General features: G+C 50.1%; 1 protein-coding gene and 1 non-coding gene across 2 annotated transcripts; both read right to left on the bottom strand.

Annotated features, from left to right (window-relative positions):
- Nucleotides 1–32,470: 32,470 nt before the first annotated feature.
- TRNAG-CCC (transfer RNA glycine (anticodon CCC)) lies at nucleotides 32,471–32,541 on the bottom strand. Its single transcript has one exon. It is a non-coding gene; the product is annotated as a tRNA-Gly (tRNA).
- A 1,289-nt stretch (nucleotides 32,542–33,830) lies between these two features.
- On the bottom strand, nucleotides 33,831–60,606 carry LOC109737382 (receptor-like protein kinase FERONIA). The gene is made up of 2 exons (XM_073499417.1): nucleotides 60,378–60,606; nucleotides 33,831–34,846 (listed from the first exon to the last, which is right to left on the bottom strand). Exons 1-2 carry the CDS (start codon nucleotides 60,604–60,606, stop codon nucleotides 33,831–33,833), a joined length of 1,245 nt encoding a protein of 414 aa, XP_073355518.1.
- Nucleotides 60,607–72,089: the final 11,483 nt, after the last annotated feature.

Raw genomic sequence — 72,089 nt, 5'->3', positions numbered from 1 at the left:
GTCCAGGAGTTGCAACTAGTTTCTGGTGTTTGTAGGTGGTGCTATTTTTCTATCGAGTGGCACCCGGCAGGGTGGGCTTGGGACAGACTAGGCACACGTGGCCCGGTGTACCGAGTGGCACCCGGATGGTGGGCTCGGGAACCCTGCACACATCGTTTGGGGCCGTGAGCGACACCCCGGCCGGATCTCCTTGCGGATGGAACCCGAATAGGCGATAAACCTGGACTAGAGTCTTGCGTGGTTAGTCAGGTCGTGGCCGACACCCTCGCCAGGCTTCCGCTTGAAGGTTGCCGAAGTACATGACGTGTACATGGCGGTAAGTGGCGAGAGCGCGTGTGACGCAGTACACCCCTGCAGGGTTATCATGATCTATTCGAATAGCCGTGTCCTCGGTTATGGACTTCTTGGATGCTTACGTGGTACATAGACAACTTGAAGTGGATACTCTAAAATGCTCAAGATAAGTGTGAGTGCTATGGATGGCTTCTCGTGGTGAGACGGGAATGAATCCATAGTGGTGTATTGAGGTGGTGATTAGTGGACTCGTGTGCGCCTTCTTACCTCAAAGAAGTTTCTCGTAGTCGTAGAACAGGATAGCCACTGAGTCAAAGCTGGCTTGCTGCAACTAAACCCCACACTACCTTCTTGATACAAATGCATGTATGATAGGATCTGATGTAAGTCTTGCTGAGTACCTTTGTACTCATGTTGCTTTAATTATGTTTTTGCAGCGGAGACTTCAGTCTTACTAGTAGTTCCGCTTGGACTTCGACGAGTAGCTTGTACCTCAGCTACGATCTTGAACCCTTGGGAGGGTCTTGTAGATAGTCAGGCTTCTCAGCCTTTTTCTTTGTAGTTGTCTGTACTCAGACATGTAATGCTTCCGTTGCTTGTATGCTCTGAATGATGGGTCATGTGACCCCTGTTTGTACTTAATGCTATGTGGCTCTTCTGGGCCTTTTATCTATATGAGTTTGCGTTATGTTGTGATGCAATGTTGTACAACACATACTTGCATGTTATGCGTACGTGTAACGTGTATTGCTATGTGTGGGATCCGACAATCTAGTTGTTTATCCTTGGCAGCCTCTCTTATGGAGAAATGTAGTCTAGTGCCTCCTTGAGCCATAGTAGTCCGCTACAGCCCGGTTCACCGGAGTCCTGCTAGCCCAGCACTACTGCTCTGGACACTTGACTGGCCGGCATGTGTTTCACATCGTTCCTGTGTCTGTCCCTTCGGGGAAATGTCACGCGGTGGCATCCGGAGTCCTGCCTAGCCTGCTACAGCCCGGGTTCCCGGAGTCCTGTTAGCCCAGTGCTACAGCCCGGATTCACACGCTGCTGACCGACGCGTTCGATGTTGATTCATGTATGCCTGTCCCCATACGTTAGTGCCGCTTTGGGTTCACGACTAGCCATGTCGGCCCGGGTTCTCTGTCATATGGATGCTAGCGACATTGTCATATACGTGAGCCAAAAGGCGCAAACGGTCCCGGGCCATGGTAAGGCGACACCCGTGGGAATACCGTGCGTGAGGCCGCAAAGTGATATGAGGTGTTACATGCTAGATTGGTGTGACTTAGAATCGGGGTCCCGATAGCTTTGGTATCAGAGCCTGACTGCCTGTAGGATTTCCAAGCCAACCTGGTCGAAGTTGAGTCTAGAAATTCTTTAGCTATGTAAGGGAATTGATTGTGGAAGGGAACGTAAGGCTCTTTTTACTTCTTTTACCTCATGCCCTTCTGATCTGAGTCATCCTATCTTTCCTACGGGGTTAAGGAACTAGGCTTCCTCTTCTGTCTATCAGGATCACGTGTTACTACTCTGTAGTCTCTTAGGATTGGTTGATCAGAGTCATATCCCAGCTTGAGTACCCCCAGTGTAGCCTGTTTAGTAATATCTCAGAACCTTGAGTGATGATGTTGAGTAAGGTGCTACCCCGTCCTTTGCAGAATGTCTCATTTTGAGCATTTTACTGCCGTTATGCTGCCAGATTTGTCCTAGGAGTTTGAGAGGTACTAAATTTTCTTATGCTACATGTTGCATCCTATAGTTGTTGTTGACCTCGTCCTTGGTTCCGCTTCTCAGGATGTCGTCAGTTAACCGAAGTTCTGTTGCTCGTTGCCTGAACCACGGAGGTGGTAGGGATGAGGAGGATCCTCCCGACCAGCCTTCGTTGGCAGAGTTTATGTTAGAGATGGAGAGGAACAAGCACGAGTCTAACCGCTTGTTAGCACGTATCGAGGAGAACACCGCACCCCAGTGCAAAGAGTCAGCGACCATCTATGATTTCATTGGTTTGAAACCACCTACCTTCCATCATTCCATTGAACCACTCGATGCAGATGACTGGCTCCGTAGTATCACACACAAGCTGCGTTCTGCGAACGTAGCTGAAGGTGACAAGGTCACTTATGCGGCATATCACCTGGAGGGTCCTGCTAGTCTTTGGTGGCAGAACTTTGAGGCTATGCTTCCAGCTGGCCAGATACCGACCTGGAGAGATTTCACTGAGGCTTTTCGCGAGCATCACATTCCTCAGGCTCTCATTGACCGCAAGAGAGAAGAGTTCTGTAGTTTCACCCAGGGTAAGATGGCTGTTGATGCTTACAGTAGAGAGTTTGAGAACCTCACCCGCTATGCTACAGAAGAAGTGTCCACGGACGCTAAGAAGCAGGCTAGGTTCCGGAAGGGTCTCAACCCCAAGTTGCGTCGTGATCTCCACTTGCACCATTGCAATACTTTCCAGGCTCTTGTGAACAAGGCCATTAATGCGGAGACAGCTCAGCTCACATACGAGGAGTCTCGTAAGCACACCCGTGATTTGGTCTCTTCCTCTGGCTCTAGTTCTCATAAGCGCCGGATTTGGGTTCCGAACTCCGCTCTTCCACCTGGATATGCACCGAGGCCATCTTATGTGCCGCCTCACCCAGTTCAGCAGTATGCTCCACCCAGGCCTATTGGTAGACCGCTTGTCAATGCGGGTCCACGTCCAACTTCAGGGACTTGTTTCACATGCGGGAAGCCAGGACACTATGCACGTGACTGCTCTCAAACCAACTATGCCCCACCCCTGCCTGAGAAGTCTGTTGGCAGTGGTAAGCCATCACGCAAATGATCAGTGTCAAGCCAGCTCCCACTGAACATGGACGTGTGCATCACGTCTCAGCTAAAGACGCTCATGATGATCCGGATGTCGTTCTTGGTACACTCCTTGTCAATTGCCATCCAGCTTCGGTTCTATTCGATACTGGAGCATCTCACTCCTTCATCTCTGAAGGCTATGCTCGTTTGCACGACATGTCATTTTGTGATATGCCAACTCCACTTGAAATCCAAACTCCAGGGTCTAGATGGCAAACTACCAGAATAAGCCATGGTAACGAAATCCTTGTTGACAGACTTGTATTCCTTGCCTCACTTATAGCCCTCAAGTCCACAGATATTAACATCATCTTGGGTATGGACTGGATGACAGCTCATCATGCCAAGATTGATTGTTACACCAGGTCTGCTCAGCTCACACACCCATCTGGTAAGTTAGTCACTGTCTCCACCAGAGTTGCAAAGCGTCAACTCTATTCTCTTAATGCCAGTCCTCTTCCAGACCTTGAAGATATCCCGGTAGTCCGTGACTTTCCGGATGTCTTTCCAGAAGAACTGCCAGGTATTCCACCTGACAGGGATGTAGAGTTTGTCATAGATCTTATCCCAGGAACCGCCCCAATCTCCAGGAGACCTTACAAGATGGCACCTTTAGAACTAGGTGAGCTTAAGAAACAACTTGATGAGTCCTTGCAAAAGGGTTTCATCCGTCCTAGTTCTTCTCCTTGGGCTTGCCCCGTCCTCTTCGTCAAGAAGAAGGATGGTACGGACCGGATGGTTGTAGATTATCGTCCCGTTAATTTGGTCACGATAAAGAACAAGTATCCGCTCCCCAGGATCAACGACCTGTATGATCAACTCGCTGGATCCTCAGTCTTTTCCAAGATGGATTTGAGGTTAGGCTACCACCAAATCAAGATTAGAAACGGGGACATTCCTAAGACGGCTTTTGTCACTCGTTATGGCCAGTACGAGTACACCGTCATGTCCTTTGGTCTAACCAATGCTCCAGCTACCTTCTCCCGCTTGATGAACTCGATCTTCATGGAGTACTTAGACAAGTTCGTCGTGGTTTACCTCGATGATATCCTTATCTACTCGAAGAACGAGGAAGAGCATGCCGAACATCTTAGACTTGTGTTAGAAAAACTCAGAGAGCACCGCCTTTATGCCAAGTTCTCCAAGTGCGAATTTTGGTTGCCAGAAGTGACCTACCTAGGCCACGTGATCTCTGGTAAGGGCATTGCTGTCAATCCTGAGAGAGTTCAGGCCGTTCTTGATTGGACTCCACCTGAAACAGTTAAACAAGTTAGGAGTTTCCTTGGTCTAGCCAGTTATTGTCGCCGCTTCGTTGAAAACTTCTCCAAAGTAGCCAAACCACTCACGGAACTTCTCAAGAAGGATAAAAAGTTTGAGTGGTCCCCACAGTGTGAATACAGTTTTCAGGAACTGAAAAGACGCCTGACTTCTGCCCCCATACTTGTGCAACCGGATTTCACTAAAGACTTTGTTATCTACTGCGACGCCTCACGACAGGGACTAGGCTGCATTCTTATGCAGGATCATCATGTGATTGCCTATGCATCTCGACAGTTGCATCCACATGAGGAGAATTACCCTACACATGATCTAGAGCTTGCAGCCGTAGTCTATGCACTTAAGACATGGCGACATTACCTTCTCGGTAAACGTTGCGAGATTTACACCGATCACCAGAGTCTCAAGTATATTTTCACCCAACCAGATTTGATCCTTAGACAAAGACGTTGGTTGGAGTTGATCTCAGATTACGACTTAGGGATTACCTACACCCCAGGCAAGGGCAATGTCATGGCTGATGCGCTAAGTCGTAAGTCCTATTGCAACAACCTTATGTTGCAGCAGGACCAACCACTTCTCCATGAGGAATTCTGTAAGCTTAACCTTCACATTGCTCCTCAAGGATTCCTTTCTACCTTGGTGGCGAAACCTACCCTTGAGGATCAGATCATTTCTGACCAGAAGTTTGATAGGGGTGTTACCCGCATCAGGAGAAACATTAAGAAGGGAGTTGGTGGATGTTTCTCTATGGATGATCGAGGTGCTGTTCTCTTTGAGAATCGTCTGGTGGTTCCCAAGAAGCAACATCTTCGGCAATTGATCCTTAAGGAGGCGCATGAATCCCCTCTCACGATTCATCCCGGTAGTACTAAGATGTATCAGGACCTACGCCAGAGGTTCTGGTGGGCTAGGATGAAGAGAGAAATTGCTGAGTTCATAGCTAACTGTGACGTTTGTCGTCGTGTTAAGGCAGAACATCAAAGACCTGCTGGCACCCTTCAACCTTTAGCCATTCCTGAGTGGAAATGGGATAAAGTTGGTATGGACTTCATCACCGGCTTTCCCAGGACCAAGAAAGGGAATAACGCTATCTTCGTAGTCATTGATCGTCTTTCCAAAGTGGCTCACTTCCTACCTGTTCGAGAGAGTATCACTGCTAGTCAGCTCGCTGACTTATATATTTCTCGAATAGTGTCACTTCATGGTGTTCCACTAGAGATCAATTCAGACCGTGGTAGCCTCTTCACTTCTCATTTCTGGGAGAGTTTCCAAACTGCCATGGGCACCCATCTTTCCTTCAGTACCGCTTTCCACCCTCAATCAAGTGGTCAGGTGGAAAGGGTCAACCAAATTCTCGAAGACATGCTTAGAGCTTGCGTTATCTCATTCGGTATGGATTGGGAGAAATGCCTACCTTTCGCCGAGTTTGCTTATAACAATAGCTATCAATCCAGTCTTAAGAAAGCTCCTTTCGAGATTCTGTATGGACGAAGATGTCGAACACCTTTGAACTGGTCAGAAACCGGTGAAAGACAATTCTTTGGACCGGACATGATCCAGGAAGCAGAAGAGCAAGTTCGCATCATTCGTGAGAATTTGAAAACAGCCCAGTCTCGTCAAAAGAGCCAGTATGACCGTCGTCATAAGGAAGTGGCTTATGAAGTTGGCGACAAGGCTTACCTTCGGGTTACTCCCCTAAAGGGTACCCATCGTTTCGGTATCAAGGGCAAGTTGGCTCCTCGTTACATTGGTCCTTTTCGCATTCTCGCTAAACGAGGAGAGGATGCCTACCAGTTGGAACTACCCCCACATCTTTCTCGAGTCCATGATGTCTTCCACGTCTCTCAACTCAGGCGTTGCTTCTCGGATCCCATCCGCGGAGTGGTCTACGAAACGCTTGATCTCCAAGATAACCTCACATATCGAGAGTACCCTATTCGCATTCTTGATCAAGCAGAGCATGTCACCCGACGTCAGAACATCAAGTTTCTCAAGGTTCAGTGGTCTCATCATTCTGAGAGAGAAGCTACTTGGGAGCGAGAAGATCGTCTTCGACTGGAGTACCCCACCTTCTTTCCATCGACCCCTGAATCTCGGGACGAGATTCTTTCAAGTGGGGGCGAGTTGTCACGTCCCTAGTTCTGGTATGACCTAGACTAGCTAGTCATGTGTGCATCATGTCTAAATTTCATTTAAATTTGAAATGGGGATCTATGAAACCCTCAGAATCATTTCTGGAAATGACCTAGATAAAAATTGCTCCAAAAGGGTCCAAGAAAATGTTCATGTTGCTCTCTGAAAATATTGGACAGAGATAAAAACCAAACCAATATTTTTAGGAGACCATAAATATTTATGTTGGGCATTTGGAATTAATGCAGTAATTATTTGCTTTGGATATATATTGTTATATATATATAAAATATTGTCCAAAAATTATGCCATTTGTTGAGGAGTTCTGAAATAATACCACTAGCCCCTATAAAAATTGGCATAAGTAAATAAAATGGTTTAGTATTTTTATTAAACCAAACAAATGTCAGAAAATTAGGAAAGAAAAAGAAATAGGAAAAGGGAGCTTACCTGCGGCCTGGCACTGTGCGGCCTGGCCTGGCCCAGCAGGCCGGCCTAGCTGACTGGCCAGTGCCAGTCGTCCCCTTCCTCGCGCCAGGAGGACAGGGGCACGCGCTCGCCGCCCGCGCGCATGCGCGCCACCTCCTGCTTCTCCCCTCGTCGCCTGGATCGCCCGAACGACGCCACGCGCCGCCCCGCACCTCTCTCGCTCTCTCCCGTGCCCATTCTCTCTTCCCCCTCGCTCTCTCTCACGGCCGAGCGCTGCCGTCGCCACCGGCCACCGTTGCCGTAGCCACCGCCACCCCCTCGCCTCCCCGGCACGCCCAGAAGCTCCGCCACGTCGCGGGCTACCTCTCCGTCGAGCCACACGCCTCGGGAGGCCCTGGAGCGCCGCCATCGCCATCGTCTTCCTCCTCGGGCTCCGCCGTCTGCCGCCGTCGATTCGCCGTCACCAGGTCTCCCCTGAGCCCGCTGTGCTGCTCCGCGTGATCGCCGTGAGCACCTCCCCGTTTCCCCCTCTTCTCCCCGTCGTTCCCGCATCGTAGCCGCCGTTTCCTCCACGGCCGTAGCTCCTCGCCGCCGTCCATGTCGCCGCCGTCGCTCAAGCCACTGCAGCCCGCAACCACACGTGTCACCGTGTTCAAGGTGACGCCAGGAGGCTGTAGTGCCTCCCCGCTCGCTTCCTCGTGCTCCGTAGCCCCGCAGCCGCTCGAGCCCGAGCTCCGGCCGCCGCCGTGAGCTCCGCTCCGGCGAGATCCGCCGCCCCCGCAGCCTCTCACGGGCTCCCCTGGATGCGCGGGAGCGCGGGCAACCTCCTGGTGCCCCCAGGCGCCGCTCCCGTGGCTTCTAGTGGGGACTCCGCCGTGGCCAGTGGTCGCCGGCGACGAGCCCTGTCGCCTGAGCCTGCCACGTGGGTCCGGCCTGTCAGGTGATTAGCTTAGTGCTAATCACCACCTAACCTAACCCCTGACACTGACCAGTGGGCCCCAGCGCCACTAACACTGTAATTAGGATAAACCAACCCTCTGTTTAACCCTGTGTCACTAACGTGTGGACCCCACACGTCAGGTTTGACTTGGTCAGCACCGTTGACCCGCTGACGTCATGATGACGCAGTGCTGACGCAATATACCCCTTTTCTGGATTTAAAATTAAACCAGGAAATTCCAGAAAATGTACAAAACTTCTAAAATTCATAGAAATTCAACCGTAGCTCAGATTTAAATAATTTATATATGAAAAATTATCAGAAAAATGCAATCTATCCATCTGTACTAGTTTCATGCATGACAAACCAACTTATACCTACTGTATAAGTGAAAACATATAAATGGCATATATAAGGACTTAAATTAGAGTTGCATTTGAACCTTTGGTTCAAATGGATCTCTTCCAAGTTGAATGCTAAATGCATTGGCTCAAAATACATCACATATTCATGCCATATTCATGCATCATATTGTTGCATATGATTGTGTTTTGACTGTCGACACCGTTCCCTCTCGATAGGTCCTGCTCCGGAGAGTGTTCCAGAGTACCTGTCTGAGGAGCAGTGCCACCCTGTTGATCTACCAGGCAAGCAAACCCCCTTTGTTCATTCCGATACAAACCTACTCTCTCGCTCCTGCTCTCTTTTACTGCATTAGGACAACAACGATTCAACTGCTACTTTATGCTGCGGTAGTTGAACCCATTCCTCTGCATGACCTGTCATTGCCACAGTAAATAGTTGAAACCCACTAGCATGTGTAGGAGTTGATTGAGCCATGTTGTGATCCTACCATGCCTTGCCTGCTATTGCTTAGAGTTGTGTCAGGTCTGGTTCATTGGGAATGAATTGGAGTGTTACGATATGTTCTGGTCCTGAGAGTCAAGTGCGTGAACACGATTTGGTAAAGGTAGCGGTGGGAGGCCATGTAGGAGTACATGGTGGGTTGTCTCACTGGAACCGTCCTTAAGCACTGAGTTCTGTGTATGCTGTCCAAGGACTAGCTACTACCACACATTGGAATGCTTAAGTGCCCCTCTCGACTTATTAACCAACTTGGTCTCTGTCCAGGAGTTGCAACTAGTTTCTGGTGTTTGTAGGTGGTGCTATTTTTCTACCGAGTGGCACCCGGCAGGGTGGGCTTGGGACAGACTAGGCACACGTGGCCCGGTGTACCGAGTGGCACCCGGATGGTGGGCTCGGGAACCCTGCACACATCGTTTGGGGCCGTGAGCGACACCCCGGCCGGATCTCCTTGCGGATGGAACCCGAATAGGCGATAAACCTGGACTAGAGTCTTGCGTGGTTAGTCAGGTCGTGGCCGACACCCTCGCCAGGCTTCCGCTTGAAGGTTGCCGAGGTACATGACGTGTACATGGCGGTAAGTGGCGAGAGCGTGTGTGACGCAGTACACCCCTGCAGGGTTATCATGATCTATTCGAATAGCCGTGTCCTCGGTTATGGACTTCTTGGATGCTTACGTGGTACATAGACAACTTGAAGTGGATACTCTAAAATGCTCAAGATAAGTGTGAGTCCTATGGATGGCTTCTCGTGGTGAGACGGGAATGAATCCATAGTGGTGTATTGAGGTGGTGATTAGTGGACTCGTGTGCGCCTTCTTACCTCAAAGAAGTTTCTCGTAGTCGTAGAACAGGATAGCCACTGAGTTAAAGCTAGCTTGCTGCAACTAAACCCCACACTACCTTCTTGATACAAATGCATGTATGATAGGATCTGATGTAAGTCTTGTTGAGTACCTTTGTACTCATGTTGCTTTAATTATGTTTTTGCAGCGGAGACTTCAGTCTTACTAGTAGTTCCGCTTGGACTTCGACGAGTAGCTTGTACCTCAGCTACGATCTTGAACCCTTGGGAGGGTCTTGTAGATAGTCAGGCTTCTCAGCCTTTTTCTTTGTAGTTGTCTGTACTCAGACATGTAATGCTTCCGTTGCTTGTATGCTCTGAATGATGGGTCATGTGACCCCTGTTTGTACTTAATGCTATGTGGCTCTTCTGGGCCTTTTATCTATATGAGTTTGCGTTATGTTGTGATGCCATGTTGTACAGCACATACTTGCATGTTATGCGTACGTGTAACGTGTATTGCTATGTGTGGGATCCGACAATCTAGTTGTTTATCCTTGGCGGCCTCTCTTATGGAGAAATGTAGTCTAGTGCCTCCTTGAGCCATAGTAGTCCGCTACAGCCCGGTTCACCGGAGTCCTGCTAGCCCAGCACTACTGCTCTGGACACTTGACTGGCCGGCATGTGTTTCACATCGTTCCTGTGTCTGTCCCTTCGGGGAAATGTCACGCGGTGGCATCCGGAGTCCTGCCTAGCCTGCTACAGCCCGGGTTCCCGGAGTCCTGTTAGCCCAGTGCTACAGCCCGGATTCACACGCTGCTGACCGACGCGTTCGATGTTGATTCATGTATGCCTGTCCCCATACGTTAGTGCCGCTTTGGGTTCACGACTAGCCATGTCGGCCCGGGTTCTCTGTCATATGGATGCTAGCGACATTGTCATATACGTGAGCCAAAAGGCGCAAACGGTCCCGGGCCATGGTAAGGCGACACCCGTGGGAATACCGTGCGTGAGGCCGCAAAGTGATATGAGGTGTTACATGCTAGATTGGTGTGACTTAGAATCGGGGTCCCGACAGAATTGTATTGATAGGAAACTCAGATACATGTGTGGATACATAGACAACACCATGTCCCTAGTAAGCCTCTAGTTGACTAGCTCGTTGATCAACAGATAGTCATGGTTTCCTGACTATGGACATTGGATGTCATTGATAACGGGATCACATCATTAGGAGAATGATGTGATGGACAAGACCCAACTTAAGCATAGCATAAAAGATCGTGTAGTTTCGTTTGCTAGAGCTTTTCCAATGTCAAGTATCTTTTCCTTAGACCATGAGATCGTGCAACTCCCGGATACCGTAGGAGTGCTTTGGGTGTGCCAAACGTCACAACGTAACTGGGTGACTATAAAGGTGCATTACGGGTATCTCCGAAAGTGTCTGTTGGGTTGGCACGGATCGAGACTGGGATTTGTCACTCCGTGTAAAACGGAGAGGTATCTCTGGGCCCACTCGGTAATGCATCATCATAATGAGCTCAATGTGACTAAGGCGTTAGTCACGGGATCATGCATTGCGGTACGAGTAAAGAGACTTGCCGGTAACGAGATTGAACTAGGTATTGGGATACCGACGATCGAATCTCGGGCAAGTAACATACCGATTGACAAAGGGAATTGCATACGGATTGATTGAATCCTCGACACCGTGGTTCACCCGATGATATCATCGTGGAACATGTGGGAGCCAACATGGGTATCCAGATCCCGCTGTTGGTTATTGACCGGAGAGGCGTCTCGGTCATGTCTGCATGTCTCCCGAACCCGTAGGGTCTACACACTTAAGGTCCGGTGACGCTAGGGTTGTAGAGATATATGTATGCGGAAACCCGAAAGTTGTTCGGAGTCCCGGATGAGATCCCGGACGTCACGAGAGGTTCCGGAATGGTCCGGAGGTGAAGAATTATATATAGGAAGTCCTGTTTCGGCCACCGGGAATGTTTTGGGGGTTATCGGTATTGTACCGGGACCACCGGAAGGGTCCCGGGGGTCCACCGGGTGGGGCCACCTGTCCCGGAGGGCCCCGTGGGCTGAAAGTGGAGGGGAACCAGCCCCTAGTGGGCTGGGGCGCCTCCTTGGGCCTCCCCCCATGCGCCTAGGGTTGGGAACCCTAGGGGGGGGGGAGTTCCCCCTTGCCTTGGGGGGCAAGGCAACCCCTTCCCCCCTTGGCCGCCGCCCCCCCCTTGGAGATCCCATCTCCTAGGGCTGCGCAACCCCCTTGGGGGCCTATATAAAGGGGGGGGGGGAGGGCAGCAGACTACAGCCTTTGGCGCCTCCCTCCTCCCCTGCAACACCTCTCTCTCTCTCGCAGAAGCTTGCGAAGCCCTGCCGGAGAGCCGCTACATCCACCACCACGCCGTCGTGCTGTTGGATCTCCATCAACCTCTCCTCCCCCCTTGCTGGATCAAGAAAGGAGGAGACGTCGTTGCACCGTACGTGTGTTGAACGCGGAGGTGCTGTACGTTCGGCACTCGGTCATCGGTGATTTGGATCACGGCGAGTACGACTCCGTCATCCACGTTCATTGGAACGCTTCCGCTCGCGATCTACAAGGGTATGTAGATCCACTCCTTTCCCCTCGTTGCTAGTAGACTCCATAGATGCATCTTGGTGAGCGTAGGAAAATTTTAAATTATGCTACGATTCCCAACAGATACAATGTTCATGCTCAAAGCTGGCACTAAATAACAATTATTGAGGTTTAAAACTAATCCCGTAGGTAAATGTAGAGGTAGCGTGCCGACGGCGATCACATCGACCTTGGAACCATTCCCGACGCGCATCGTCACCTCGTCCTTTGCCAGTCTCCGTTTATTCCGCAGCTCCTGCTTTGAGTTACAAATATGAGCAACCGCACCGGTATCAAATATACCCAGGAGCTACTACGAGTGCTGGTAAGGTACACATCAATAACATGTATATCACATATACCTTTGATGTTGCCGGCCTTCTTGTCCGCCAAGTACTTGGGGCAGTTCCGCTTCCAGTGACCACTTCCCTTGCAATAAAAGCACTCAGTCTCAGGCTTGGGTCCATTCTTTGGCTTCTTCCCGGCAACTGGCTTACCGGGCGCGGCAACTCCCTTGCCGTCCTTCTTGAAGTTCTTCTTACCCTTGCCTTTCTTGAACTTAGTGGTTTTATTCACCATCAACACTTGATGTTCCTTTTTGATCTCCACCTCCGCTGATTTCAGCATTTAATATACCTCAAGAATGGTCTTTTCCATCCCCTGCATATTGAAGTTCATCACAAAGCTCTTGTAGCTCGGTGGAAGCGACTGAAGGATTCTGTCAATGACCGCGTCATCCGGGAGATTAACTCCCAGCTGAGTCAAGCGGTTGTGTAACCCAGACATTTTGAGTATGTGCTCACTGACAGAACTATTTTCCTCCATCTTACAACTGAAGAACTTGTCGGAGACTTCATATCTCTCGACCCGGGCATGAGCTTGGAAAACCATTTTCAGCTCTTCGAACATCTCATATGCTCCGTGTTGCTCAAAACGCTTTTGGAGCCCCGGTTCTAAGCTGTAAAGCATGCCGCACTGAACGAGGGAGTAATCATCAGCACGCTGCTGCCAAGCGTTCATAACGTCTTGGTTCTCTGGGATGGGTGCGTCACCTAGCGGTGCTTCTAGGACATAATCTTTCTTGGCAGCTATGAGGATGATCCTCAGGTTCCGGACCCAGTCCGTATAGTTGCTGCCATCATCTTTCAGCTTGGTTTTCTCTAGGAACGCGTTGAAGTTGAGGGCAACATTAGCGTGGGCCATTTGATCTACAAGACATATTGTAAAGATTTTAGACTAAGTTCATGATAATTAAGTTCATCTAATCAAATTATTCAAAGAACTCCCACTCAGATAGACATCCCTCTAGTCATCTAAGTGAAACATGATCCGAGTCAACTAGGCCGTGTCCGATCATCACGTGAGACGGACTAGTCAACATCGGTGAACATCTTCATGTTGATCGTATCTTCTATACGACTCATTCTCGACCTTTCGGTCTTCCGTGTTCCGAGGCCATGTCTGTACATGCTAGGCTCGTCAAGTCAACCTAAGTGTATTGCGTGTGCAAATCTGGCTTACACCCGTTGTATTTGAACGTTAGAATCTATCACACCCGATCATCACGTGGTGCTTCGAAACAACGAACCTTCGCAACGGTGCACAGTTAGGGGGAACACTTTCTTGAAAGTATTGCGAGGGATCATCTTATTTAAGCTACCGTCGTTCTAAGCAAATAAGATGTAAAACATGATAAACATCACATGCAATCAAATAGTGACATGATATGGCCAGTATCATATTGCTCCTTTGATCTCCATCTTCGGGGCGCCATGATCATCTTCGTCACCGGCATGACACCATGATCTCCATCATCGTGTCTTCATGAAGTTGTCACGCCAACGATTACTTCTACTTCTATGGCTAACGTGTTTAGCAATAAAGTAAAGTAATTTACATGGCGTTATTCAATGACACGCAGGTCATACAAAAAATAAAGACAACTCCTATGGCTCCTGCCGGTTGTCATACTCATTGACATGCAAGTTGTGATTCCTATTACAAGAACATGATCAATCACATACATCACATATATTTCATTCATCACATCCTTTTGGCCATATCACATCACAAGGCATATGCTGCAAAAACAAGTTAGACGTCCTCTAATTGTTGTTGCATGTTTTTACGTGGCTTCTATAGGTTTCTAGCAAGAACGTTTCTTACCTACGTAAAACCACAACGTGATATGCCAATTTCTATTTACCCTTCATCAGGACCCTTTTCATCGAATCCGATCCGACTAAAGTGGGAGAGACAGACACCCGCTAGCCACCTTATGCAACTAGTGCATGTCAGTCGGTGGAACCTGTCTCACGTAAGCATACGTGTAAGGTCGGTCCGGGCCGCTTCATCCCACGATGCCGCCGAAACAAGATAAGACTATTAGTGGCAAGAAAATTGACAACATCTACGCCCACAACAAGTTTGTGTTCTACTCGTGCATAGAAACTACGCATAGACCTGGCTCATGATGCCACTGTTGGAGATCGTTGAAGAAATTAAAAATTTTCTACGCATCACCAAGAACAATCTATGGAGTCTTCTAGCAACGAGAGGGAAAAGAGTGCATCTACATACCCTTGTAGATCGCGAGCGGAAGCGTTCAAGTGAACGGGGTTGATGGAGTCGTACTCGTCGTGATCCAAATCACCGATGACCGAGCGCCGAACGGACGGCACCTCCGCGTTCAACACACGTACGGTTGGGAAGACGTCTCCTCCTTCTTGATCCAGCAAGGGGAGGGATAGGTTGATGGAGATCCAGCAGCACGACGACGTGGTGGTGGAAGCAGCGGGGATCTCGGCAGGGCTTCGCCAAGCTCAGCGAGAGGGAGAGGTGTCACGGGAGGGAGAGGGAGGCGCCAGGGGCTTGGGTGCGGCTGCCCTCCCTCCCCCCTCTTTATATAGGGCCCCTGGGGGGGGCGCCGGCCCCTGGGGGGGGGGGGGGCGCCGGCCCTAGGAGATCCAATCTCCAAGGGGGGGGGGCGGCCCTAGGAGATCCAATCTCCAGGGGGGGGGGGCGGCCAAGGGGGTGGCTTGCCCCCCAAGCCAAGTGGGGCGCCCCCCACCCCTAGGGTTTCCAACCCTAGGCGCAGGGGGAGGCCCAAGGGGGGCGCACCAGCCCACCAGGGGCTGGTTCCCCTCCCACTTCAGCCCATGGGGCCCTCCGGGATAGGTGGCCCCACCTGGTGGACCCCTCGGGACCCTTTCGGTGGTCCCGGTACAATACCGGTGACCCCCGAAACTTTCCCGGTGGCCGAAACTGGACTTCCTATATACAATTCTTCACCTCCGGACTATTCCGGAACTCCTCGTGACGTCCGGGATCTCATCCGGGACTCCGAACGACTTTCGGATTTCCGCATACTAATATCTCTACAACCCTAGCGTCACCGAACCTTAAGTGTGTAGACCCTACGGGTTCGGGAGACATGCATACATGACCGAGACGACTCTCCGGTCAATAACCAACAGCGGGATCTGGATACCCATGTTGGCTCCCACATGTTCCACGATGATCTCATCGGATGAACCACGATGTCGAGGATTCAATCAATCCCGTATACAATTCCCTTTGTCAATCGGTACGTTACTTGCCCGAGATTCGATCGTCGGTATCCCAATACCTTGTTCAATCTCGTTACCGGCAAGTCACTTTACTCGTACCGTAATGCATGATCCCATGACCAAACACTTGGTCACACTGAGCTCATTATGATGATGCATTACCGAGTGGGCCCAGAGATACCTCTCCGTCATACGGAGTGACAAATCCCAGTCTCGATTCGTGCCAACCCAACAGACACTTTCGGAGATACCCGTAGTGCACCTTTATAGCCACCCAGTTACGTTGTGACGTTTGGCACACCCAAAGCACTCCTATGGTATCCGGGAGTTGCACAATCTCATGGTCTAAGGAAATGATACTTGACATTTGGAAAAGCTCTAGCAAACGAACTACACGATCTTGTGCTATGCTTAGGATTGGGTCTTGTCCATCACATCATTCTCCTAATGATGTGATCCCGTTATCAATGACATCCAATGTCCATAGTCAGGAAACCATGACTATCTGTTGATCAACGAGCTAGTCAACTAGAGGCTCACTAGGGACATGTTGTGGTCTATGTATTCACACATGTATTACGATTTCCGGATAACACAATTATAGCATGAACAATAGACAATTATCATGAACAAGGAAATATAATAATAACCATTTTATTATTGCCTCTAGGGCATATTTCCAACAGAGGGATGTCTGTCTGAGTGGGAGTTCGTTAATAATTTGATTAGATGAACTTAATTATCATGAACTTAGTCTAAAAAACCTTTACAATATGTCTTGTAGATCGAATGGCCCACGCTAATGTTGCCCTCAACTTCAACGCGTTCCTAGAGAAAACCAAGCTGAAAGACGATGGTAGCAACTACACGGACTGGGTCCATAACCTGAGGATTATCCTCATAGCTGCCAAGAAAGCATATGTCCTTGAAGCACCGCTAGGTGATGCACCTGTTTTCCCAGCAACTCAAGACGTTCTGAACGCCTGGTAGACACGTAGTGATGATTACTCCCTGGTTCAGTGCAGCATGCTTTACAGCTTAGAACCGGGGCTCCAAAAGCGTTTTGAGCAGCACGGAGCATATGAGATGTTCCAAGAGTTGAAAATGGTTTTCCAAGCTCATGCCCGGGTCGAGAGATATGAAGTCTCCGACAAGTTCTACAGTTGTAAGATGGAGGAGAATAGTTCCGTCAGCGAACACATACTCAAAATGTCTGGGTTGCACAACCGCTTGTCTCAGCTGGGAGTTAATCTCCCGGATGACGCGGTCGTTGACAGAATCCTTCAGTCGCTCCCACCTAGCTACAAGAGCTTTGTGATGAACTTCAATATGCAGGGGATGGAAAAGACCATTCCTTAGGTATATTCAATGCTGAAATCAGCGGAGGTGGAGATCAAAAAGGAACATCAAGTGTTGATGGTGAATAAAACCACTAAGTTCAAGAAAGGCAAGGGTAAGAAGAACTTCAAGAAAGACGGCAAGGGAGTTGCCGCGCCCGGTAAGCAAGCTGGCGGGAAGAAGACAAAGAATGGACCAAAGCCTGAGTGCTTTTATTGCAAGGGAAACGGTCACTGGAAGCGGAACTGCCCCAAGTACTTAGCGGATAAGAAGGCCGGCAATACCAAAGGTATATGTGATATACATGTTATAGATGTGTACCTAACCAGCGCTCGTAGTAGCTCCTGGGTATTTGATACCGGTGCAGTTGCTCATATTTGTAACTCAAAGCAGGAGCTGCGGAATAAGCGGAGACTGGCGAAGGACGAGGTGACGATGCGCGTTGGGAATGGTTCCAAGGTCGATGTGATTGCCGTCGGCATGCTACCTCTACATTTACCTACGGGACTAGTTTTAAACCTCAATAATTGTTATTTAGTGCCAGCTTTGAGCATGAACATTGTATCTGGATCTCGTTTAATGCGAGATGGCTACTCATTTAAATCCGAGAATAATGGTTGTTCTATTTATATGAGAGATATGTTTTATGGTCATGCCCCGCTGGTCAATGGTTTATTCTTAATGAATCTCAAACGTGATGTTACACATATTCATAGTGCGAATGCCAAGAAATGTAAGGTTAATAATGATAGTCCCACATACTTGTGGCACTGCCGCCTTGGTCACATTGGTGTCAAACGCATGAAGAAACTCCATGCAGATGGACTTTTGGAGTCTCTTGATTATGAATCATTTGACACGTGCGAACCATGCCTCATGGGCAAAATGACCAAGACTCCGTTCTCCGGAACAGTGGAGCGAGCAACCAACTTATTGGAAATCATACATACCGATGTGTGCGGTCCAATGAGCGTTGAGGTTCGCGGTGGCTATCGTTATGTTCTCACCCTCACTGATGACTTGAGTAGATATGGGTATGTCTACTTAATGAAACACAAGTCTGAGACCTTTGAAAAGTTCAAGGAATTTTAGAGTGAGGTTGAGAATCAACGTGACAGGAAAATAAAGTTCTTACGATCAGATCGTGGAGGGGAATATTTGAGTCACGAATTTGGCACACACTTAAGGAAATGTGGAATTGTTTCACAACTCACGCCGCCTGGAACACCTCAGCGTAATGGTGTGTCCGAACATCGTAATCGCACTCTATTGGATATGGTGCGATCTATGATGTCTCTTACTGATCTACCACTATCATTCTGGGGCTATGCTTTAGAGACTACCGCATTCACTTTAAATAGGGTTCCATCAAAATCCGTTGAGACGACACTGTATGAATTATGGTTTGAAAAGAAACCTAAGCTATCGTTTCTTAAAGTTTGGGGATGCGATGCTTATGTCAAGAAACTTCAACCTGAAAAGCTCGAACCCAAGTCGGAAAAATGCGTCTTCATAAGATACCCTAAGGAAACCATTGGGTATACCTTCTACCTCAGATCCGAAGGCAAGATCTTCGTTGCCAAGAACGGGTCCTTTCTGGAGAAAGAGTTTCTCTCGAAAGAAGTAAGTGGGAGGAAAGTGGAACTTGATGAGATGACCCCTCTCGAACCAGAAAGTAGCTCAGCACAAGAAAATGTTTCTGTGGTGCCTGCACCGACTAGAGAGGAAGTTAATGATGACGATCATGATCAAGTTACCACTGAACTTCGTAGGTCCACAAGGACACGTTCCGCACCAGAGTGGTACGGCAACCCTGTCCTGGAAATCATGTTGTTGGACAACGGTGAACCATCGAACTATGAAGAAGCAATGGCGGGTCCAGATTCCAACAAATGGCTTGAAGCCATGCAATCCGAGATAGGATCCATGTATGAAAACAAAGTATGGACTTTGACAGACTTGCCCGATGATCGACGAGTGATAGAAAATAAATGGATCTTTAAGAAGAAGACGGACGCGGATGGAAATGTTACCTTCTATAAAGCTTGACTTGTCGCTAAGGGTTATCGACAAGTTCAAGGAGTTGACTACGATGAGACCTTCTCACCCGTAGCGAAGCTGAAGTCCGTCCGAATCATGTTAGCAATTGCCGCATTCTACGATTATCAAATATGGAAAATGGACGTCAAAACGGCATTCCTTAACGGCTTCCTTAAGGAAGAATTGTATATGATGCAGCCGGAAGGTTTTGTCGATCCTAAGAATGCTGACAAAGTATGCAAGCTCCAACGCTCAATCTATGGGCTGGTGCAGGCATCTCGGAGTTGGAACATTCGCTTTGATGAGATGATCAAAGCGTTTGGGTTTACGCAGACTTATGGAGAAGCCTGTGTTTACAAGAAAGTGAGTGGGAGCTCTGTAGCATTTCTCTTATTATATGTGGATGACATACTATTGATGGGAAATGGTATAGAATTCTTGGAAAGTACAAAGGCCTACTTGAATAAGTGTTTTTCAATGAAGGACCTTGGAGAAGCTGCTTACATATTAGGCATCAAGATCTATAGAGATAGATCGAGACGCCTAATAGGTCTTTCACAAAGCACATACCTTGACAAGATATTGAAGAAGTTCAATATGGATCAGTCCAAGAAGGGGTTCTTGCCTGTATTGCAAGGTGTGAGATTGAGTACGGCTCAATGCCCGACCACGGCAGAAGATAGAGAAAAGATGAGTGTCATCCCCTATGCCTCGGCCATAGGGTCTATTATGTATGCCATGCTGTGTACCAGACCTGATGTAAACCTTGCCCTAAGTTTGGTAGGAAGGTACCAAAGTAATCCCGGCATGGAACACCGGACAGCAGTCAAGAACATCCTGAAGTACCTGAAAAGGACTAAGGATATGTTTCTCGTTTATGGAGGTGACGAAGAGCTCGTCGTAAAGGGTTACGTCGATGCTAGCTTCGACACAGATCTGGATGACTCTAAGTCACAAACCGGATACGTGTATATTTTGAATGGTGGGGTAGTCAGCTGGTGCAGTTGCAAGCAAAGCGTCGGGGCGGGATCTACATGTGAAGCGGAGTACATGGCAGCCTCAGAGGCAGGACATGAAGCAATCTGGATGAAGGAGTTCATTGCCGACCTAGGAGTTATTCCCAATGCATCGGGGCCGATGACTCTCTTCTGTGACAACACTGGAGCTATTGCCCTTGCCAAGGAGCCCAGGTTTCACAAGAAGACCAGGCACATCAAGCGTCGCTTCAACTCCATTCGTGAAAATGTTCAAAATGGAGACATAGATATTTGTAAAGTGCATACGGATTTGAATGTCGCAGATCCGTTGACTAAACCTCTTCCACGAGCGAAACATGATCAACACCAGAACTCTATGCGTGTACGATTCATCACAATGTAACTAGATTATTGACTCTAGTGCAAGTGGGCGACTGTTGGAAATATGCCCTAGAGGAAATAATAAAATGGTTATTATTATATTTCCTTGTTCATGATAATTGTCTATTATTCATGCTTTAATTGTGTTATCCGAAAATCGTAATACATGTGTGAATACATAGACCATAACATGTCCCTAGTGAGCCTCTAGTTGACTAGCTCGTTGATCAATAGATGGTTACGGTTTCCTGACCATGGACATTGGATGTCATTGATAACGGGATCACATCATTAGGAGAATGATGTGATGGACAAGACCCAATCCTAAGCATATCACTAGATCATGTAGTTCGTTTGCTAAAGCTTTTCTAATGTCAAGTATCATTTCCTTAGACCATGAGATCGTGCAACTCCCGGATACCGTAGGAATGCTTTGGGTGTACCAAACGTCACAACGTAACTGGGTGGCTATAAAGGTGCACTACAGGTATCTCCGAAAGTGTCTGTTGGGTTGGCTCGGATCGAGACTGGGATTTGTCACTCCGTATGACGGAGAGGTATCTCTGGGCCCACTCGGTATTGCATCATCATAATGAGCTGAATGTGACTAAGTAGTTAGTCACGGGATCATGCATTACGGAACGAGTAAAGTGACTTGCCGGTAACGAGATTGAATGAGGTATTGGGATACCGGCGATCGAATCTCGGGCAAGTAAAGTACCGATTGACAAAGGGAATTGTATACGGGATTGCTTGAATCCTCGACATCGTGGTTCATCCAATGAGATCATCGTGGCTCATGTGGGAGCCAACATGGGTATCCAGATCCCGCTGTTGGTTATTGGCTAGAGAGGTGTCTCGGTCATGTCTGCATGATTCCCGAACCCGTAGGGTCTACACACTTAAGGTTCGATGACGCTAGGGTTATAAGGAATGTTTGTATGTGATTACCGAATGTTGTTCGGAGTCCCGGATGAGATCCCGGACGTCATGAGGAGTTCCAGAATGGTCCGGAGGTAAAGATTTATATATGGGAAGTCACCATACGGTCACCGGAAACATTCGGGGGTATACCGGTATTGTACCGGGACCACCGGAGGGGTTCCGGGGGTCCACCGGGAGGGTCCACCTGCCCCGGAGGGCCTTATGGGCTGTAGGTGGAAGGGAACCAGCCCTTAGTGGGCTGGGCGCCAACCCCCTAGGGCCCATGCGCCTAGGGTTTGGGGGGAACCCTAAAGGGGGGGGGGGCTTGCTTGGGGGGCAAGCTCCCTCCCCCTTGGCCGCCGCCCCCCCTCTAGATCTCATCTAGAGGGGCCGGCCCCCTTCCCCCTTCTCCCTATAAATAGAGGGGTGAGGGGAGGGCTGCAGCACCACATCCAAGGCGCAGCCCCTCCCCTCCCCAACACCTCTCCTCCTCCGCGTGTGCTTGGCGAAGCCCTGCCGGAGAACTGTCACTCCACCACCACCACGCCGTCGTGCTGCTGTTGGAGCCTTCTTCCTCAACCTCTCTCTCCTCCTTGCTGGATCAAGGCGTGGGAGACGTCACCGCTCCGTATGTGTTGAACGCGGAGGTGCCGTCCGTTCGGCGCTTGGATCATCGGTGATTTGGATCACGACGAGTACGACTCCATCAACCCCGTTCTCTTGAACGCTTCCGCTCGTGATCTACAAGGGTATGTAGATGCACTCCTCCCCTCTCGTTGCTAGTAAACTCCATAGATTGATCTTGGTGATGCGTAGAAAATTTTAATTTCTGCTACGATCCCCAACAGCCGATGGGCAGCATCAACACGTGGGTGGATTTCGAGGAAGCCTTCGTCCGCAACTTCACGGGGACCTACAAGCGACCTGGCCGCCCTAGCCAGCTCGCCATGTGCGTGCAAGGGCCTACGGAGGCCAGTCGCGAGTACCTCGCATGCTGGACCGAGCTCCGGAACAGCTGCGAGGGCGTCCATGAAGTCCAGGCGATCCAGTACTTCGTCAGCGGGTGCCGAGACGGCACCCTCCTCAAGCACAAGCTCTTACGCTCCGAGCCGGCCACCATGGCCGCGCTCATGTTGACGGCGGACAAGTACGCCAACGCCGACTCCGCCATGAAGATCCAGGTGGCGCTGGATGAAGCCGGCAAGGTGAAGCCGGTTCCCCCTCCGAAGCCGGCCGGTGAAAGCAGCCGGCAGCAGCATCACCAGAACAACAAGCGCAAGGCCGAGCAGCCGGCACCGCGTCACGACAACCGGCTCGTCGCGGCCACCGAGCCCGCGGCGGACCCGGCGGCGAAACGCCGGCAAACCGGCAAGACGGCATGGCAACCCGCCATGAGCTTCGAGCAGATGCTCGATGCCCCCTGCAAGCACCACAGCGGCGCAAGACCCTCCACGCACACGCTTCGGCAGTACGCCATCACCAAGCGCATCACGAGGGGCGACGTCCCGCCCCCTCCGGCTTTGGCTCCAGGCGCGGGATAGCCGCCTCCGCCTCCATCGCCGCCTCCAGCTGGCGGAGCGATGCGCGATGACGCCTACCCGGACAAGAGCGCGGCCTACGTCGTCTTCACCAGCCTCGGCGATGACAAGCGCAGCGAGCCCCTCCTTCGGCAGGAGGTGAACACCGTCGTCCCGGCCAAGCCGGAGTTCATGCATTGGTCGGATTGCCCGATCACCTGGAGCCAGGAGGATCACCCAGCAGTCATGCCGAGCCCAGGTGGTTACGCCCTCGTCCTCAACCCCAGCATCGTCGCGCGGCGCACGTGCAAGTTCTCCCGAGTCCTCATCGACGGCGGCAGCATCATCAACATCCTCTACTGTGACACGATGACCAAGCTCGGCCTCAAGGCCGAGGACCTGGAGCCAACCCGAACGATCTTCCACGGCATCGTGCCCGGCCTCTCCTGCTCCCCCATTGGCCGGGTCCGGCTAGATGTCCTGTTCGGTGACAGCAGCCACTTCCGGCGCGAACCGATCTGGTTCGAGGTGGTGGACCTGTCCAGCGCGTATCACGCGTTGCTGGGCCGGCCTGCGCTCGCCAAGTTCATGGAGGTTCCCCACTACGCGTACCTGAAGATGAAGATGCCGGGTCCCAAGGGCCTCATCACCGTCACCGGCGATTACCGCAAGTCCCTGGAGTGCGCCCGAGACGGTGCCAAGTTGGCCGAGTCGCTGGTCATTGCCAAGGAGCGACGCCAGCTCGACCGGATCGTCGCCCTGGCAGGCGAGGCCTCCGCCGCGTCGATCCCGACCCCGGACCCGGCCGACGAGGCCGCCTTTAAGCCCTCCAAGGAGACCAAGAAAGTGAAGCTCAACCCGGAAGACCCCAGCTGCAGCAAGTACGTTGTCATAGGCGCACCCCTCGACAGCAAATAGGAAGGCGAGCTCATCTACTTCCTCCGTGAGAATCGGGATATCTTCGCGTGGACCCCCAAGGACATGCCGGGTATCCCGAGGAAGTACGCCGAGCACAAACTTCACGTCTGCAAGGACGCCAAGCCTGTCCGTCAACCCCTACGACGATTTTCCGAAGAGAAGAGAAGAACCATTGATGAAGAGGTCACCAAGCTTTTGGCGGCCGGCTTCATAATGGAAGTGTTTCACCCCGAGTGGCTGGCCAATCCAGTCCTCGTCCTGAAGAAGAACAAGACCTGGCGCATGTGTATCGACAACACCAGCCTCAACAAGGCCTGTCCCAAGGATCCGTTCGCCCTCCCGCGGATCGACCAAGTCATCGACTCGACCGCCAGGTGTGAGCTCCTGTCCTTCCTGGACGCTTACTCCGGCTACCACCAGATCAAGCTGGACCCGGCCGACGCCCTGAAGACGTCCTTCATCACGCCCTTTGGGGCGTATTGCTACATCACCATGTCGTTCGGCTTGAAGAACGCCGGCGCCACCTTCCAGCGCTGCATGCAGAAATGCCTGCTGCCGCAACTCGGCCGCAATATCCACGTATACGTGGACGACATCATGGTGAAGACCAAGCAGCACCTCACGCTCCTCGACGATTTGAAGGAAACCTTCGCCAACCTCCGCGAATACAAGGTCAAGCTTAACCCGGAAAAATGCGTCTTCGGCGTCCCGGCCGGAAAGCTACTCGGCTTCCTCGTCTCGGAACGCGGCATTGAGGCGAACCTGGAGAAGATCAAGGCCATCGAGCGCATGGGCAAGCCGGCTCAGCTGCGCGATATCCAGAAGTTCACCGGATGCTTGGCCTCGGTCAGCCGGTTTCTAAGCCGGCTGGGCGAGAGGGCGCTACCCCTGTACCAGCTCATGAAGAAGACGAGCCTGTTCGAATGGAACGGCAAGGCAGACGAGGCCTTCCAAGACCTCAAGCGCATGCTCTCCACCGCACCAGTCCTGGCCGCGCCGACCGACAAGGAGCCACTGTTGCTCTACATAGCCGCGACCTCGCAGGCGGTCAGCACGGTGCTGGTGGTCGAGCGACCAGAGAAGGGCAAGATCCAAGCCGTCCAGCGCCCAGTCTACTACCTGAGCGAGGTGCTCTCCATCTCCAAGCAGAACTACCCGCACTACCAGAAGATGTGTTACGACGTGTACTTCACCGCCAAGAAGCTGAAGCAGTATTTCCAAGAGCACGTCGTCACCGTGGTCAGCATGGCTCCTATCAAAGAAATCATCGGGTGCCGGGATGCCTCTGGCCGGGTTGCCAAGTGGGCGATCCAGCTAGCCGGCCACACCATCCTCTACGAGCCCCGCACCGCGATCAAGTGTCAAGCCCTGGCCGACTTCCTCGTCGACTGGACCGAGACCCAGTACTTGCTGCCGCCTCCCGACTCGACGCATTGGCGCATGCACTTCAACGGGTCCAAAATGCGACTCAGCTTGGGGCCCGACATCGTACTGTCGTCCCCGAAGGGCGACCGGCTCCGCTACGTGCTCCAGATCCACTTCGCCGCCTCCAACAACGTCACCGAGTACGAAGCCCTTGTGCACGGCCTCTGACTTGCCAAGGAACTCGGCATCCGGCGCATCCTGTGCTACGGCGACTCAGACCTGGTGGTGCAGCAATGCTCCGGCGAATGGGACGCCCGCGACTCCAACATGGGAAGCTACCGCTTCCTCGTCCAGAAGCTGTCCGGATCCTTTGAGGGCTGCGAGTTCTTCCACGTCCCGCGCGCGGAGAATGAAGCAGCCGACACGCTCGCCAAGATCGCCTCGTCACGACAAGCCATCCCGTCCGACGTCTCCCTCGAGCACTTGCGCGAGCCGTCCGTCAAGCCATCGCCGGACTCCGAGTCCATCCACGTTCCAGACGACCCGGCCGCACCTCAACCCGGCCCGGGGACTGTTGAACCCGGCCCGGGGGCTGCTCAGCTCGACCCGGCCACCATCGTCCCGGACCCGGCCGTCGCCATCCCCGACCCGGGGGCTGCTCAACCCGGCTCGGGGGCTGCCGACTCGGAACCCACCCTGGTGGCCGTCTTCGCCGTGGTTGCGGCTCCATCTTGGGCCCTCCCAATATCAGAATTTTTGGAGAACGGGGTTCTCCCCATGGACGAGACCGAAGCTCGGCAAGTGCAGCGCCGGGCGTCCGCCTATAGCATCATCAACAACGAGCTCGTCAAGCGCAGCTCCACCGGCGTGTTCCAGCGCTGCGTCGAGCAGGAACGGGGCATCGACATACATCAGGGCGAGTGTGGGCACCACGCCGCATCACGATCCCTGATGGCCAAGGCGTTCCGCCACGGTTTCTACTGGCCCACGGCCCTCCAAGATGCCGAGTCGCTCATCCTCAAGTGTGAGGGATGGCAGCGCTTCAGCAAACGCAGCCACCAGCCGGCGTCAGCACTCCGCACCATACCGATCGCCTGGCCCTTCGCGGTCTGGGGACTCGACATGGTGGGACCCTTCAAAACCGCTCGAGGCGGCATGACGCACTTGCTGGTGGCAGTGGACAAATTCACCAAGTGGATCGAGGCAAGACCAATCAAGAAACTGGACGGGCCAACAACCGTCCGGTTCATCAAGGACATAGCGGTGCGCTACGGCATGCCGAACAGCATCATCACCGACAACGGCACCAACTTCGCCAAGGGCACGCTCGAGCAATACTGCTCCGTCTCCGGCATCCGCCTCGACCTGGCCTCCGTTGCGCATCTGCAGTCCAACGGGCAGGTCGAGCGGGCCAATGGACTCATCCTGTCCGGCATCAAGCCGCGACTCGTCGAGCCGCTCATCCGCTCACCCGGCAGCTGGCTTGACGAGTTGCCAGCCGTTCTTTGGAGTCTACGCACCACGCCGAATCGGTCGACCGGGCTCACCCCGTTCTTCCTCGTCTACGGAGCCGAAGCCGTCATCCCGACCGACGTCGAGTTTGACTCGCCACGCGTCGCGATGTACACCGAAGCCGAAGCCAGAGAAGCCCGCAAAGATGGCGTCGACCTGCTCAAAGAAGCATGCCTCCTGGCGCTCAGTCGCTCGGCCATCTACCAGCAAGGCCTGAGGCACTACCACATCAAGAAGATCAAGCCCCTCGCATTCCGCGAGGGCGACCTCGTCCTCTGACTCGTCCAAGAGCAGGCAGGCCAGCACAAGCTGTCCCCTCCATGGGAGGGCCCATTCATCGTGAGCAGGGCCTTGCGCGACCGCAACGCCTACTACCTCATCGACGCACGCAAGTCAAGGAAGCGCAAGAAGGACACCGCCGGTGAAGAAACGACCCGGCCGTGGAACGCGGAACTCCTCCGCCCATTTTACAGTTAGCCGCACGAGCGTATGTGTCATCGCCTTTTGTAAACGCATGAAACTATGGGGTCCCCGAACGAGACTCAAGGGCTGCCTCTTGTCGACCAATTTATTGTGTCCCTATTTTCTTGCATCACTATACCACTGAACCCGGCCACCGGTCCGACTCGCTCGACCCGGCCTCCTGTGCCCGCCGCCGCGCTTCCTCTTGGCCGGCCTCCCGGCCCCGGCCGGGTCCGCCGTGCGCTTCGGGGCCCGGGGTCGCGGCGCGACGCTGTCTTTCCCATGCGGGCGGCTCGGCACCGCCCCATGCGGGGACCCGGCTCCACCCGCGTCGCCGCCTCCCCCGCCCAACGCCACTACACCGACAACTGGCGTCAGCACCGACCGTTCCGTGCCGCGGTCAGCAATTCAAGACACATGAAGAAAAACACGAGACTTACCCGCGCGACGCCCAGCGCCGGCGTCGGACTCGGCCTCCTCCTCCCTGCCATGAGCCGCGAGCTCCTCTGGCGCCACCGGCTCCACCTGCGACGGGGCCCGGGCGTAAGGATGCCGAATCGCGTTCAGAAGTACCCCCCGCATCGCGTCAGGACGGATGAGAAGGTGCGCGGCAGCAAAGTAAGAAGATCAGACACTCACCCGCGGTGCCGGGTTCGACTGGCTGTACGGCGCCTTCCCGAACCGCCAGTCCTCCCCAAGGTTGGCCTTGGAGATGTCATTCACGCCACGCACGACCTGCTCCACGGACAGCCACATCGATCCCATGCGGTTGGGGTCTTGAAGGCCGACCATCTCGCCGATGAGGCAGGAGCGCCCCTGAAGCGGAAGGACCCAGCGCATGATGAACGCGGCGAGGAGGTCGGTGCCGATGAGCCCCTCCTGCGTCCTCATCACCGTCACCCGCTCGCAGAGATTAACGATCTCCTCCGACGGGCGCCTGGGCGAGTAGCCCCAGTTCGTCTTCGCCCGCGGTGGTGCGATGGCGAAGGCCGGAAGGTTGATGCGATCCGCACCAAGGTTGCGGACGTAGAAGAAGGAGTTCTGCCACTTCTTGGCAGAGTCCTCCAGCGGGATCTTGGGGACATCCGCCCCTGACCGCTTCGAGATGACGGCGGCACTCGATAGTAGCTCTGCAGAGTCGAGCAACAAAAGGGGCGTGATGTGATGTGAGGTGTCGGGCTCTGGTCGTCGATCACGTTGATCGAGTCGTCGATGATGAAGCAGGGGCAACAAGGACAAGGTGGGGGTCACTGATGGATCACTAACCAACCTATACTAAGCAGTTTAGGATAAGCAGGTAGGTAACAATAGCAGATACAAAAGCAGGCTATGCATCAGAATAGGAGAAATCAATAACAGTAGCAAAATCTAATGCAAGCATGAGAGAATGGAATGGGCGATATCGGGATGATCAAAGGGGGGGCTTGCCTGGAAGCTCCGCTGAAAGGGAAGAAGGGTCGTCGTCGACGTAGTCGATCACAGGGGCATCATCAACGGTCTCGGGGTCTACCGGAGAGAAGAGGAGGAAGAAACAGTAAATCTAATGCAAACAGATGCAACACAAATGCATGACAACGGTAACACGTAGGGCTAGGGGTGTTCTAACGCGGTGCTACACGATACCGGTGAAGGGGGATAACATCCGGAAAGTTTTCCCGGAGTTAGGCATTTTTGGACAGGCGGACCGGAGGGGGAAAGTTCCATGTTCGCTATGCTAGGGGCATGTGACAGATGAACGGAGAGCATATTCGGATTTGTCTCGTCGTTCTGAGCAACTTTCATGTATAAAACTTCTTCATCCGAGTTACGGATTATTTTCTATGATTTTTCAAAGATTTAAACAATATTCTGAAATTATTACTAATTCGAAAATTAATAACAAATTGCTATGGGTACCCAGCTCTGCGTACACAGAAGTGTAGCAGAGGCTGACAGGTGGGCCAGGGGGTCCCGGTTGACCAGTCAACGTTTGACTGGTCAACAGGGGGTGGGCCCCCCTGTCATAGGCTCATGAGTTAATCCTCTAGTTAACTAGGTAATTAAGTTAATTAGGCTAAATTAAACCAAATTAATTAACTAATTAATTAATTAATTATATATATTTACATTTTTAAAATCTTTCTTTTTATTTATTACAGGGGCGGGCCCCACGTGTAGTGGCACTAAGGCCTTAGCGGGCTAACGGTACGGGCGTGGGTGCCAGGCGCCTCGGGAGCCCGACGAGGCGGACCCGGCCGGAGGCTGACGGGACGCCGGCGAGGCGCGGCAGGCCGGAGCCGGAGCGGGGCGAGGTGTGGGGCTGCAGAGGCGGGGTGCCAGCGACGGCGGTGGCGGCTTGGCCGAAGTAGAGCCGCAACAGCGGGGGCGTGGCGATTTTTCAGGCCGTTCGCCTGCAGGGGCCGGGCGGTGGCGGCCACGCCGCGGCGGGGGCGTGGCTGGCGCAGCCCAGGGCGCGGCGTGCGGCTGAGGGCCGCGGGGTGAGCGCGGGACAGCGCGGCTGGGCGCGGCCGGTGCGGTCACGGGGCTGAGCGTCGGACAGGCGGGCGCGGCCAGCCACGACGAGCGGAGGCGGGGCGAAGCAGCAGCAGACAACAACGGTAGGTAGTAGCGCAACGCAAGCAGCGACAGCAATGGCAGGAGCTGAGCGGCGGCTGTGAGCCTGCGCGAGGAAGGCGTCGGGGCGCGCGGGCAAGGCATGTAGGGCGCGACCGCCATGCGGTGAGCGTGTCCACGCAGCTCGCTGCGGGTGCTCGGGTACGGCGGCTACGGCGACTTAGGCGACGAACCGAAGGGGGAAAACAGTGGAGTCGAGGGAGAGCTCACGTTGCGGCACACGGTGGCCGGCGGGAGCTTAGGAGCGCAGAGGTTTTGCCGGATCAACGGCGAACGGCGACGGTGATCCGAGAAAGAAGACGAAGTGGGCGACGGCGCTAGTGGTCCTCCTCGTCAATCGAGGGTCGTAGGCGAAGCAGAGGAGCACAGAAGAACTGCTGGACACAGGCCCAGGGCGCGGGGTGACGGAGGCCACGCCGGTGAGCTTGGTCATGGCGATGGCGGTTCGGTGTAGCGAGGGGGAGAGAAGGTGGATCTGGGAGGGGGGTTGGGGGCGTCGAGGAAAGAGGGGTTAGGGTTCCAGGGGAAGAAGGGGGCGCCGGGGTCGGCTAAATAGGTGGGAGGGGGCGCCGATGGTCGCCACCGCGGCCATGGCGCCGTGGATGGCCGCCACGGCGTCGTTTGCTTCTGTAGCAGGAGGAAGGGGAAAACAGGGGGGTGTTGGGCTAGGCTGTGCAGGCCTGCTAGATAGATGGGCCACCCGGCCCAAGGGAGGGGGGCTTTGTTTTATTTCTGTTTTCTTTTCTTTTATTTTCTTTTTACATGTTTATTTAATTTCCACAATACTTTAGTTAGTTAAAATACAAAAGTAGTTTCTAAATTATTATATTATTTATACCTCTGCCACAAAAAGTGCTACTCCCAAACAAAATAGTTTGCTAATTTATAAAATAAGAAAAGGCATTTAACTAATTGTTTTAGCTACTATTTTCATTAATTTTGAGCACTTAAATTTTTAATAAAAATTTGGTTCTTCACCAACAATACTTATGAATTATTTACAATAGTTTGCACATTTTAGATTTGACATTTGAAAACTTTTATTGTTTGACTTTATTTTAAACTTGAATTTAGAATTGGTTTGAATCAACGTAGGACCTAGCAACAGTAAAAGCGATGACATGGCATCATTAGCAGGGAATTATTGTAGCTTAATTATCCGGGCGTCACAGCTGTGTTGGCTGGTGGTACTTGGCAGCATGGCGCTGAGGTGTATTAGTGGCGACCGCGACGTGCTCAGCTGTTTGCGCGCAGGGAGGAGGTGCCGTTGGGCGCCGTGGTGGCGTCGACGATAGCTAGACCGAGCAAGGTTGATGCATCAGTACGGTTCTGAAGATGTAGCGGTGGCAGTTGGCGGCGGCGACCTCTGAGAGCACGCCAGACCAGTGTGTGCCCCAGACCCGGCAAGTGGCTAGGTTGGGGTCTTAGGTCTTAGATGTTAGGCTTGGCTGTGATGTCTGTTTGGTATTAGGCCCAGGCTATCTGTGCCCCTTCATCAACTGGATAGGTGTAGCGACTGTTTGTTGCTTAGACGGCGGCTTTAGTCTTACTGATGTATGACTTTGTAAGGTCTTGTGAGAATAATTAATAAAGTGGCCGTATGCATCGTCCAGATGCAGAGGCCGGGGGTCATCCTCCTTTTCTAAAAAACACCAATTGAAGAGAAGCTTGTCCAACATCGTCTGAGATGATTTGGGCATATTCAGCGCAGGCCTCCAGAAGCTCCAGTGCATAGCGGATGGCTAAAGTGTGTGGAGAATGTCAAGAGAGGGTGGGGTAGACCGAATTTGACATGGGAGGAGTCCGTTAACAGAGACCTGAAGGAATGGAGTATCACCAAAGAGCTAGCTATGGACAGGGGTGCGTGAAAGCTTGCTATCCATGTGGCAGAGTCATGAGTTGGTTGCGAGATCTTATGGGTTTCACCTCTAGCCTATCCCAACTTGTTTGGGACTAAAGGCTTTGTTCTTGTTGTTGTTGTTGCAGATCAAAGCTTGAACCTTAGGGCACGTCCTCATTAATACTGATGACTTGTGCCTTGTTCTTTGGGTAGCAGCAGGAGAAGTTGGTTTCTCGGATTACCCTGTATGCAGTAGTACTTTTACACTGTATGTTTGGTGTCTCCTGGGTTGGCCTGACATTGGATGGGCTTCAACCATTTTTCTTCACTCCGATGTTCACAGTTGCAGCAAGGTTCGTGATTTTTGGAACGGCTCTCATCTTTGCAAAAGTTCGTTCTACAGCGTTGATCTCCGCCATATAGAATCCGTGGAAGCGGCGCAACGGCAAGATTTTCCGCGACGAAAACGAACCTATGCCCGCGAACAAATGGAAATCCAGAAATGTAACTATTGTCAGACACCCAGGGGTTATGCCGCAAAGGAAAAAACACCCAGGGCAGGGCTCATGGTGGAACAGCTTTCGGCCGTTCATCGTTTCACTGCTCCTGAAGCTATAACTATAGTTTCTCCCCATATTTTTATAAATTTTCAAATAATTGTTATGTACAAAGAAAGAAAAAGAAAACCAGGGCCTAGGAGTATCAAAAACAAGTACAACAAAACAGCAGAGAAAGAAATCCATTGTGCGTCATGCCCTGCTCTGCTTATCTGAAAGTCCATACAAAACAAGATGAGCAAATAAATAAATGCGCATCCAGGGAATCGAACCCTGGTCAGTACCGTGGGAGGGTACTATGATACCACTACACCAGATGCGCTTTGTTGGCTTTGTTCTCTTTTTTTATGTATGATGGCCTTTTATGTACCAGGTGAATGCAAAATCTCAGCTCATTATCATCTGCATGAAGGTTTTTTCATTTTGAGCAATGCATGAAGGTTTGTAGCTCACGCGGTGACAGTTTTGACAAAGATGTTCCATCATCCAAGGAAAATGTGATAACTTGATGTGGAGGAATTTGAATTCTACAGTACATTTCAGTGTTCAGATTTGCAAAAATAAAAAGACAGAATAATGGAGAAGTGGGGTATCGATCCCAATACATCTCGCATGCTAAGCGAGCGCTCTACCATCTGAGCTACATACCCTTATCTAGAAGATCAATCTAACAACACTACTTAACAGCATTGTAACTACATCTGAGCTATTATAAAATTCGTCCCACTACTTTGTATGGCAACTGTGAAATTACCAGCACAAGCAACTAAGGGTATCTGGCAGAGTAGCATAGGATTTTCTTTTTGCTCTTAGAAGTAACCACTGAAGCAATCAGTATGATGACATCCATTGCAAATGGAAGATTGAGCAGGCGAACTATCTGACTGAGCTGATCTTGAATACCTGCAGACAGACAGGGGAGACCAACTGGGGCAGATGTATTGCCAACATGGTTTGGCTAAGGGACGATGAAAGAACAAGTAATCTCTTGTCTCCAAGACTTGCTGATCACACATGACACATGTGCAGTCCTCAGTGAAAAAGCTCTTCCTCTGGAGCAGTTCTCTAGTATTCAGCCTGTTATTGATAAGCAGCCAGAAGAAAATCTTATGCTTGAGCTGATTGCAGGTTTTTCATAGCCATGCAGCAGCAGGAATTGTCGGGTTCTCGCTTCTGATCTGCTTCAGCCTTCTGCGCAACTTCTTCTGCACCCTAACACTCAGACGGAACAAGATGCTAGTACAGTACGATCAAAGGGACGAAACAAAGGAACCAGTTTTATGCATAATGATGATGACCCAACTGAAAACTGTAGCCAGCGCAAGACTAACAGGACATAATAATAGTGCAGGCGAACGGCCTGAAAAATCCATTACAACACCCGGATAATGAAAAGCATGAACACAGACATAACACGAAATACTCGCTTCAGAAAAGAAAGGGACCGTCAGAAATTGCAGTATACATGTATGGAGTAATTCTCTGCCATGATCTGTCAGTGGAGAGAGCACTGACAGTAGGAAAATTGGCGGCCACTTCCTGCCTGCTCATGGTGGTATTGGCAATTCGGAATCGGAATCCACACCGCCATCAAATCCCCATTCTATGCCATCATCTTTGAAGGTTGATACCATCGTCTTCTGCAAGGTACATCTCCAGGTTCAGCAGACGTTCTGTCCTTGAAGGACCATTAGTGTCATTTACACCCAGCATCTCATCACCAAGGCTTCCGCTTTGTTCTGCAAGACACAGCTCCAGGTTCTCAAACACTTCTCGCATTGTAGGGCGATCAATACCACGATCACTAACACATTTCTCAGCAATCTCCACAAATTTCTTGAAGCACCGCGGAGCAATCTTTCCTAAAAGATAGGGATCAACAATCAGATTAAGGATGCCCTTCTTCTGGCAACTAAGGGCGCAATATACCAGATTAGCTTGTCTTTCTGAAAGACTATAATCATAAGCAGCCCGAGCACACAAAACCTCAAACAGCACGACACCAAAAGAATATACATTGGATTTCTCTGTTAGTTGCCCAGTGCAGAGATATTCGGGATCGAAAAAACCGATACTTCCCAGAAGCTGCGTGCTCACATGGGAGTTATCCTGCGGCAGATAGACTTTAATTGGAATCTTGCCAACCAATCTCTCATCTAGGAGAATGTTTGTCGTGGACACGTCATTATGGATGATGGAACACTCGTGAAGGTAGTGCAGGGCACGAGCAACACCGATGCAGACGTCTAGACGCTGCCTCCAAGTAAGTGGTGGCTCCTTGGTGTTGTTAGCGTAAAGGTTCCCACGCAGGGTTCCACGAGCCATGTAGTCGTAGATCAGTATCAACTCATTTTCCTCTTTGCAGTAACCCATAAGTGATACGAGATGATGGTGGTGGAGCTTTGCCGTCATTGCTATCTCTGTCTGGAACTTGCTCACATCCTCCTCAACTCTGCCACGTTTGATAGCCACCATCTTGGTTGCTCCCCCATCAATCATTCCGTAGTAAACTCTACCAGATCCACCATGACCAATAAGGTATGACTCATCAAAGTTTCTTGTCGCAGATTTCATCTCACTAAGAGAGAACTGGAAGCACAAATTGGATGTCAAAGATTGTGGCGTAACTGAGCTAGAAGATTGCCAGTTGTTTTGAGCTGCTGGCTTGTTCCTCCACCCCCAAGGAAAAATAGTTAGTGTTTGTTTTCCTTGAACTTGAGTTTTCCTAAGTGCCCGAAGACGTTCTGCCACATCTTTTGTGACACCCAAGTTTTTATTTGGATTTTTCAAAAGGCTTTTATTTGACTTGAGGGGAGTGATCAAAAATTTTTCTTCAAGAAAACTCTCACTCTCAAATATTTTCTTTATGGCAAAAGTTTTATTTGGATTCAACCAAGATCTGTCTTTGGTCTTGGAGGTTCTTGCTTTTCACTTGGACTCAAGACAAAATATTTTCACTTGGGAAATGACTTTTGAAAATCTCCTTGAAAATTTGCACTATGGCTTTTGGAAAATCCTTTGCCACTTTCAACAATTCCCTCTTGCCATGGCCCTAGTGCAAATCCTCTCCCCTAACCCTTCCCTCACCTTTGGATCATGTTTTACACCTAATCCAGCAAGTTGAACCTCCCCATGTGATTATTTCCATTTAAATTCTATTCAAATAATTTTCTGCCTCCTTTTCTAGCACTTGGAGATTTGCAAAGGAACTCCACTTTTTGTCTTGATTTTTGCCCCCAAACCTTTTTCCCCTCCTAGTCCTTTGAACCCTCAACCTAGAACCATGAAGATCCACTGGTCTTCAGTTCAAAATTTTCAAACTACACCTGCTGCAAGTTTGGACCAGATTTGTCAAATTTGGTGAAACTCATTCAAAACCTCCTCCAAAAATTCCAAATAAAATCAGGCAGCCTCTGGGTGCATTGAGTGGTCACCTCACCAAGTTACAACTCCAGAAAAATTCATCTCATAGCCAAAACCTTCTGTCGAACACCTGCAGTGCACTGTCTATGTCAAGTTCAGAAAGTTCAGAGAACACTGCAGTGGCCTACTGTCGTTTTCTTCAGAGAAGGACGTCGATCTCGCCAGTGCCACCGCGTCGCCTTGCTCCTCGTCCCCGCCCTCTTGTTCCTGCACCGCACGAACGCCTGGCGCCTTGCGGGCGTCGGCGACGAGCCGCAGAAGGTGCGCCGCCCCGTGACCGACGCCGGCGGCGGCTTTGCGGACGCCAGTGGGAGACACGGCGCCGACGACGCCACCCAGCGCCGCCCAAACCACCGGAGCCCGCCGTGTGGCCTTCCACTCCCCCGAATGCACTGCCGCACTCGTCGTGAACCGCAGGGCACGGAGCGCGCTCTCTACCGCCGTTGAGCCCGTGCGGTCACCTCACCGTGGACCGACGCCATTACGCCAAGACCGACCCCGTTTAGCTGTGAAACGACTCCAGTAACCTCCACTGATGCTGCCTGGCCACTCAAACCTCCTGCCAATCCACTGCTCCGCCGTAATCGCTCGCCGGAGATTCTCCGTTCACGGCCACCCCGTCGATCTGCCTATAAATAGAGGTCCCGAGCTTCAACTCGAGCACCCACCATCCCTGCACACCCCCTAGAGCAAGCCTAGCCACTGGTAGAGCCCCGAGGAGGCCTCCTTCCTCGACTCCGGTCGCCGCGACCCGCCACGGGATCCAGCCCGATTCGCCCCCGTGTGTGCTCCTCCGCCTCCATTCTCTTGCCAGTAGCTTCACCTTGCATCCCTCGTTCTGACCCGCGCCTCAATTTGTAGCTTGCAGCCCTCCACCGGAGTTCCCCATCCTCACCCGAGCCGCCGTCCGCCGGAGATAGTGTCACCGTCGACGTGGTGCTCCCCGTTGGACGAGTCCACCACCCACCGACGCGGAAGAAGACGCTGAAGCTCTTGGTACCCTCCGTTTCTGCTAACTCGCCGTCGTTCGACGCCGACGTCCACCGCAGTCTTCGGGCACCGGCGAGCTTTTTAAACCTGACAGGTGGACCCCGCCTGTCAGCCTCTATCCTATTCTCCTTCGAACCGTTTTCTGTTGGCGCCTTTGGGCAAATACGTTTTCTCCTTTGCGCTTGCGCATTCCCAACCGAAGCGTTTTCTGTTTTCTCAGTTAAAACCCTGGAACTTTTCTGTTTCATTACAGATAAGTCCCTGGACAGAAACCTTTATAACTTCTTAATAAAAAGGTGTTTTTGAGTGATTCTTTTTCTGACAATCTTCAAATTTTGTCTAGTTTTTTATGGGATTTATTTGAAAAATATTTGGAAAAGTTTCTGTGCAAGTGTTGGTTTTCACGTTAGTACCCGTTTCGTGATTGCCGTAGGTTCCGGAAGAGGTGAAGGAGCCGCGAACTTCGCCGAGCTAGACTCCGACTTCTCCGAACCAGGCAAGCATGTTTTGAACATTTTGATATGACAGGTGTTTTGCATGTTCGCGTGAAAGTTTGTGCGTGGCATATGAGTATAGGTAAATACCTCATTGCTTGTAAGGCAACAACCCGGTTGTTCCAAAGTCGCGATGATCTCTGATGAGAGATGGCCTAATCATGTGGTGACATGAAGGGCAGCAAGGTGGTACTGTTGTAGCATACCAGCCTTGCATCATCCGACTTTCTCCGATGTTAACGTGGTTGGAGCCACGTTATCGTTCCTTTCCCGCATGTTCCAAAGTCGCGATGATCTCTGATGAGAGATGGCCTAATCATGTGGTGACATGAAGGGCAGCAAGGTGGTACTGTTGTAGCATACCAGCCTTGCGTCATCCGAATTTCTCCGACGTTAACGTGGTTGGAGCCACGTTATCGTTCCTTTCCCGCATGTTCCAAAGTTGCGATGATCTTTGATGAGAGATGGCCTAATCATGTAGTGACGTGAAGGGCAGCAAGGTGGTACTGTTGTAGCATACCAACCTTGCGTCATCCGACTTTCTCCGACGTTAACGTGGTTGGAGCCACGTTACCGTTCTTTCCCCTTTCCGTGCTACCACATGTCTCATTGCCAGGATGCGGTTTAGTAAGTTGGTAACCTCTTTCCATGTACACACCAAACAGAGAGGCCGGGATGATGGTACCTTGGCCCAGGATTAAAGCCAGTCATCCGGTCAGGGGGCATGGGTGTTTCCGGTTGGGACCGAGAGGGGGGGCACCCCCTTAGAGCGCGCGTATAAAAATTTGATCCCATGCTACGCGAGGTTGTAGCCTCCCCGTCTCAAGGTTTTTCTTGAATGTTTCCGAGGGTGATCCCTGGCTTCGGACGGTTGAATTGGGTGTGTACTGGTTAGACGTGTTTCTTCCAAATAACCGTAGACGGAACTAGTCCCCGTGACTACTGAAATCCGTTGGCTGTGGTTAAGTACAAACTCTGCAGAGTCAAGTCTCTCCAAATCATCGTATCCATGATCAAGTAGTGAAAACATTATACCCATATCTATCCGTGTGAAAAAAACTTGTCCCCGGTGAACAAGCTCAAGTGGTAAATCCAGTTTTATTGTTATTTCTGTGGATGGACTAACCTTATATTTGTCGCATGCTTGTGATAATTTATGTTCCCGAACGATTGTATTATTGAGCTGTGATATAAGCCCTTTATGTGACGTCGCGCAGACGTCCGACTGTGGCGTGTACTCGTTTCTCACTTTAAATATAAGCCCTTTACGTGATGTCGCTTAGACGTCCGACTGTGGCATGCACTGTCTTTATTTTCTGTTATAAGCCCTTTATGTGGTGTCGCCCCGACGCCCGACTGTGGCATTATCATTCCGCATTTTCCGCTCGAGGAGTCTTCCAGACACTCGTTTGGCACCAGTATTATTATTCCGCATTTTCCGCTCGAGGAGTCTTTCAGACACTCGTTTGGCACCAGTATTATTATTCCGCATTTTCCGCTCGAGGAGTCTTTCAGACACTCGTTTGGCACCAGTATTATTATTCCGCATTTTCCGCTCGAGGAGTCTTTCAGACACTCGTTTGGCACCAGTATTATTATTCCGCATTTTCCGCTCGAGGAGTCTTTCAGACACTCGTTTGGCACCAGTATTATTATTCCGCATTTTCCGCTCGAGGAGTCTTTCAGACACTCGTTTGGCACCAGTATTATTCCGCATTTTCCGCTCGAGGAGTCTTTCAGACACTCGTTTGGCACCAGTATTACTATTCTGCAGTTTCCGCTCGAGGCGTCATTCAGACCCTCGCTTGGTACCCAGTATTTATTATCTCTATGTCTGATCGCACTGGTTAACTTGTTCATGTGCTTCATGTTTACATTTGTTATACCTTATGTCCGAACTGTCTTGCGAGTACTTTCATAGTACTCACCTGGCTTGTTGATTTGGCCAGATGTTGACGAAGGCGATCTCTTGGATGAAGAGTTTGATAGCGCGTTCGATGCCTAGAGGAGTCCCAGTCAGTCCTGCGCGATCCCGGATATTGGTCACTCGTTTTGTATACGCTTCCGCCACCCGCAATAAGTCTTCTCGAGCCTCACTCCGACGCTCGAAGAGTTGTAGTCTTCTGGAATCATATCACTCACTTCGCGATGGTATTTCCACCACCGTTATCATCGTGAGTTAGTAGTTTGCCACCTTTCCCGCCGTCTTGTTTTATCGGCATGCATGTAATAAATTGTTGGGCAGTCTCTGCTCAACCTTGTATTATATTTAGTACTCCTGGTATTTTTCTTCTGTGACCAAGATATTGTCTACCAGTGAGAAGGAATTCTTCCTCGCTGGTCCGTAAAAGGGATTGGTCTCTCAATAATTATTTTATTGAAAAACCGGTCGTGACAAGCTTGGTATCAGAGCCAGGCTGACTGTAGGAAGCCACTAGGTGCGATCGCTAATCGGTTATTAGCGTCTTTTGTGCTTTTTCAACATTTTGCAATTGTAGCTATTTTCTGTTGGTCATCATAAATTTATGACATGACTACTCAGAATTTTTGCCTACTTTTGTAGATGGCTGGCAGCAGCTGTGAGAACCGAGTATTCACCAACGTGCCCGAGGGGTTTGTCAAGCTCCTCGTCTCCATCACCAAGCTCGCGATCGGGCCAGCAGCTCGCCCGGAGTTCACACTTTACCAGCACAAGCTCAGTGACGATGTGTCTATGCACCAAGCTGTGGTGCAGTTCAAGGGAGGACGTTCTGCTGCTCGCCACTTCCGTTTTGTGGGAAGGGCCATGCCTACGGAGAGGCATGCCATGCAGATGGCTGCCCGTGAGGCGATAGCTCGCCTTCGGGACATCCTTCCTACGATGAAGACTCGTCGCTACCGCTACCTCCCATGCCATGTGCCTTATACCAGCCACTATGCGTTCGCCTGCCATCGGGGAGAGCGAGATGAAGCCATCGAGATGGTTGTGGAGTATCTCAAGGCTCTGGAGGAGTCTTTCGACAACCTTGTAGATGATCTTGTGGCTGCCCGCATGGACTTAGTCCGGGGTGGTCCTGCCAGCAGGAAGGAGCTTCTCCACACGGCGCCGCCTCTGACATTCGTCTCGTCTTCAGCCTCTTATGCACCGGCCGTTTTGGCCACTACTCGCCGTCTGCCTACCACTGAGGAGTTCGACCGAGTCATCGCTCCTACTCCAGTCAGAGCCGCACCGCCTGCCGCACACGCTCTACCACCAGTCGCCCCCGCACCATCACCGCAGCGCAGCGTCACGCGCCAGGAGCCAGCTAGAGAGGAGGTGGAAGTTGACTCTCCTGGACCGCTGAGCCTTGCCATCGGCAAGGGGAAGGAGATCTTCACCATCTCCGACTGAGAGCACCGAGTAGCCGCGTGTTATGTCTGCCTGTATGATGTGCTGTTTTATCTGTACGCTAGTTTGTATTGGTGTGTTTGCTGCCTTCCGGAGTAGTACGCTAGTTTTTAATAACATGTCAGGATTGTGTACGCGCATCCTGAATGCTGTATCATGTGTTTGCTTTTCGCAAGTAAGTTTTATGTTAAGCACTTCTTCTCCATGAAAAATCATTTGTGTTTCTTTGAAAATCTTGAAGCCTCTTTTATTATTGCCTTTGCGAGATTTTTCTTGTGCTACACAGTTTTTCTCATGGGTTTTGCAAATAATACCCCAGACTGGAAAAATGTCTCGCCCGTGGACTCGCTCCATGCCCAATCAACCAGAAGAGGTTTACGGGACACAGACCAGCAACAATTTCACTCAGGGTCAGTCCAGCCAACAGGACAGCGAAGTAGCATTGTCTCAAGTATGCCGTCTCTTCGAGCAAAGCCAGCAACAACACCAAGAGATGATGAACCATGTCATCAACATGGGAAACCACCGTGAACCCTATCAACCACATTCCAAGTTATCCGAGTTACAGAAGACTCGCCCCTCAACTTTTGCTCACACCGATAGGCCGCTGGAAGCCGATGATTGGTTTCGTGAGATTGAAAGGAAACTGATTATTGCTCAGTGCTCAGATCATGAGAAGGTGCTTTATGCACCACACTATCTTACTGGAGCAGCCGCAGCATGGTGGGAAAACTTCCTACACATGCATCCCAGGGAACACAACATCACCTGGGAAGAGTTCAAGGAAGGCTTCCGTGGGGCACACATCCCCAGAAGCATCCTAAAGATCAAGAAGAGAGAGTTCGATGACCTGAAGCAGAGAGGCATGCCAGTCACAGAATACAACGGTCAGTTCACCCAGCTGTCTCGTTATGCCTACGACGAGCACATGACAGAAAGCAAGAAGATGGAAAAATTCCTGGACGGCCTGGCACCAGCACTGAGATGCCAACTGATTGTGCACACCTTTCCTGATTTTAAGACGCTGGTGGACAAGGCCATCACCTTGGAGAATGAGCGCCGTAGTCTGGAAGATATCCGTAAGCGGAAGAGGGACAAGACGACTCTTGCCCGCAGCAACCGAGGCAAGACTGAGGTCCCAAGGACAGACGCAAGGAGATCCACGACTACTGAGCCAAGGCCCGTCGGACAGTTTCATGCCAGGGACAAGGAGTTCACATACCGTCCAGGGGTCACCTGCTATGCTTGTGGTCAGCAAGGGCATTATGCTAAACAGTGCCCGAAGCCAAGAGACTCGGCACCCAAGCCGAACAATGGTGGAAACAATCCAGCCCCCAAGCGCAACAACTTCAACCCCAGCAACAACCACAGGAAGGGTCACCTGAACCATGTGACCAGGGAAGAAGCGCAGAATGCCCCAGACATCGTGCTCGGTACGTTCCCTGTCAACACAGTACCTGCCACGGTTTTGTTTGATTCTGGAGCTTCCCATTCGCTCGTTTCGAAGAGTTTTGTTTCGCAACATGGTTTTCCGATACTTCCATTGGAAAAATCTATGATCATCAAGTCCCCCGGAAATAAGCAAATCGCTCAAGGTTACTGCCAAGGAGTGGTCATTGAGTTCGAAGGACTACAATTCCACGCGAATCTCATCGTGTTGGAAAGTAAAGGACTGGATGTCATTTTAGGGATGGACTGGTTGAGCACCAACAAAGGATTCATCGACTGTTTCAATCAGACAGTGATTCTCACTCACCATCACGGCAAGACTATAAGAGTTTCCGCTCAAGAAAGGCCACGATCACAGCAACCAAAACTGAACAAAATGGACATTGCAGAACTGAGAAAAGTTCCAGTGGTATGCGAGTTTCCTGATGTGTTTGCGGAAGAACTGCCAGGCATGCCACCAGACCGAGAGATAGAATTCAGCATTGAACTAGCACCTGGCACCGCTCCCATCTATAAGAAGCCGTATAGAATGGCACCCTCAGAATTGGTGGAGTTGAAGAAGCAGATAAAGGAGTTGTTGGACAAAGGATTTATTCGAGCCAGCTCCTCACCGTGGGGTTCGCCTGTGTTGTTCGCCAAGAAGAAGGATGGGACACTGAGACTGTGTATAGACTATCGAGCCCTCAATATGGTCACCATCAAAAACAAATATCCGATGCCACGGATAAATGATTTGTTTGACCAGCTCGCACAAGCTAAGGTATTTTCAAAGATTGATTTGAGATCGGGATACCATCAACTGAAGGTACGGACAGAGGATATCCCCAAGACAGCATTCACTTCCAGATATGGGTTATACGAGTTCACAGTGATGCCTTTTGGACTAACGAACGCCCCCGCATATTTCGTCCACCTCATGAACAAAGTGTTCATGAAATTCATGGACAAATTTGTGGTGGTATTCATTGACGATATTCTAGTTTACTCAAGGACACCAGAAGAGCATGCCGAGCACCTCAGAATTGTTTTGGGAGAATTGAGGAAACATCAGTTGTACGCCAAATTTAGCAAGTGCGAATTTTGTCTAAGACAAGTTGGCTTCTTGGGCCATATACTGAACCAAGAAGGCGTGGCCGTAGAGCCAGAAAAGGTCAAGGCCATACTGGACTGGAAGCCGCCCGCCAACGTCACAGATGTGCGGAGTTTCCTAGGAATGGCCGAATATTACAGGAGATTTATTGAAGGATTCTCCACTGTGGCGAAGCCTATAACACAGTTACTCAAGAAGGACAAGAAATTTGTATGGACGGAAGCATGCGAGCAGAGCTTCCAAGAACTCAAGAAGAAGCTGACAACCGCACCAGTCTTAACTGTGCCAGACATACACAAGAGCTTTGAGGTGTATTGTGACGCATCCCGGAAAGGACTCGGATGCGTACTAATGCAGGATGGCAAGGTTGTCGCATATGCCTCCAGCCAGCTACGAAAACATGAGGAAAATTACCCAACACATGACTTGGAGCTAGCAGCAGTCATACATGCACTCAAGGAGTGGAGGCACTTTCTGTTGGGGAATCGCTGTGAAATATATACAGACCATAAGAGCCTCAAATATATTTTCACACAGCCAAAGCTGAATTTACGCCAACGACGCTGGTTGGAACTGGTCAAAGACTATGACGTCGGCATTCACTACCACCCAGGGAAAGCAAATGTAGTGGCCGATGCCCTTAGTCGAAACCCCAGCACGGACAGTGACGGTCAGCACAATTTGAGGCCTGAGTTTCAGCGAGAGTTCGCTAGGCTCAACATGATGTTAGTCTCCGAGGGCACCGTATCGAATCTGGAGATACAACCCACCCTGGTGGAACAAATCAAGAAGGCTCAACAGGGACATCCCAGCATCGAAGGCATAAAGAAGAAAATGAATCTTCGTAAGCCTTCCGAGTTCGTCACCGACAGTGAAGGAACATTATGGTACCGAGACAGACTTTGCGTGCCTAACATTGAGGAACTCAAGCAACAGATCTTGACGGAAAGCCACACTGCTCCATACTCGATCCATCCTGGAGGAACCAAAATGTACAAGGACATTCAGGAAAGATTTTGGTGGCACGGTATGAAAAGAGATATAGCCACATTCATTGCTTGTTGCGATTCATGTCAGCGCATCAAGGCCGAGCATCAAAAGCCAGCAGGGCTACTCCAGCCAAACAGGATACCGGAGTGGAAGTGGGATGAAATAGGAATGGATTTCATCGTCGGATTACCCCGATCACAACGTGGGAATGACGCCATATGGGTTATCACAGACCGACTAACCAAGGTTGCTCATTTCATTCCCGTGAAGACTACCTACTCCACACAAAGACTGGCAAAGCTTTATCTCTCTCGTATAGTTTGCTTGCATGGAGTCCCAAAGACTATAATATCAGACCGAGGCACCCAATTCGTCTCCAAATTTTGGGATCACCTACAACAAGCTCTGGGCATGCAGCTAGCTTTCAGTACAGCATACCACCCTCAGACTGATGGACAGACGGAACGTGTGAACCAGATCCTAGAGGATATGCTAAGGGCCTGTGTGCTCACCTATGGATCCAGTTGGGAAGAGAGTTTGCCGTATGCCGAATTTGCTTACAACAACAGTTACCAAGCCAGCTTGCAAATGGCACCCTTTGAAGCATTGTACGGACGAAGGTGTCGTACCCCACTGAATTGGTCAGAAACAGGTGACAGCCGTATCTTCGGCCCAGACATGCTTAAAGAGGCCGAGGAGAAAGTTAAGCAGATCAGGGACAGACTCAAGACAGCACAAAGCCGCCAAAAGAGCTACTATGATCAGAAGCACCGTGAGGTCAGCTTTGAACCCGGTGATTCCGTATACCTCCGAGTATCTCCTATGAGGGGTCTACAACGGTTCAAAATTAAGGGGAAGCTAGCCCCAAGATTTATTGGACCATTTTGTGTAAAGGCACGAAGAGGCACGGTAGCCTACCAACTAGACCTACCCAAGGAGCTGTCAGACGTCCATGACGTGTTCCACGTCTCACAGTTAAGAAAATGTGTGAGCAACCCAGAAAAACATGTACCTCATGAGGACATTGATATGCAACCAGATCTCACCTACAGAGAAAGGCCGGTAAAGATTCTAGAAGAGTCTGAACGGAGGACCCGTCAGAAAACGACAAGATTTTTCAGGGTTCAGTGGAGCAACCACACTGAGGATGAAGCCACATGGGAAAGGGAAGATCCCTCCGGGCAGAGTATCCATATCTATTTGAGGATCAGCAAAAATCTCGAGGACGAGATTTTTCCTAAGGGGGTAGGTGTTGTGACACCCAAGTTTTTATTTGGATTTTTCAAAAGGCTTTTATTTGACTTGAGGGGAGTGATCAAAAATTTTTCTTCAAGAAAACTCTCACTCTCAAATATTTTCTTTATGGCAAAAGTTTTATTTGGATTCAACCAAGATCTGTCTTTGGTCTTGGAGGTTCTTGCTTTTCACTTGGACTCAAGACAAAATATTTTCACTTGGGAAATGACTTTTGAAAATCTCCTTGAAAATTTGCACTATGGCTTTTGGAAAATTCTTTGCCACTTTCAACAATTCCGTCTTGCCATGGCCCTAGTGCAAATCCTCTCCCCTAACCCTTCCCTCACCTTTGGATCATGTTTTACACCTAATCCAGCAAGTTGAACCTCCCCATGTGATTATTTCCATTTAAATTCTATTCAAATAATTTTCTGCCTCCTTTTCTAGCACTTGGAGATTTGCAAAGGAACTCCACTTTCTGTCTTGATTTTTGCCCCCAAACCTTTTTCCCCTCCTAGTCCTTTGAACCCTCAACCTAGAACCATGAAGATCCACTGGTCTTCAGTTCAAAATTTTCAAACTACACCTGCTGCAAGTTTGGACCAGATTTGTCAAATTTGGTGAAACTCATTCAAAACCTCCTCCAAAAATTCCAAATAAAATCAGGCAGCCTCTGGGTGCATTGAGTGGTCACCTCACCAAGTTACAACTCCAGAAAAATTCATCTCATAGCCAAAACCTTCTGTCGAACACCTGCAGTGCACTGTCTATGTCAAGTTCAGAAAGTTCAGAGAACACTGCAGTGGCCTGCTGTCGTTTTCTTCAGAGAAGGACGTCGATCTCGCCAGTGCAACCGCGTTGCCTTGCTCCTCGTCCCCGCCCTCTTGTTCCTGCACCGCACGAACGCCTGGCGCCTTGCGGGCGTCGGCGACGAGCCGCAGAAGGTGCGCCGCCCCGTGACCGACGCCGGCGGCGGCTTTGCGGACGCCAGCGGGAGACACGGCGCCGACGACGCCACCCAGCGCCGCCCAAACCACCGGAGCCCGCCGCGTGGCCTTCCACTCCCCCGAATGCGCTGCCGCACTCGTCGTGAACCGCAGGGCACGGAGCGCGCTCTCTGCTGCCGTTGAGCCCGTGCGGTCACCTCACCGTGGACCGACGCCATTATGCCAAGACCGACCCCGTTTAGCTGTGAAACGACTCCAGTAACCTCCACTGATGCTGCCTGGCCACTCAAACCTCCTGCCAATCCACTGCTCCGCCGTAATCGCTCACCGGAGATTCTCCGTTCACGGCCACCCCGTCGATCTGCCTATAAATAGAGGCCCCGAGCTTCAACTCGAGCACCCACCATCCCTGCACTCCCCCTAGAGCAAGCCTAGCCACTGGTAGAGCCCCGAGGAGGCCTCCTTCCTCGACTCCGGTCGCCGCGACCCACCACGGGATCCAGCCTGATTCGCCCCCGTGTGTGCTCCTCCGCCTCCATTCTCTTGCCAGTAGCTTCACCTTGCATCCCTCGTTCTGACCCGCGCCTCAATTTGTAGCTGTCAACCCTCCACCGGAGTTCCCCATCCTCACCAGAGCTGCCGTCCGCCGGAGATAGTGTCGCCGTCGACGTGGTGCTCCCCGTTGGACGAGTCCACCACCCACCGACGCGGAAGAAGACGCTGAAGCTCTTGGTACCCTCCGTTTCTGCTAACTCGCCATGGTTCGACGCCGGCGTCCACCGCAGTCTTCGGGCGCCGGCGAGCTTTTTAAACCTGACAGGTGGACCCCGCCTGTCAGCCTCTATCCTATTCTCCTTCGAACCGTTTTCTGTTGGCGCCTTCGGGCAAATACGTTTTCTCCTTTGCGCTTGCGCATTCCCAACCGAAGCGTTTTCTGTTTTCTCAGTTAAAACCCTAGAACTTTTCTGTTTCATTACAGATAAGTCCCTGGACAGAAACCTTTACAACTTTTTAATAAAAAGGTGTTTTTGAGTGATTCTTTTTCTGACAATCTTCAAATTTTGTCTAGTTTTTTATGGGATTTATTTGAAAAATATTTGGAAAAGTTTCTGTGCAAGTGTTGGTTTTCACGTTAGTACCCGTTTCGTGATTGCCGTAGGTTCCGGAAGAGGTGAAGGAGCCGCGAACTTCGCCGAGCTAGACTCCGACTTCTCCGAACCAGGCAAGCATGTTTTGAACATTTGATATGACAGGTGTTTTGCATGTTCGCGTGAAAGTTTGTGCGTGGCATATGAGTATTGGTAAATACCTCGTTGCTTGTAAGGCAACAACCCGGTTGTTCCAAAGTCGCGATGATCTCTGATGAGAGATAGCCTAATCATGTGGTGACATGAAGGGCAGCAAGGTGGTACTGTTGTAGCATACCAGCCTTGCGTCATCCGACTTTCTCCGACGTTAACGTGGTTGGAGCCACGTTCTCGTTCCTTTCCCGCATGTTCCAAAGTCGCGATGATCTCTGATGAGAGATGGCCTAATCATGTGGTGACATGAAGGGCAGCAAGGTGGTACTGTTGTAGCATACCAGCCTTGCGTCATCCGACTTTCTCCGACGTTAACGTGGTTGGAGCCACGTTATCGTTCCTTTCCCGCATGTTCCAAAGTTGCGATGATCTCTGATGAGAGATGGCCTAATCATGTAGTGACGTGAAGGGCAGCAAGGTGGTACTGTTGTAGCATACCAACCTTGCGTCATCCGACTTTCTCCGACGTTAACGTGGTTGGAGCCACGTTACCGTTCTTTCCCCTTTCCGTGCTACCACATGTCTCATTGCCAGGATGCGGTTTAGTAAGTTGGTAACCTCTTTCCGTGTACACACCAAACAGAGAGGCCGGGATGATGGTACCTTGGCCCAGGATTAAAGCCAGTCATCCGGTCAGGGGGCATGGGTGTTTCCGGTTGGGACCGAGAGGGGGGGCACCCCCTTAGAGCGCGCGTATAAAAATTTGATCCCATGCTACGCGAGGTTGTAGCCTCCCCGTCTCAAGGTTTTTCTTGAATGTTGCCGAGGGTGATCCCTGGCTTCGGACGGTTGAATTGGGTGTGTACTGGTTAGACGTGTTTCTTCCAAAACACCATAGACGGAACTAGTCCCCGTGACTACTGAAATCCGTTGGCTGTGGTTAAGTACAAACTCTGCAGAGTCAAGTCTCTCCAAATCATCGTATCCATGATCAAGTAGTGAAAACATTATACCCATATCTATCCGTGTGAAAAAAACTTGTCCCCGGTGAACAAGCTCAAGTGGTAAATCCAGTTTTATTGTTATTTCTGTGGATGGACTAACCTTATATTTGTCGCATGCTTGTGATAATTTATGTTCCCGAACGATTGTATTATTGAGCTGTGATATAAGCCCTTTATGTGACGTCGCGCAGACGTCCGACTGTGGCGTGTACTCGTTTCTCACTTTAAATATAAGCCCTTTATGTGATGTCGCTCAGAAGTCCGACTGTGGCATGCACTGTCTTTATTTTCTGTTATAAGCCCTTTATGTGGTGTCGCCCCGACGCCCGACTGTGGCATTATCATTCCGCATTTTCCGCTCGAGGAGTCTTCCAGACACTCGTTTGGCACCAGTATTATTATTCCGCATTTTCCGCTCGAGGAGTCTTTCAGACACTCGTTTGGCACCAGTATTATTATTCCGCATTTTCCGCTCGAGGAGTCTTTCAGACACTCGTTTGGCACCAGTATTATTATTCCGCATTTTCCGCTCGAGGAGTCTTTCAGACACTCGTTTGGCACCAGTATTATTCCGCATTTTCCGTTCGAGGAGTCTTTCAGACACTCGTTTGGCACCAGTATTACTATTCTGCAGTTTCCGCTCGAGGCGTCATTCAGACCCTCGCTTGGTACCCAGTATTTATTATCTCTATGTCTGATCGCACTGGTTAACTTGTTCATGTGCTTCATGTTTACATTTGTTATACCTTATGTCCGAACTGTCTTGCGAGTACTTTCATAGTACTCACCTGGCTTGTTGATTTGGCCAGATGTTGACAAAGGCGATCTCTTGGATGAAGAGTTTGATAGCGCGTCCGATGCCTAGAGGAGTCCCAGTCAGTCCTGCGCGATCCCGGATATTGGTCACTCGTTTTGTATACGCTTCCGCCACCCGCAATAAGTCTTCTCGAGCCTCACTCCGACGCTCGAAGAGTTGTAGTCTTCTGGAATCATATCACTCGCTTCGCGATGGTATTTCCACCACCGTTATCATCGTGAGTTAGTAGTTTGCCACCCTACCCGCCGTCTTGTTTTATCGGCATGCATGTAATAAATTGTTGGGCAGTCTCTGCTTAACCTTGTATTATATTTAGTACTCCTGGTATTTTTCTTCTGTGACCAAGATATTGTCTACCAGTGAGAAGGAATTCTTCCTCGCTGGTCCGTAAAAGGGATTGGTCTCTCAATAATTATTTTATTGAAAAACCGATCGTGACATCTCTCATTTCAGGGCGTCCATCCATTTCCATCTTCAAACATTGTCCTGCTAACTTTGCAACCCCTTCGAGAATCTTCATGTTGTTTCGGCTTGAGATTTCAACATCGAACAGCTCTCTCACCCTTCTCTTCCCTGTTGCAAGAGCTTGCGTGAAACATTCAACTATGTTGGTTTCCCCATTTCTTACTGTTGCCTTTTTCTTTGTGATCAATTCGACCAGAATAATTCCAAAACTATAAACATCACTCTTCGAGGTAAGACGCCCGCTGCGAACAAACAAAGGGTCCATGTAACCTATGCTCCCTATTACATGGTCAGTGAAAAGGGCCGATTCTGTGTTGACAAATCTTGATATTCCAAAGTCAGATATTTTTGCATTGAAGTTGTCATCTAAAAGTATATTGGCAGGCTTGATATCACCATGAATGACCTGAGTATACATTTGTGAATGCATGTAGCACAGTGCCTCTGAACACTCCACCGCGATCCGCAGTCGTGTGTCCAACGTGATGGGAATGCATTTATGGTGAAGAACATCGCTAAGGTTCCCTTGAGATATATACTCACTGACTATCATAAGGGCATTTTCCTCAGCACAGTAGCCTATGAGCCTAACTACATTCTTGTGGTTGATTTCACAGTGAACTTTCAGCTCTTTGGCAAAATTTCTTCTACATTACACATAAATTTCTTGATTGCAACTATTCTTCCATCTTGGAAAACACCTTTGTAAACCTGTCCAAAGCCGCCTTTTCCAATGATAGTTTCATAGTTGCTGGTAATTCCTCTTATCTCGCCCTCGGCAAAGCATTTTATGTTATGATTGCTATATGATGACCACTTTGATCTGTCATTCCTTCGAAGCATTTCTGTCACCATACTTTCTCGAAGATCCATCTTATGGAAGTAACGTAGAAAAGACTGAGTATACCGGTTAGTTTTGACTAGTAGGCTGGATACATGGACTTGACCTGAAAAATAGTTTCCAAAAGTGTGAAACTCAAATCTCAGCTAACCAGAGTTATCAACAACATAAGAGTACTCTGGAGAATATTGATTGGCAAGTGATTTGTGGCCACATTAGATGCCTAGCATGTACTGGCGAAAACATTGATGTGCATTACTTTAAAGGTAGTTTGTCATAAAAGATCTCCTCTTGCTGCTAAAGATTAGGAAGTTGATAAAAAGATGGAGTAAGATAAGAGTCGGTTTCAGTCCAACACACATAAATCAAGAGGATATAAGTGCTAGACTTCCCCCCATTTAATAACATAACATATTCTCTAGGCGATGAAGAATAAACATTCTCTGGTTTAATTATACTCCCTTCGTTTTTCGTGTCAAACTTTGACTTATAACTTTGGTCAACAAAATATGGGTTATATGTCATAAAAAATATATCATCAGAAAGTTCTTTCAAATGTGCATCCAGTGGCATACTTTTTGTGGCATGTAACTCACATTTTAATTGATGGTCCAAGTTAGACATAAAAATATGAAGTGGCCTTGTATACAAAAACAGAGGGATAAACCTAGGTGGCATCTTCAGTAATTGGCACAAAATTGTAGAAAAATATTTAATTTTGTTGCTGGACTTCATCAATGGAGAGAATGCATCCATAAGGAAAGGTCAAAATTGTAGATAGGAGATAGCAAGATAAATCATTATTGTGCAGTTCTACTGTGGTATTAACTGGAGCTTCATGGGGGTAATTCTGCATGACTGTTTTTTTTTTTCAAACGACCTTCCATTACCAAAGAGATAATGGAACAAAACAGGAAGCAACATCCAGGTGCTTTCTGACAGGAAAAGGAATACCGTAAAGAGTATTGGTATGTAAAGTGTGAGTAGCATTTTGTTTGGTTCGGACCAGTAAAGAGTATCAAATTACTTTACTGTGTTTGGTTATATGCCAAAGCAAGCTCACTTGCGTAAGCATGCGTGTTCTGAATAGAGAATCTAGCATCAAGCGGCTGCTGTCACATGCACTTCAGTAATGAATTTCACCTCTAGCTGACAAAGACTGCATCACGTAGTTCAAAGGCTTCAGACTAGAATTTTTTAACAAACATTGTTCATACACCAAGTGCTAAGAGGAGAAGCACCGCAAGAAAAGAAAGAAAGAGCTAGCCCTGACCTGATATGATATCCGGAGGAAGGAGAGCAGAGGGCAATCAGCCCACGGCAACACTGGGCTTGGAGATCCAAAGAGGGGATCGGGCCGCCGTGACTCCTCGTGTGGCGTAGCTGCCCGAGAAGTAGAAGAGGGGCGTCGAGTTGGAGGACACAGGCTGCCACCGGCGCCGGCAATGCTGCAACGGGGAGGAGGGGATCGAGAGGGAGGAGGTGGAGACCGAGGTTGGGAGTGGAGCAGAGTCGGAAGATGCGAGACGGAAACGACATGCGTTAATCTTTATACTGTACACAGTGGGCAGTGAGCAGTGGGCGGCCGTGACTTGCAGCGCTTCTAGTTTACGCGGTATCGGCTTGGGCGGGTGATAGGCGCCGGCGGACCGGCCGAAAATTTGGGCCGAAAATTTGGGCCGGTCGCCGCGCGTCCGTTGGATGTGCTCGCCTTCAACCGTCGGATCCACGTGAAACGTTGTTTCTCGTCTCGCTGCAGTTTCTCTCTCGCGTCAGATCCACTAAAATAGGTCGTTCCCTCACTAGTGCAGAACCAGGCTTTAGCGCCGGTTCGTAAGGGCCTTTAGTGCCGGTTTCACAACCGGCACTAAAGAGTGGGGACTAAAGGTCCCCCTTTAGTACCGGTTCATCACGAACCGGCGCTAAAGTGCCACCACGTGGCACGAGCCAGGCCCGGGTGCGTGTAGGACATTAGGATCCAACCGGTACTAAATGTTGGGGGTGTTTTGGTTTTATTTTTTTAATTTTGTGTTTTTAATTTAATTTAGTGATTATTTTACATTATAATGAGTTGTTAAATCATTAGGTGAAAGTACCGCAGATTAGTTTCGACTGGATGCATGTGGATCCTAGCTAAGTGATCAAGTATATGCCATATCCATATTATACTTGATCACCTAGGATCCATCCAGCTGAAACTAATCCGCGGTTTATTTCATAAATGATATAATAACTCATCATCATCATCATCATCATCATATTAATATAAAAACTCTTGCATCATATCATCAACAACAGTATATATACTAGCTAGTTAAAAATCATCATAGTCGTCATTACCACTGTTTAATCATCATAGTCATCACCGCTATCTAATCACCACCAACACTAGCTTAAAGAGGAAACATTCACTTGTACCAGAAGCAAAGATATCATCGAGTTCAACATGGTCATGATATTATAAGCGTTCATAACACTACAAAAGCAAATCACTCTTTGAGATTCAGTTCAAGGACGAAGAACACGGACATGAGAGGACAAGTACTAAGAGCATGAACTAGTTAAATCACTACTGCTGCTCTCTCTCAGGTAAAATAGCATAGAACATGTATAGCTCTCCTGATTCATCATACTGGAGCATGCAGATGAACCTGTCTCCTAATCGTGGGCTGCGCTTCTGTTTGCTGCCCCCTAGTTCTTCTCTGAGATCGTTAACAATTTTGCTTCAATCTTTCACTATTAAGCATTCATCACTTTTAGAAATCCTGAATGCACTCATGTGCAATGTAGGATATCTTGGCCGTAAGCTAACCATTGACATGCGACCTTTAGTCTCGATCCATTGAGGCACAACTGTCATCGGGAGTCCCTGTTGAAGAACATCGTATAGTAATTAATATACTTAGCAATGAAAGTTTAGCTTCAAATAATGTATGCAAAAGATACACTGAGGACAAATAGTAAAAATCTTACCATATTTCCTAAATAGATGTGACCGTAGTTTAATACGATCACTATTGGTCGCACGTTTGCGTACTAACATTTCTAAGTGCAGGAAGAAAATTTGACTTGACAGTATGAAGATCCTCAAACCATGAAACATAATGACTTATCTCCTCGCAGTTTAGTTCGGCCCCGGGACAGTAGTAGGTCCTGTCTACCAAGCGCCGGACATGTTTGCTTGAATGGAAATAAGCTGTCAAAAGAAATTAGTTGTCAACTATTTTTGAATAAACAATATCAAAGACATAAATATGCATGGTTGAGAAACTCACATAATGGTAGAATTGGAGGCGTCTGCACGTCGACCCAGATGTCTCTATTACCTTCAATATCATCTTCCGGATGAATATCAAAGGTGATAAACATATCAGGCTCAAATGCATAAGCCTTGCATAGTGCTTGCCAAGTTTTGCATTCAAAATAGGTGTATGTGTCTGCATTGTATAATTTTACGTTGAAAGTATAAGCATGCTCGGTCTTCAGGTAAACTCTCTTTACCTCCGAAGTTTCCATAGCACTGAAACCTATCTTATCCAAGACAAAAATTCTTGCATGGCAGGGGATGCGCTAGTAGAATAGTGAAAAATTAAAATTATAAGTTGAAGCAAATGAAGCATATATAAGTCATGCTTAATTACGAAAAAAGACTGGTCGTTGTGACTTACTGTATCCACTTCGAAGGTCTCATCCAGCTTGATGCTGAAGCGCCTATCATCAACAAGGAAATTTCTGTCGCACAAGCCACGCTGGTCTTCACAGTATTCGCACATAATGAAATCTTTTTCGTCGTCAGACGACATTTCCTATGTTCATATAGGTGAAACATTAAACACTTACTAGTTCTATTAATTCAACTAGTTCTATTAATTCAACTATTTGAACTAAGCATATACTAAAAATAAACTTATTCTATTAATTTTCTTACTAAAATAAAGTAACTAGTTCTAAATAGTAATATTTTAATTAGATCATCAAATCTCAGATACCTAAATTTCTTACTAAAAATAAACTAGTTCTATTAATTCAACTAATTCAACTAAGAATTTACTAAAAATAAACCAGTTCTATTAATTTTTTACTAAAATATATAAAGTAGCTATATATAGTAATATTTTAATTAGGTCATCAAATCTCATATACCTAAATTTTCCTACTAAAAATAAACTAGTTGTATTAATTCAACCAGTTCAAATAATCTCATATACCTAAATTTTCTTACTAAAAATAAACTAGTTGTATTAATTCAACCAGTTCAAATAATCTCATATACCTAAATTTTCTTACTAAAAATAAACTAGTTGTATTAATTCAACTAGTTCAAATAATCTCATATACCTAAATTTTCTTACTAAAAATAAACTAATTGTATTAATTCAACTAGTTCAAATAATCTCATATACCTAAATTTTCTTACTAAAATAAACTAGTTCTATTAATTTTCTTACTAAAAATAAACTAGTTATATTAATTCAACTAGCTAGTTCAAATCTCATATACCTACTTAATATCTAGCTAATTCATCTAACAATTGACAGTAATATTTAACAACTTTTCTATCTAATTCATCTAACATTAACATTCTAACATTCTTATCTATGTAATTTATCTAATTCGATCATCTAATTAACAATTTGACATGCATTAATCTAAAACAACAGAAAACAGAAAATAAGTAAAAAAATGTGTGTGTGTGTACTGTGTGTGTGTGTATGTGTGTGTGTACGAGCGGGGGGCAGCAGCTTACGGGCGGCGGCGCGAGACGGGGACGGCGACGCGACGAAGACGGTGACGACGGCCGGTGACGCGACGAAGACGGCGATGAAGGGGACGGCGCGCGGCGGGGGCGACGAAGGCGACGGCGCGCGGCGGGGGCGGCGACGCGACGGAGATGGTGACGAAGGGGGCGGCGCGCGGCGGGGGCGACGAAGGCGACGGCGCGCGGCGGGGGCGGCGATGTCGAGCGAAGCAGTTGGAAGAAGAAGTGGTGGTTGATGAAACTGAAATTTTCGTAAGTGCCATATATATAGGCGGGGCCTTTAGTACCGGTTGGAGCCACCAACCGGTACTAAAGGCCAATTTGGCCAGGTCAAGCGGCGGGAAACGACACCCTTTAGTACCGGTTGGTGGCTCCAACCGGTACCAAAGGCCCCCATTAGTACCGGTTGGAGCCACCAACCGGTACTAAAGGGTGTGCGCTGCCACCCGCGGGGCACAATGTTTAGTCCCACCTCGCCGAGCAAAGGGCAGCCGCACTGGTTTATAAACCCAGCCGCGGCCGCCCTTTCAAGCTTCTCTCTAAAGTAGGCTTCTGGGCCTAACTTTGCACGCTGCCCTGTGAGCCTGCCTGGCCTTATGGGCCTGCATGTGCACGCCCAAGGCCGAGCGGGCCCACAGGGTAGCGCGCAAAAAAGTCTGGAGTTGTAATAAGTTTAAAAAAATGAAGTGCCCATGTAACAGATGAGTTCTCGTCAGAAACCCTGATACTTCGAAAGAGATTGTCCAGTTTGTACACGAAGTGCGTCCAGTTTTTGCCGTAACCCTCTCTACTCTTTTGCACATGCTATGTGGGTGAAATGATGATACCATGCCAAGTTTCGACATTTTCAGAGTTCATTTTGTAGTGATTTTTAATTTTACGGCCATTTAGCTCTCTAAAAAATTGGTAAATGACTGAAAAATAGCAAATGATGTTAGAAAGTGTTGGAATTTGATGACGTCGCTTTGAATGGTGCATGCTGAACGCAAAAAAAGTCTGGAGTTCAAATAAGTTTAAAAAAAGCGAAGTGCCCGTGTAACAGATGAGTCCTCGTCCGAAACCTTGATACTCCGAAAGAGATTGTCCAGTTTGTACACGAAGTGCATCCAGTTTTTTCCGTGACCCTCTCTACTCTTTTGCACATGCTATGCGGGTGAAATGATGATACCATGCAAAGTTTCAACATTTTCAGAATTCCTTTTGTAGTGATTTTCAATTTCACGGTCATTTAGCTCTCTAAACAAATCGGTAAATGACTGAAAAACAGCAAATGATGTCCGAATGTGTTGGAAATTGATGACGTCGCTTTGAATGGTGCATACTGAACGCAAAAATGTCTGGAGTTCAAATAAGTTTAAAAAAACGAAGTGCCCGTGTAACAGATGAGTTCTCGTCCGAAACCCTGATACTCCGAAAGAGATTGTCCAGTTTGTACATGAAGTGCGTCAAGTTTTTGTCGTGACCCTCTCTACTCTTTTTCACATGCTATGCGGGTGAAATGATGATACCATGCCAAGTTTCCACATTTTCAGAGTTCATTTTGTAGTGATTTTCAATTTCACGGTCATTTAGCTCTCTAAACAAATCGGTAAATGACTGAAAAATAGCAAATGATGTCAGAAAGGGTTGAAAATTGATGACGTGGTTTTGAATGGTGCATACGGAACGCAAAAAAGTCTGGAGTTCAAACAAGTTAAAAAAATGAAGTGCCCGTGTAACAGATGAGTTCTCGTCCGAAACCCTGATACTCCGAAAAAGATTGTCCAGTTTGTAAACAAAGTGCGTCCAGTTTTCGCCGTGAGCCTCTCTACTCTTTTGCACATGCTATCCAGGTGAAATGATGATACCATGCCAAGTTTCAACATTTTTAGAGTTCATTTTGTAGTGATTTTCAATTTCACGGCCATTTAGCTCTCAAAACAAATCGGTAAATGAATGAAAAATAGCAAATGATGTCAGAAAGGGTTGAAAGTGACGTGGCTTTGAATGGTGCGTACTGAACGCAAAAAAGTCTGGAGTTGTAATAAGTTTAAAAAAATGAAGTGCCCGTGTAACAGATGAGTTCTCGTCCGAAACCCTGATACTTCGAAAGAGATTGTCCAGTTTGTACACGAAGTGCATCCAGTTTTTGCCGTGACCCTCTCTACTCTTTTGCACATGCTATGCGGGTGAAATGATGATACCATGCCAAGTTCCAACATTTTCAGAGTTCATTTTGTAGTGATTTTCAATTTCACGATCATTTAGCTTTCTAAACAAATCGGTAAATGACTCAAAAACAGCAAATGATGTCAGAACGTGTTGGAAATTGATGACGTCGCTTTGAATGCTGCATACTGAACGCAAAAATAGTCTGGAGTTCAAATAAGTTTAAAAAACATTGAAGTGGCCGTGTAACAGATGAGTTCTCGTCCGAAACCCTGATACTCCGAAAAAGATTGTCCAGTTTGTACATAAAAAACAGCCTCTGCGAAAGAGATACTCCAAAACAAACTCTTATAGCAAATGATTGTCCAGGTTGTCCAAAATATACATAAGAAATACATTGATTATCAATGATCTTTTTGTGTACAATCTAAACTGTCAATATGAGTCCTCAACGGTTTAGAAACCGGTGAAGACTCATATTGCGACCACTAATTCTACACATAGAGTTCAATGACGACTAAGTGCTTGTGATAGTTTGAGAAGTAACATATTTAAGGTGGTAAAAATCTTGCTAGGGGAGCAAGGTGGGACTAAAAACAGCCTCTGCCACAACATCTTTAGTACCGGTTCATGCCACGAACCGGTACTAAAGGTGCTGGCCAGGCCCCAGCCACTTTAGTACCGGTTCGTGGCATGAACCGGTACTAAAGATCTCCTCCCGCCTAGCCGTTTGAACCGGCACTAATGGACACTTTAGTGCCGGCTCAAATGCAAACTGGGACTAATGTGTCTCACATTTGACCCTTTTTCTACTAGTGCCTCCTCCCCTACGCGAATGCTCGGCACCGCCGTCCGATCCCTCGAGCCCTCGTTTGCAGCTGGACACACCCTCGTTTGCAGCTTCGCCGGCGCCGCTCACAACCTCGCCGATGAGATATCCATCGCCGGTAGCCGCCTGTCGCCATCGATCGTAGCAAAAAATCAACGCTGCACACAACAACAAAAAAACCTCCGGTTGTAGCAAAAAATCGCCCCCAAGTCGTCGTCGATCGTAGCAAAAACCAACGCTGGACACAACCAAAAGTACCTCCGTTTGTAGCAAAAATTGACAAATCGCCATTCGTGCCCGCGGTCGTCGTATGACTTTGCAGCTTTTTTGCACATGGTTGTAGCTCTGCCACTGCCCAGTTGCAGCTCCTCCAACGGGGCAGCCATCGATGCTGGATACGGCGGCCACACGACTCCAGGATACTGCTGGAACCAGCCATCAGGGTTGCTTCAACCGTATCGACCGCGAGCTGGAACCGTGTCTGACGAAGCTGTTGGATCGAAAATTTGGCGATGCGGCGACCACGCCGGCTAATACTAGAACAGGCCAAACTAGATGTTGGAACCGGCAGAGAGATAAGCTGGAACCGGGGACAGAAAATGTTGCTACGGTCGAGGGAGAGCTGCGGTGTCGCCCGCAATTTGCTGGAACCGGTGCAAAAAAAGTTGCAACCAGGTGGTGGAGAAGCTACAACCTGCAAAATAACGTGTGAATGGCTGCAGCTCCCAGCGTGGCCGGTAGAGGCTCTTCCTTCTGCCGTCCATGGTCCATCTCGGAGCGAGAGGGTAGGGCGTCATCGGGAAGCTGGAAGGGAGGGCCGTCGGGGTTGCATAGGGAAAAAAGCTCGTCGGAGAAAAGAGGAAAAGGAGAAGCAGAGAGGAGGTCCACCGGTGGAGGCTCGCCGGAGCTAGGGATGCAGCGGTGCGAGCGTGAGGCAGGAGGCGCGCGCAGGTGGATGAGCGGTGGAGGGAGAAGAAGAAAGAAGAAGCTAGGCGATAGAAAAGGGATAAGATTTGTGCGGGTGAAAACGGCAAATTTGACAAATTTGACCTATCGACGAAATCAAATCACAGAATGAACTGTCCGTGAAACTATTTCACGCGGTTGACCCGTGGCGCCTAGCTCTCAGGCGCTGCACTAGTGCAACGCCTAGGAGCTAGGCGCTACACTGTATAGTGTGGCGCCTAGCTCTCAGGCGCTCCACACTGACTTAGTAATTTTTGGATCACACGGGTGCGACGTTGGTCATGTAGCGCCTATCTGTGAGGCGTTGCACAGTGTAGTATGGCGCCTTCGTGTCGGGCGTCACACAAAAAGGTCAGCCGCGTGAAATAGTTTCACGGACAGTTCATTTTGTGATTTGATTTCGTCCATAGGTCAAATTTGTCAAATTTACCGGTGAAAACGGCCTGGTGGGGATAAGGACGTGCGTGGGACCCGCGTACACATGGCGCGTGTGCAGCGGACCGGCGCAAAATTCAGCTGGTCGGCCGGGTGTAAACATTACCCATCGGTTTGGCGTTTCGCGGCTAGGGCCCGAGTGAGAGCGAGGAGAGAAAATTACACGTTTCTTTCTTGAACTCTCTGGCACGCTCTGATTTAATCCCCAAGTAGAGAAACACTGCAATATAATCTTTATACACACGAATGTTGACTATGTACTTTGTACTGCACGTATATTGGAGTTGTGGCCTACCTCCTAATCTTGTATAGTTGAGGTAGAGGCCTTTTCTTATATTATATATGTGTGCATCAGCACCCCAATCAATCATCGTATTGCAAATCATCTGTCTCCATGGTATCCGTTTTTTAGGTTTTCCTCCCGCTTCCGGCGGCGCCGCCGCCGCGCGTCTTCTCCGCGCCGCCGCCGCTACCCAGCCGCCGCCGCCCCCGTGCGCCTCCCCGCGCCAGCCGTCGCCGCTCTTCTCACTGCCTCGCTCGCGAGCCCGCTGCTGCGTTTGCCGATACATCCACTGCATCGCTGCTCCACGCCAGCCACTAGCTACCTGATCCAGGCCAGCCGCCCGCCCGCAACGCTGCATGCCTGCAACGCCAGCCGCTCGCTCACGATCCACGCCCGCCGCTCGCGACGCCGCATCGCCCGCCAGCCGCACGCGTTGCCCGCCCCGCCCGTGTTGCCGCTTCGCATCCGTCGCGCCCGCGTTGACCGCCTGCCAGTCAGCCCGCAACGCCGTGCTTCCTAGCTTCGCTCCCGCGCCGCTCTTCGCTAGCTGCCGCCCCCGCGCTGCTCTGCTTTCCCAGGCCCACGCCGCCGCTGTCTTGCTACGCTTCTGCATGCGCGTCCCGAAGCCGCCGCTGCCCGTGCATCCCGCGCCCCTGCAGCCGCTCCGCACCTTTTCCATCGCGCGCCGTAGCCGCTCCCCGCCGCCGCCGTCGCGCAGCGCCTCCCCGCGCACGCCGCCGCCGCTCCCCACCGCCGCCGCGCCGTGCCTCCCCGCGCGCGCCGTCGCCGCCGTCCATGGACTCTCCAGGCTACTTCACCATCAACGGTGGAACCGCTCCACCGACCGCGCCGATCCAGCCGCGTCCTCCCGCACCCACCGGGTGTTACCCGTTGTCGCCACCAGCACGTCCCCCGCAACACCCGCATGGGGGAGGGGGCCGACGCCACCGGCGTGGCGGCGGTCGCCGCTGCCTGCAGCAGCAGCAGGCCCAGGACGCCGGGGGGGGGGTGCCGCACTATCAGCAGGCTCTCCCCGCTGGCCACCAGGCGTTCATCGACGCGCCCTTCCAGTTGGCTGGCGCCGACTACGGCGCCCTCCTTGCGCTGCCGCCCCTCGGTGGTTATGGCCCGACCGTCCCGGCGCCGCTGTCGGTGTCAAAACCGGTGGATCTCGGGTAGGGGGTCCCGAACTGTGCGTCTAAGGTCGATGGTTACAGGAGACAGGGCACACGATGTTTACCCATGTTCGGGCCCTCTCTATGGAGGTAATACCCTACTTCCTGCTTGATTGATCTTGATGAATATGAGTATTACAAGAGTTGATCTACCACGAGATCGTAATGGCTAAACCCTAGAAGCCTAGCCTGTATGACTATTGTAATGAGTATCTCCTTTCCAGACTACACCCTCCGGTTTATATAGACACCGGGGGGATATAGGGTTACATAGAGTCGGTTACATAAGAAGGAATCTTCATAGTTGGTCACCAAGCTTGCCGTCCACGCCAAGAAGAGTCCTATCCGGACACGGGTACAGTCTTCGGCCTTTGTGTCTTCACAGCCCATTAGTCTGGCCCATAGATAACAGGTCGGACGCCCGAGGACCCCTTAGTCCAGGACTCCCTCAGTAGCCCCTGAACCTGGCTTCAATGACGAGGAGTCCGGCGCGCAGATTGTCTTCGGCATTGCAAGGCGGGTTCCCCTTTCCGAACTCCAAGATAGTCTTCCGATGTAATGATTGTATCCGGACTTGTAAGCACAACTGCAGAGGATATAATATTTCACGGACCCAATCTGCTGACAACTTTTTGGGTAATATGACATCACGCCTGCTCGGTCATTATTTTCGAACCGTTGGCTAGCCCGTCGTCCCACGTCTCAAGACGTGGTTTTATTGGAATCGTCTTATCCAAGCGGAGATCGTGTCTCCCTTTTTTAAGGGATTATTGTTAACCCGGACGTGGGTAACCCAAACGTCACTCGGGTACAACTCCTTGGGAATAGGCAAGTTTTGAGGCCCAGGAGGAGATGCTCGATATTCGCGGTCTTTATATAGGGGCACAGACCCGTCTTTTTTCTTTCACGCTTGCCTCCCCCTCAACCCTTGCTACCTCGAGTTCCAACACCCGGGTTTCAGTCGCCACAAGCTCCGATCATGTCCGGATCCAGCCGTCAAGGCCGGTGGGTGGCTTCCTCTGTCACGGAGGGAGATATTGCAAAGCTTCGGGAGGCGAGGTATCTGACCGCAGAAATCCTTCATCGGCTTCCTGCCGAGGGGCAGGTTATTGCCACCCCCAGATCCGGTGAGAGGGTCGTGTTTGTGTCCCACTTCCTCCGTGGGTTAGGGTTTGCACTTAACCCCTTCGTCCGAGGGCTCATGTTCTATTATGGGCTAGATTTTCACGATCTAGCCCCGGACTCCATTCTTCTTATCTCGGCGTTTATCGTCACGTGCGAAGCCTTCCTCCGAACTCCTCCGCACTTCGACTTGTGGCTCAAGACCTTCGATGTGAAGCCGTAAGTGATAGAGGGGGAGCAGGCAGAGTGCAGTGGTGCCACGGTGAGCAAGCTTGCTAGCGCTGTTTGGCTGAAAGGATCCTTTGCCAAATCTTCCGACTTATGGCAGCAGGGGTGGTTTTATATCACCGAGCCCCGTGGCTCCAAGTGGGCAGCTACGCCCGCATTTCGATCCAGCCCCTCAATTCTGCTTGCATCGTGGATTAATAAGGGGTTGCACTGGGGATCAACGGACGAGGTGCGGGCTCTGCAAAGTCGCATCCGAAGCCTCATTGAGAGGGACATCAAAATGGTCAACGTTGTTCAAGTAGTGGTAGTCCGTCGGACCCTGCCGTGCCAGCGACGGCCTCTCCGCCTGTGGGAGTTTAATCCAGAAGGGTCGCGGACTCTCCAGCACTTCTTCGACACTATGCACGAAGGAATGTGGAGATTATTCTTCGGGAAACGAAAGCAATGGCCGGACACCACCGAAGATATCGGCCTAGACTGTAACCATCTGGGCACCCCGGTAAGTGCCCGTTCGCCGAACACCTCATAATCAGATACCCAGTGGTAAGACACTGACCGAACCATCCTTTTTCAGGGCTGGATAAAGAAAGTGGAACGGATTAGGTGTCCGGCTCCCCTTCCCGAAGACGCGGCTGATCCTGTTGTTAACAAGGATGCTGGCCTCGGCACCATACCAGGCGCCGGCAAGGGAGGGCAAAGAGGAGAGTGAAAAGACCCGGGATGACCTTTGTTCCGGAGGTAAGTCAGATACTGAGTCCGGAGAAATCGACCTTTCCTCGGCTGAAGATAGAGGCGAGAGAGGATCCAATATCCCTTCTCCGAGCAGGAGGAAAAGGGCCGCCTCCGAAGGTTGGGAGGGGCAGTCTCCCAAGAGGGGCAAGATGTCACCGTTGAGCGGCTTGGGTTTGGAAAGCGACGCCGTTGAACAGCTCCAACATGGGGACAAGTCCTCAACCAAACCGTGAGTGAATCCGGGGTGCTTTGATAGCGTCCCGCCCCTTTGCCGTTACCAAAGATATACGTAAAGTGTCCGTGCATTTCTACAGGTCAGCACAGAGTTTTTCGGGGCAATCCTCTTCTTTAGGAGGTCTCCTCCCTGAAATGATGGAAAGCGAGACGCCTCCCCCGACCTCCTCGCCCAATAAGGCGGACGACTCCGAAGTGTCATCGCGGAGGATTTTTCTTGCTCAACAAGCTATGTAGGGGATGAAAGAGGCAGTACCCGAAGGTGGACCTCCGACCGCCCGGGATTCTAGGGCCAATAATAAAGGCCCCGGACTGTCTGGTTTGCAACCGACGATGATTCCGGAGACGGGTGAATGAATTCCTTCAAAGGATGACTGTGCTCCTAGAGCGGCTTCCGGAGACCCAGCGGCTCCGGACATATTGCGGGACATGTTGCGAAACGCATCTGTCTCGGGGGAACAACGTACCTTGATGGGTATAGTGGTTGAGAAGATTTTGTACGTGAAGAGCGGATTAAATGAAGCCTTCATGAGCCTGCTAAAAGGCTTCAAGGTTTGTGATATAATGTTTTCAGCTATGTTTTATTTGCAAAGATGCACCTGTGTATAGGTAGTAGCCCCTGAGACTTGGGTTGGCTTCCACTGGGAAGCGAACGGAGGATCAAAAAGAATCATTCGAGGACAACCTGATGAACTTGAACACAGGCTGCTTCCCCCTTGGCTATTTCCCAGACTATGGATATTGCCGAGCTGCAGCGGAAGCTTGATGTAGCAGGGGACGATCTTGCGTTAATCAATATGCGTCTTGACGAGTCGCAAGGTATGTATTCGGGGTAATCCCCATACATTTTGTGGTATAAGCATGATGCTAAAATTTATATGCTGGAATATCCATGGTTGCAGATGGTGCTGCCGCCGTTGAAGTTCTTCGAGCGGAGCTGGCCCGGGCCAAGGAGCAGGCACGGTGTAGCAATGCTGCTGCCGAAAAGGCATCGGCTGAGTTAAAAGCCGAACAAGCTACACGGCGCCAAGACGAGGAGAAAGTATCCACGATGGCGCTCGAGCTAAAAAATGCTACCAGCCGCTGTGAATTTCTGGAGAAGGAGAATGAAGCCAAAATGGCTGAACTAGACAAGGCCTTACAAGAGGCGAGAGAAGCGCGGTCGGAATCGAGAGCAGCCCGTGAGGAGATCTGGCAAGCTGGGGAGATTGCGGCTGGTAAGCCCTTTTTGCTGCAAACTAAGTTCGGCAATCCGAACTATGGTCAGCTTAACCGAGTGTGGAGTTCTCCGGACGAGTTTTTAGACTTGCCGAAGAGTTCTTCCGATGCGGTGCAGTATTACCAAGCACGAGATGGGTACGCAACGGAGAAGCTTTTCTGGTCACAGTTTGGCGCATCGAAGCTCCCTCTGTTGCTGAATGAACAGATGTCCCAATGGGCCGAACTTCATAGGATATCCGGCGCTACCATGAAGAACGTCATAATCCGGTTGTGGCACACTGAGCCTGTTCTGGATAGCTACTTCGGTTTGGTGCAAAGGCCTGTTGAAGCGGTGCCGCGTATCGATGCTGTGAAGTGGTCGGCGTGCATTGAGGGTGCACGGATGGCTTTTGCCCGAGTCAAGGCATTCTGGGGAAAGATGAAGGCCATCGATGTTGCGGCGAAGAGTCCACCCAAGGGCAAGGACCGTCCTGAACCGGAGCATTATTTTGAAGACGTCCTAGAGGCCGCCCGCTTGATAGAGGGTCAGTGCTCGAAAGACATAATGTTCGAGTGAGGTGTATGAGAATTGTAGAAGACAATTTTATAGTTAATCTATTATTATGTATTGCTTGAAAGCTTGTATTCCTCCTGTGCGGCCGTTTTAATATAATCTGAAAGTTTTCAGTCGTCGGCTTCAGCCCCCTCGTAGGAAGTACGGGGGTGTTCGGAAAAGCATTTAATCACTCTTTATCCAACGTCTTGGTCCTTGAAGGAGGTGATAATGCGGCGAACCAGGCAATCGGACTATAGGGCGTTAACACTTTCACTTAGCCATAGGATTTTTATGGTGGGACTACGACATAGCCCCTGGTATGTACGCAACATATTATAATACGATGTTGTACATGTTTGATCTGAAAAAGGTCCCTCGTGTGACACGGAGAATCACTAAAGATTCCAATAAGTCGTCAAGTGGTTGACCAGCTCTTGCCGCATCATGACAGTCAGTTTTCGGCTTTCTCTACTGAGGTACTTGACCAGATGAACCGGAAGCACAATCGCAGTAGTTCTCCCTTTACTACCCTAGCCGAAGGAGCGGAACGTAGGGTAGCAAGCACAGGAGCCGGGCAACCCAACTATTGACCCAAGACAATGATTCGGAGCTGATGCATATAAGGCCAAACTTGCAACGCCGAAGTATGCTATAGAGCTGTTCGGACTTTTGTTGGCAACTCATTTGTTCCCATACCGAGCCCCTGGCGGGTTATGCCAAGGTATATCTGTGAAACAACCATGGGAGCCATATTTATTGGCAAAACAACACGGATGATAAATTCGGATACTGTTTACTGGGACCTGAGTGATATGCCAATGATTACTTTATATATATAAAGACCACAACCCCAGCTATTTGACATGCTCGGGGTCGAAGGCGGAGGAAGAGGCATAGTACAGGCTTGAAATAAAGAGTGCGGTCTACAAAAAATATATTTTGGACCTCCTGTCGCACGTCTGCGCCGCCTGTCCTCAGTGAGTGCATGGATCCTAACTCCGATAGAGTCAGTTTTAGATGTTTGTCCTGTTCGTCACCTGTTTTTAAGAGATAGTGAAGGAAGAAATAAAAAGAAAATAGATAAAAAATGTTACGGGAATGCTTGCAGGCTTGTCCGTAGTGTGCTTCCGCCAATGCCCATGGTATCTTGAGTGCATAGTGATGTATGCGCGGTACAAATTTCGCAGATATACGAGGTGGGCAGCGGAAGCCGGACTGTTATTTCTGCTTCGGGAGTCGTCGATCCTCGAGTGGAAATTGCTTCTGACCCCCGGTATTTCGTTGGTGAACCTCTCCGTCGACCCTGTCGCCTGGCGGCCTCCTCCCCTTGTGTTCGGCGTTGAGCTTGCCGGCCTGCTTAAATACCCAGCAGTTTCTGTTGGTATGATTAGCTGGTTTATCAGGGTGGCCGTGAATCTGGCAGGGTCGGTCCAATATTTTGTCTAGGTTGGATGGTTCGTCTCGGTTCGCCTTGAATGGCTTCTTCCGTTGACCGTGCTTGGGATTGCTGAATCCGGTATTGACCGATGTGTCGCGTGATCTTCCATTATCATTGCGACTGTTGTATTTGCTTCGTCGTGGCTTGCCGTTGCCGTCTCGGATTTCGGAAGTGCCCGGGTCGCTGGCGCTGTTGCTTCTACGAGCGAGCCAGCTGTCTTCTCCCGCGCAAAAGCGGGTCATTAGAGCAGTAAGGGCTGTCATGGATTTAGGTCTTTCTTGACCGAGGTGGCGTGTCGGCCATTCGTCCCGGACGTTGTGTCTGAAGGCAGCAAGTGCTTCCGCGTCCGGACAGTCGACAATTTGGTTCTTTTTGACTAAGAACCGGGTCCAGAGCTTCCTGGCTGACTCTCCGCGCTGCTGGACGATGTGACTTAGGTCATCGGCATCCGGTGGCCGGACATATGTTCCTTCGAAGTTGTCAAGGAAGGCTTCTTCCAAGTTCTCCCAGCTGCCTATGGAATTTTCAGGCAGGCTGTTTAACCAATGCCGAGCTGGCCCTTTTAGCTTTAGTGGGAGGTATTTAATGGCGTGGAGGTCGTCTCCACGGGCCATATGGATGTGGAGGATAAAATCTTCTATCCATACCGCGGGATCGGTTGTTCCGTCGTATGATTCAATATTGACGGGTTTGAATCCTTCGGGGAATTCATGATCCATTACTTCATTGGTGAAGCAAAGAGGGTGTGCGACACCTCTATGTTGGGCCACACTGTGACGTAACTCCGAAGGAGTCCATTTGCGGCTTTCGGCTCGGGCGTGGCTAGGTTTGTCATGTTCGGATAGGTAGCCATCGTCACGTGTCCGGGTATACCCTCGCGGTCCATAGATCGATCTTGCGTGTCTTGCTCTAATGTCCAAGTCCCGTCGAAGGTCGTCTGTACAGCCACGGGCTGTGTTATTCTTGCCTTTACGGCGAGGTGGGGCGGTCTGGTGTTCGGCTTGAGTTGCCTCTTCATCCGGACCGAGTTGTCTACGACCTGCCGAATTGTGTGATGATGGAACGGGTTCCCACGCCTCGTCATCGAACTGAGGTAGCAGTCTATGCTTCGGGTAGCTTTTGGCTGGGCCGCTAAGGCCGTATTCTTCGGCGGCCAGGACTTCGGTCCATCTATCGTTGAGGAGGTCTTGGTCAGCTTGAAGCTTCTGCTGCTTCTTTTTCAGTCTCCTTGCAGTAGCTATTAGCCTGCGCTTGAAGCGCTCCAGCTCGAGGGGTTCTTCGGGTACGATGAAGTCTTTGTCGCCGAGCCTTACCTCATCTTCGGAGAGCGGGAGGTAGTTGTCGTCCTCCGAATTGTCACTGGGCAGGGCCTGTTCATCGGGGGTGGCTTGCCCGTTTTCTTGTTCCTCCTGTTCGGATCTTACTCCAACAGGGTCTTCATTGTTTTCGACATCGTCCGAGGTATTATTTTCTCCGGTGCCAGCGTTGCTGTCTTTTGAGCGATGTGACTTAGAGCGGCGTTTAGGGTGCCGGCACTTGGACTGTGTCTCAGGAGGTTTATTCTCAACTGGATCTTCTTTGTCATCATCGCTAGCTTTTTTAGGTGTATCAACCATGTACACATCGTACGAAGAGGTGGCCGTCCCACGTCCAGTGAATGGCGGGTCTTGGCCTTGCTCCTTGTCGGCATCGTCGTCTATACCGTCGATGCCTTCGGAGCCATAATCAATCATGTCGGTTAAGTCCTCGACAGTGGCTATGAAGTGGGTGGTGGGTGGGAAGCGAAATTCTCCGTCATCAGCCTCCAGTTCGAACCGGACATAGTTCGGCTGTGAGTCCCCCACCAAGGACAGGCTCTTTAATGAATTTAGCACATCGCCCAAGGGCGAGTGTTGGAAGATATCTGCGATGCTGAAATCGAAGATCGATAACCGATCCAGCTCTGCATCCGCAGGCCTGCGTGGTTCGAAACTTATAGCCGGAAACGAGTCCGGAATTCTGTTGACGCAGATATTGCAAGGTGCTGAGTCTGTGTGCAGCTCCAACGCCACGGATTCTGTGGCTTCGGATGGCGCAATCTGCTCCGGATCTAAGGCCGTAACAGTTACAGGAACCATCTCTTGAATATGGTCCGATGACAGATTTAAGTCATGTTCATCGGAGCGAGGGGGAGCGATCGCCGTGGTCTCAAATCCGTTGAAGATCAGGTCTCCACGGATATCCATGACGTAGTTCAAGCTTCCAAATCTGACCTGGTGGCCAGGGGCGTAGCTATCGATCTGCTCCAGATGGCCAAGCGAGTTGGCCCGCAGTACGAAGCCGCCGAATACGAAACTCTGTCCGGGGAGGAAGGTTTCTCCTTGGACAACGTCACTATAGACGATCGAAGGGGCCATCGAACCCTTCGTCGACGGCACAGTGGAACTCTCAATGAAAGCACCAATGTCGGTGTCAAAACCGGCGGATCTCGGGTAGGGGGTCCCAAACTGTGCGTCTAAGGTCGATGGTTACAGGAGACAGGGGACACGATGTTTACCCAGGTTCGGGCCCTCTCTATGGAGGTAATACCCTACTTCTTGCTTGATTGATCTTGATGAATATGAGTATTACAAGAGTTGATCTACCACGATATCGTAACGGCTAAACCCTAGAAGCCTAGCCTGTATGACTATGGTAATGAGTATCTCCTTTCCGGACTGCACCCTCCGGTTTATATAGATACCGGGGGAATCTAGGGTTACATAGAGTCGGTTACATAAGAAGGAATCTTCATAGTTGGTCGCCAAGCTTGCCTTCCACGCCAAGGAGAGTCCTATCTGGACACGGGTACAGTCTTCGGCCTTCGTGTCTTCACAGCCCATCAGTCCGGCCCATAGATAACAGGTCGGACGCCCGAGGACCCCTTAGTCCAGGACTCCCTCAGCCGCCCTACGGGGGCCTTCCGCCGCCGCCGGTACCTGTGCCATGGGACCCCACCCTCCTCGCCGCCCAGCACTCCGCACCGTTGCCGAGTAGCTCTGTCGGTGGAGCCGACTGGTACATGGACTCAGGTGCTACTGCACACATGGCAGCTCATCCCGGCAACCTAACCTCCTCCACTCCTGTCCACACACCCACTCGTACCACTGTCGGCAACGGCTCCTCCTTACCTATTACTCATATCGGTAGCACTAGATTTCCCTCCACTTCCACACCCATCACTATGTCTAATGTTCTTGTTTCACCTGATTTAGTCACGAACCTAGTTTCCGTTCGTCGTCTTACTCGTGAGAACCCACATACTGTTGAATTTGACGGTGTTGGCTTTTCTGTGAAAGACGCCCGTACCCGGATGGTCCTTCACCGATGTGACAGTCCCGATGAGCTCTACCCCGTGCACGCCGGTGCCTCCACCTCCACACCCGTCGCCCTTGCCGCTGGCGTTGACCTTTGGCACGCTCACTTGGGTCACCCCAACCACACCGTCTTACGTCAAATTCTTAGGAGTTTCTCTTTCTCATGTGATAAGCTCGACGAGCACTCTTGTGAGGCTTGTCGCTTAGGCAAGCACGTTCATCCTCCCTTTAGTGCGTCTTCTTAAGTTTCCACTTTTCCGTTTCAATTACTTCATAGTTATGTTTGGACATCTCCCGTCGCGAGTAACATGGGCTATCTTTACTACTTGGTGCTTTTAGATGATTACTCTCATTATGTGTGGACTTTTCCCCTTCGTCGTAAATTTGATGCTTTAGCCACACTCACCGCCTTTTACTCCTATGTCACCACCCAGTTCGGTCGCCCCATACTCGCACTCCAAACTGATAATGGAAAAGAGTTTGACAACGTTGCTCTTCACACACTTCTCGCCTCTCACGGCACCACCTTCCGTCTGAATTGCCCCTACACTTCCCAGCAGAACAGCCACGCCGAGCGCATTCTCCGCACTCTTAATGACTGCGTTCGCACGTTACTCTTTCACTCTAACATGCCCGCTCGGTTTTGGCCCGATACCCTCGCTACCGCCACTCTCTTAGTTAACATTCGTCCGTGTCGCCCTCGGTGGAACTACGCCCCTCACCACCTTCTCTTCAGCACACCACCGTCCTATGATGGTCTCTCTCGGTGTCAAAACCGGCGGATCTCGGGTAGGGGGTCCCGAACTGTGCGTCTAGGATCGATGGTAACAGGAGACAGGGGACACGATGTTTACCTAGGTTCGGGCCCTCTCTATGGAGTTAATACCCTACTTCCTGCTTGATTGATCTTGATGAATATGAGTATTACAAGAGTTGATCTACCACGAGATCGTAATAGCTAAACCCTAGATGCCTAGCTTGTATGACTATGGTAATGAGTATCTGCTTTCTGGACTAACCCCTCCAGTTTATATAGACACCGGGAGGATCTAGGGTTTACATAGAGTCGATTACATAAGAAGGAATCTTCATAGTCGGTCGCCAAGCTTGCCTTCCACGCCAAGGAGAGTCCAATCCGTACATGGGTACAGTCTTCGGTCTTCACGTCTTCACAGCCTATCAGTCCGACCCATGGATAACAGGCCGGACGCCCGAGGACCCAGTAGTCCAGGACTCCCTTAGTAGCCCCTGAACCTGGCTTCAATGACGAGGAGTCCAGCGCGCAGATTGTCTTCGGCATTGCAAGGCGGGTCCCCCCTTCCGAACTTCTAGTTGATCTTCAGATGTAATGATTGTATCCGGACTTGTATACACAACTGCAGAGGATATAATATTTCGCGATTTCAATCCAGCGACAACTTTTGGGTAATATGACATCATGCCTGCTCGGCCATATTTGCGAACCGTTTTAGCTGGCCCGTCGCCCCACGTCTCAAGACGTGGTTTTATTGGCATGTCTTATCCAAGCTGAGATCGTGCCTCCCTTTTTTAAGGGATTCCTGTCAACCCGGACGTGGGTAACCCATCCGTTGCTTGGGTACAACTCCTTGGAAACAAGAAAGTTTTTGAGGCCTAAGAGGAGACGTTTGATATTCGCAGCCTTTATATAGGGGTACATACCCGTCTTTTTCTTCCACGCTTGCTTCTTCCTCAACCCCTGCTACCCCGAGTTCCAACACCCGGGTTTTGGTCGCCGCAAGCCCCAATCATGTCCGGATCCAGCCGTCAAGGCCGATGGGTAGCCTCTTCTATCACGGAGGAAGATATTGGAAAGCTTCGGGCGGCGAGGTACCTGACCGCAGAAATCCATCATCGGCTTCCTGCCGAGGGGCAGGTTATTCCCACCCCCAGATCCGGCGAGAGGGTCGTGTTCGTGTCCCACTTCCTCTGTGGGTTAGGGTTTGCACTTAACCCCTTCGTCCTAGGGCTCATGTTCTATTACGGGTTAGACTTTCATGATCTGGCCCCAGACTCTATTCTTCTTATCTCGGCATTTATCGTCACGTGTGAAGCCTT

Source organism: Aegilops tauschii, chromosome 5 (assembly GCF_002575655.3).
Source record: "Aegilops tauschii subsp. strangulata cultivar AL8/78 chromosome 5, Aet v6.0, whole genome shotgun sequence".
Taxonomy (NCBI): domain Eukaryota; kingdom Viridiplantae; phylum Streptophyta; class Magnoliopsida; order Poales; family Poaceae; genus Aegilops; species Aegilops tauschii.
The sequence above is the reverse complement of the archived record's forward strand: the minus strand, read 5'-3'. Positions and strand labels throughout refer to the sequence as shown.

Bases quoted from the DNA above. Each gene is read 5' to 3' on its own strand.
- LOC109737382 (XM_073499417.1), bottom strand. From the start codon at position 60,606: ATGCAGAAGCGTAGCAAGACAGCGGCGGCGTGGGCCTGGGAAAGCAGA. The intron at 34,847-60,377 runs GTGAGCGAGCGG...CTTCTAGCTCAG, and splicing joins GCGAGCGGCGGGCGTGGATC to TTACGCCACAATCTTTGACA.